Source organism: Euphorbia lathyris, chromosome 5 (assembly GCF_963576675.1).
Source record: "Euphorbia lathyris chromosome 5, ddEupLath1.1, whole genome shotgun sequence".
In the NCBI taxonomy this organism is placed as follows: domain Eukaryota; kingdom Viridiplantae; phylum Streptophyta; class Magnoliopsida; order Malpighiales; family Euphorbiaceae; genus Euphorbia; species Euphorbia lathyris.
In genome coordinates, this window is record NC_088914.1 from 2,938,650 (window position 1) to 3,010,738 (window position 72,089).

Genomic DNA, 72,089 nt, shown 5'->3' on the forward strand with positions numbered 1-72,089 from the left:
CAACCCATGAACATGTCTAGTTACCGCTCTCATTTGGACTTTTTTGCCCTTCTCATAATTTTGATCAAAAACTGAAAATTCTCTCTCAAAAATCACAAACCCGAACAACAATAATTGAAATTATGAAAATAATTGATGTGTGACAACCTGAATCCCGAATATGGATGATTACAAGTCAGAAACATTAAAATTTATGTTTTTTATCAAAGAAATTTTGAAAATAATGCATATTTTTTATGACGATTTTGCATTTATCGTCACAAAAAATTAAAGATTTAGTATTTTTCGTCACTAAATTTTTTATAATTTTGCATCAGTCAAAATTTGGCCTATACGGATGTCGGATCGTTCTGTTTTTATAATTCTCAAACCCGTCTAAAATATAGGTGGGCTTTAACGAACCTGGATCAGACTGGGCCTAAGGACAATTTTTCTTATCCAAACCCGATCCAAGTGACACTGGCCTGAGTGGGCATGGCAGTTACCTGAACCCGTGAATAGGTCTAATCGTGAATTGATTGACTAGTTCTGATTGACCACCACCTAATTGAATAGGTCTAATCGTGAATAGATCCCAACCGAACTGAACCAACTGAGTCAATCCGGTTCAGTCAGAACCGGTTACATTTTTGGGTGGGGGATCATTTGGTTTTTTCATGTTTGAAAATTGGTCAGAACCATTCAAGTCGGCCAAATTAACTGTAGATCGATTGACCAGTCCCGATTGATTAACATCTAAATAACTTCAAAATGAAAATTTTGAAGTCGTTAAGGATCATTTTTAGAGTATAAAAACTAAAAGATCATCGTTTTTAGTGAAGTGAGGAACTTAGTTCCTCTTGATCGCAAAAAAAAAAAACGGTTAATTATAAGTAGATACTCAGTGGTTTTATGGATTTTGATACCTGTAGTATTTTTTTTTTAGAAAAGCAACCTTGTGGTTTGTAAAATGTTCATTTTTTATTGACCTTATTAAATTTGGTCGATAACGACGTCAAAATAAAAAATTACAAGAATTAAAGTTGTTTAGTATCATATTTATTGTGAAACCAAATTTTTTATTTTTCAAAATCATAATTTTTGGAGTTTTCTCTCTCTAAGCATTAACTTTCTCTTTCGTAAAAAAATAACGCCTAAATGACTTCAAATCTAAAAAATTAAAAAATTAAAATTGCTTAAAATATAATTAAACTCTTGAAAAATTTCATTTTGAGGTCATTATCGACCAAATTTAGCAAAGTCAACAAAAAAAATGATAAAATTTGCAAATCATAAAATTATATTTGTAACGAAAAATACCACAAATATCAATCTACAAATCCATAATCAACCCAAAAATACAACTACATGTTTTTACATGTGAATTCATATCGTGACAAAATACTTTGCTTTGCTTCTTTTTCTTTTTCTTTTTAGGTGTAAAATACTATATGTTTAAATAAAATATTCCTATTATAAAATAAAATAAAATAAAAAAAAATATATTCCTAAAATGGAAACACAATGTTGTTGTACTTAGTGATGAAGTTATTAAAAAAGCCCAACTTATGGTGCAAGTAGTTTTTCTTCACGGAAAAGAAAGTCAAACAAAATTGTATAAAGTAAGTTTAGGGATGTAAACAACACGCGGAAGGGAATATTTCTATTTTCATTCCCCGATTAGTCGGGATCTCATCCCTACGAATTAAACGGGAATAGATTTGTCTTTATTTCCATTTTCATGAGATCTCCATTTTCTGTTTACAAACTGATGACCCGCGAAGCTAAACCGGGCCGAATTCATTACACGGGCCTAGCCCATACTTAGACCCAGGGTCTAAGATCGGATGGGATCCGAATGGAGGAAGCGGGTGAAGTGAGTAACCGCCCCGAATTCCTAAATGGAACATCAAAACTCCCACTCAGAACAAACGATACCACGTTTGTTGCCACGAAAGCCACGAAAGGGGCATGGCCTAAAAAGGAGTAACCGCCCTCGGCGGTTACTTAAAAGCACTTATAAAAAGCCATAGGGCCAAGGGGGGAGGGGGACGTTCACATTTTTTCCCCGTAATACTATTATGATCAACCTTCTTACAAAGAAACTGACTTGATCGTCGGAGAGTTTCCCCGGAGATCCCGTCTCCGGTTCTGTTTTGCAGGTAACTACGGCGGAAGTTATCAAATCGGATCCAGCAAGTTATCATTGGTGCGGTGAACGTGGACCTTTTTTACCAGCATTTGGTTAAAGGTACACGAAGAACATGTCAGAACCATCACGAACGACCGGCGTTACAACCAGATCCACTAGTATGAACTCAAGGGGTCCACGGATTGCGAATTCGCAGCCTGCAAGTACGCAGCCTGTGGTGCCTAGCTCGTCAAGCCCTTCGGGACAATTGAGTCCCTTATTGGAAGTTCAAGTGCAAAATGAAATGGAGATGTCCAATAGCGATTTCGTACAACTGGCAGGACAAGTTTTGGCTTCAAATATGAGCCAAGCGGCGGGGGATCGAATGATTAGTTTGTTAACCGCAATTGCTGATCATAGTACCGCCGTGGTGGCTGCTCCTCAACAACCTGTTGTTGTCCCCACACAACCATCGACTACTGCCGCCATATCTGCGCTTCCGCAGCCATCTCGAGAGCTAACCCAAATAGGTCAGGGTAGTCGCATGAACCCACGCAGCCATCCAAGCAACTACTCGTACCACGATCCTAGTATGACGATCCATCCGACCTGGCAAACATCCCAACCGACGTCGAGAGTGCCAGGAATTCTTCCACTACAGCACACAGAGCCCTAGGTTCACGGGCATTCAGAGTTAATGGCGTCTGGGGCGAATACGTTAGGGCATGAGCACACTTGGAACTTTGATCCTATAACCGGACGGCGGCTAGAACCACGGCGAGAACAAATCTCAACATCAATTGGCAGGTGGATGCCACCTAGAGTTCACCAGCAGCGGATGGAAGAAGTTCGGCGAATACCCAATCTTGAATTGGAAGATCAACTACGGAACATGATGGAGCGAATGGGGTACACGCCTAGGGCGAGAGCAGAGGTGCAGAGTGATTCGCCTTTTGCTCCGTCGTTGCGGGAATTTATACCAGATCACAGGATAAAGGCCCCGGCGATACCTAAATACTATTGGGATCCTAATTCTGATCCTGAAGCTCATGTCAGGAACTACAGGGAATTAATGGATGTTGCAGGAGCGAGTGAAAGTATAATTTGAAGATTATTCTCGACCACTTTGGGCGGAGCGGCATCTGATTGGTTTCGGTCTTTACCTGCTGAATCTATTCACAACTGGAATCAATATAGTCGCGATTTCTGTGCAAAGTTCGCGGGCTGTAAAGCAGCAGATGTGACGGATAGGCAGCTGAAGGAGATCAAACAGAGGAACTATAATTCCCTAAGGGAATTTGTTGTCGCATTCAATGATATTCTGGTGCGGTTGCAAAACCCGGATATCGTGAGCGTCCGCAACATCATGGCGGATGGAACCACGGATTGGAGCATACGGGAGGAAATCATCCGCAACAAGCCGCACACAGTGGCCGAACTCATGAAGATAGCAAAGGAATTCATGGAAGTGGACGATGTCAACAGAGAACATAGAGCTCAAACCCGGTGAGAAAGAGATGATGCTAGATCCACTTCGGACAATCGGCGCCAAGCCCAGCCCAAGGGTAATTTTGTTCGCAGAGGCGAACGCTCCTTTCAAGGGGGAGGATATCAAACACCATTGAATACGACTCGCCAGGAGGTATTACTTTGGATCGAAAAGAACCCCCTGAAGAAGGATGTGCGGTTCCCCGAGGCGAAAGGCAGAACTAGTTTGGGGCGATATCCTAACAAATATTGCAGGTTCCACAGATTGAACGGCCATGACACGAACGATTGCTATGAATTGAAGAAGGAGATTGAAAGGCTGATCGAAAGGGGCAAACTGAGTCAATTCGTAAGAAAAGAAACGAGTGACGAGAAAACAACGCTCCCGCACGAGGTGGATGCAAGGCCAGAAAAGAAGCAGAAAAAAGGGGTGATAAATATGATAGCAGGCGGGATCTATGAACCTCCAACAAAAAGGGCTCGCCGTGAACAGCGAAAAAGCAACACACATAGGGGGGGTGCCCTCAATTACTCATTTGCACGAATCACGGAGCCACATGCGGATGCTTTGGTGATTACGATGCCTATAGAAGGATGGGACGTCAAGCGGGTCCTTATTGATACTGGCAGTTCTTGTAATGTTATTACTCGGACTGCATCCAACAAGTTGGGAATTAATGACGAGCGAGTGGAACATACATTCATGGATGTAACTGGTTTTGGAGGTCAATCATCTCAAACAAGTGGACATGTGGTGTTGGAGGCAGAAATGGGTGATAAAAATCTAAAATGGCGAGGTGATCTAGAATTCGCAATTATTGATATCCCATTGGCCTACAACATAATTCTGGGGCGTCCGTTCCTATCGGAAACGGAATCGCTCATCTCAATGAAGCATTTGACATTACATTTGCCAACGCACCAAGGGCGAGTCATAGTTGAAGGTGATCAACTTGTATCTCAACAGGCCTATACATTGTCTCTTGAACCAAAACCAGATGAAGAGGATAAAGTCGATGAGAAGCCGCCAGCGGAAGCATTGGGAGAAACGGAACTATTCGCCATCTCAAATGACAAGAACGTGCGAATAGCGGCTGGACTCCCAGAAGAAACGAAGAAAGCCATTACCGAGGTGTTGATCCAATGCGAGTCGGCATTCGCCGCTCCGAATGAAGTGCTGAAAGGAATAAGCCCAGACATAGCAACCCATCGTTTGAATGTGGACAAAGGTGCAACCCCAGTGCGACAGAAAAAGAGAGGACACGCTCCAGAGCGGTAGAAGGCGATTGAAAAAGCTGTGGCGGATTTGCTAAAGTCAGATGCAATTCGAGAAGTCACCTATCCGGAGTGGCTAGCCAATGTGGTGCTAGTCAAAAAGCCAAATGGAACGTACAGAATGTGTGTCGACTTCAAGGATCTGAATAAAGCTTGTCCGAAGGATATGTATCCGCTGCCTAACATTGATATATTGGTAGATGGAACTGCAGGATTTGAGGCTTTATCGTTCACCGACGTGAAATCCAGTTACCACCAGATACCTATGGAGAAGGCGGATGAAATCAAAACATCATTCATAACTCATCAGGCGACCTATTGCTTCAAGGTGCTGCCCTTTGGATTGAAAAACGCGGGAGCAACATACCAGAGGATGATGAACAAGATATTTTCAGACAAGTCAGGCGAGAACTTCTCGATCTACGTAGATGACATGATCATTAAAAGCAAGAAGATGCAAGACCACCCGCAGGATATCAAAGAAATCCTGGAAGTGCTGATTAAATATGGCCTCAAGTTGAACCCAGAAAAATGCACGTTCGGAGCAAGGGCAGGAAAATTCCTGGGTTTCATTGTTAGCGGCAAAGGAGTTGAGGCGAATCCTGAGAAGGTTAAAGCAGTGATGGAGATGAAAACACCGAGGAACGTAAGAGAAGTACATAGACTGAATGGGCGGTTGGTGGCATTAGGGCGATTCATATCATGCTCAGCTAGAAGATGTCTACCTTTCTACAATGCCATCAAAAAATCTAAGTCCTTTGAATGGACGCCGGATTGTCAAGATGCATTTGAGGGTATAAAACGATTACTATGTTATCCGCCCTTAATGAGCAGGCCGGAGGATGGAGAAGATTTATTTCTTTATGTATCCGTCACCAGTATGGCGATATGCACTGTGATGGTGCGAGAAGAAGAAGGGCAACAATATCCAGTGTACTATGTGAGCAAAGTCTTGAAGGATGCAGAACTCCGGTATTCGAAGTTGGACAAAATGGCCCTCGCGGTGATAACCACAGCGGCTAGATTAAAACCATACTTTCAGGCGCATACTATCATTGTGAGAACTGGCATTCCAATGCGAAAGGTACTGCAGAAACCTGACGCATCCGGCCGATTGATGGAATGGTCAATTCGCCTGGGAGAATTCGATATTCGCTATGAAGGAAGACCAGCGCTAAAGAGTCAAGTACTCGCCGATTTCGTGAATAAATTCACGTGGGATGATGACGAATGTCCAAAAGCACAAAAAGAAGAGTGGAACATGTTCACAGATGGAGCATTATCCACAGATGGAGCTGGACTGGGAGTCGTCATCAAAGGCCCGGAGGTTATTCGCATGTACTATGCGGCAAGGTTAACTTTCAAAACTACCAATAACGCCGCAGAGTATGAAGCAATGATATGCGGATTGAAGTTGCTCAATGAACTCACCCCGGAAAGACTGGTAATCTACAGCGATTCCAAACTCATGATAAATCAGATCACAAAAAATTATCTGGTGAAACAGGAGGACCTAGTAAAATACCATCAGGTGGTCGGCAGATTGACACAAGAGTTAACACACAAGGGAGTCGTTTGGGAGATGGTGCATATTCCGCGAGGCCAAAATGCAAAGGCTGATAAATTGGCAAAAGCAGCGGCAAGTAGAGAACCATGGAGTCAAAAAGCGTGCAATTTGGAAATAAAATCGGCACCAGCATTCGAAGTCGATCAGATTATGGTCATCGAAGAGCTGGAAGACGATGAAGATTGGCGGATGCCCATCCGCCAATATCTGGAACAGGGAGATTTGCCGGTTGATAAAAGCTTAGCCAGAAAGCTAATTGGGCAGTCAGCTAGATACTCAATTCAAGATGGAACTTTGTATCGGAAATCGTATAGATGTCCATGGTTGAAATGCATTAGCCGCAATGAAGGAGACTACGTGCTGCGAGAACTACATGAAGGAATTTGTGGCGCGTATGAAGCTTCGGCGGCATTGGCAAGAAAGGTCACGTTGATGGGATATTACTGGCCCAAGGTGGTGGAGGATTCCCAGAAGATGGTCGCGGAATGTCACAAATGTTAAATCCATGCGAATGAAAAGCATGTTCCCGGAGCCGAACAAATCACTATAATGACGGCATGGCCATTCGCAACATGAGGAATCGATATTGTGGGTCCATTCCCAGTAACGACAAAGAAAAGGAAGTACTTGATAGTCGCAGTTGACCACTTCAGCAAATGGGTAGAGGCGGAGGCAGTAACCGCCCAAACACCTGAACGAATGATCGAGTTCTTACGAGAGAACATTATCATGCGATTCGGAATCCCGCAAAAGCTTATAACCGACAATGGCACCCAGTTCAACTGTACCAAGTTCAAAGCATACTGCGAAAGCATGGGGATCAAGAATCATTTTTTTTCCGTAAACCATCCCCAATCGAATGGTATGACGGAGGTTACCAACAGGGCCATGATTCAAGGCATGAAGAAGCGGCTAGGTGATAAAAAAACAGGTTGGGCGGATGAGATACCCCATATGTTATGGGCATACAGAACCTCTGTAAAAGCAGCAACAGACGAAACACCTTTCTCGCTGGTTTATGGAGCCGAAGCAGTCCTACCTGTTGAAATCAAGTCACCCACAGATCGGATAATTTATTATTGCGACACACAAAATCCTATCAACATTAGAGATGCATTGGATTCTGTTGAAGAACGAAGAGAAAAAGCTTACATGCGAATGGCAGTGTACCGCAATAGAATCAAGAAATATCATGACAGAAGGGTGCGAAAAGTGATAATCAACGAGAACGACTTGGTCTTCAAAAAAGCGGATAAAATACAATCCAGAGAAGGCAAAGGCAAATTAGGCGTCAACTGGATCGGACCATACAGAGTATCCAAGAAGCTAGGACCATCAACTTTTGAAATAGAAGAAATAAGCGGAAAAAAGCTCCCGCGCACCTGGAATCTAGAGAATCTACGCCTATATAAACAGGCCGAGTAGTTCAGGGAAATGACGAGTACTCTTTTTCCTTTTATGAGTTTTTCCCACTGGGTTTTCTGATAAAAGGTTTTAACGAGGCTTTGATCCCGCACAGTTTATGTACCTATGTAATAAGAAGCCTTTTTTCTTTATCAGTAAAGATACTCAATTATTACATTTATTCAGTACACTACGTCCTAATGCGGATCCTTTTCAAGCTACTCATAAAAACACATAAATGTGTTGCCTATTAAAGAAAGGCGGATGCATGATTACGCATCACTCGCAAAACTTTATGGTTAAACTTAAAAACACATAAATGTGTTGCCTATTAAAGAAAGGCGGATGCATGATTACGCATCACTCGCAAAATCTTATGATTAACCTTATGATTATATTATTTTCGAAAGAAAAATTGTAAGATAAGGCATAAAATTAAGCGAATAAACGAGTACTCAAAAAATTGCAAAAATTGCAAAAAGGGTCTGGCCACCCTAAAGGAAGCGAAACTAACTACGAAGAAATACAAATATGGAGTCAGCAAAAGGCAAGGGTCACATATGAAAATAAAGGGCAATAAGGAATAAAGCGACAATTGCACATATAGGTAAAGAGGCAAGTAAAAGAAAATTAATATATATGGGCAGTTTGTTACATACAATAGTCCAAATATAAATCAAACTATGCTACAGCTTCCTCTCCTTCACCCCTATGGCCATCCTCGCCTTCAGCGGCTCCCTCATCTCCTCCAGCCGGCGGATCTGCTTTAAGCGAATCCTCAACCCTCGAATCAATAACCGCTCCAGAGAGAGGCACCTCTTGCTCAGGCTGAGAAACGTCTTGTGGTGCCTCTTCTTCTACGTTCTGATTCGGGATCACGCGGCTAATTGGAGAGTCCTGGAAACTTTGCCAATCCAAGAGGAGTACCTCATCCATATCGGCATCCTCGGCCTCCAGCTTATCCCACTTCTCAGTCAAATCCTTCTCGGGGATGGGAACTTTGGGGCGATTAAGTACTCGATCCGGATGCCCATGCTCATAAGCGGCATGAATTCGCTCCCCATACCAATAGATGCGAGCGCTATCTTCGGCTACGATCTCTTCGGCCCTCCTCTTTTGCATCTCTAGGTCCTCATTGGATGAATTTAGATCATCAAGGGCCTTCTGCAGCTCATCGGACTTAGCCTGGAGAGATTGGAGAGCTTCCTCCTTCTCGCTCATGGCCTTCTGACAAGCACCTTCCAGGGCCTTTACCTTGCCTTGGACGTCATCAAAGAGCGACTTCTGAGTCGCCAATTCAGTACCAAGACTCTCCAACTCTTTAGCACGCTCGGCGTCCCTCCGGAGAGCACCCTCCGCGAAGTTAATAATCTGCATAAAAGATGATTCGCAGATAATAAGAGCGAATAGAAATATGCGGTTACTACGAATACAAGATCCTTGAAAGGGAATATCACAAGCAACAATATACCTCTATGGCCCGCTTTTCAATCCCCTCCATAGCAGTAGGAAGAGGTACTTGCTCCCGCACGCGGGAAGCCGAGGGGAGTCGCCCAAGGACATTGCATATGGAAGAAACAATGTCCTTACAAGAGAAGCTCACAGCCATGCCAAAGGTCCTAGTCCACCACCCGCTGATATCGGGAATAGGCTGTGAATGCATAAGGAGAAAGATCAGGAGAACAGCAGATAACTCATGAGGAAAAATTAACAATATAAAAAAGGGGAATAGATCAAGATACCTCGTGGATTGGAGTACTGTTTTTTCCTTGGGCCGAGGCGGATACAGGTGTACCGCCAGTAGTGAGGGACACAGAGGTGTTTTTCTTCCTGGGACGAGAAGATTCTGTATCCGCAGTATTCTTCCGCTTCCTAGTTAAGGGAAGGTCCTCGGAAGCAGAAGCTGGACCTTGTGAAACAGAGGCCCTTACGGGAGAAGCCGCCTCAATAGAAGTAATCGCCCCTCCAGGAGAATTCGCCCCTGCAACAGAAGTGGTTCCCTCCATCCGCCTCTTCCTTCTCGCTAGGGCTTTCGCCTCCCGATCTGCAGCGAGTTGAGATAAAGGATCACCCCTGCAAAGGGTTAAAAGAAATCATCAACTTGGAAATAAAAAAGTACCTTGTACAAAAACGCGATAAGGGATATAGACAACGCGATCTCCCTCGCGGTAGGCAATCGCTACTCGGCTCCTTAGCATATGGAAAGCCTGATCATATATCCATACAAAGGGAGGAGTACTTTTCAAAAACTTGATAACGGCGGATTCTTCCTCGCTGGGGCAACCAAAGTTCAAACTCTTCACGTTGGGTCGGCCCCAACGGCGAAGGAAATTCGGATTCCCTTCATTAAACTTGATGAAAAAATAAGATCGATCCCACTCGCGGATTTTGTTCAGCTTCTCATCAAAACCATAGTAACCGCTCTGACGGATGAAAGTGAAATACCCCGCCGAACTTTTGAAATGATGAAGCTTGGAGAAAATTTTGAGTGAGAAGGGAACCTCCAGACAATCCGCCAGAAATTTGTCCAGAGTTAAGTCGGCCCATCCATTGGGGTGCAATTGACCGGGTGCGATTCCGTAACCGTCAAGGACAGAGGCAATCTCATCCGCCAGCGGATACGTGAAACCGCAGATAATCTGGGCGACGAAAATGGTGAAATACCCTTTTGGGTAGTCGCCCGGTCCTCTATCCTCCCCGGGAATGAGGGTTTCGAGACCTTGGAGCCAAGGATACTGCTCCCGCAAATCATCAATTGTCTCGCGACAAACTAGACTTCCCGATCTGTCATTCTTCGGTAATAAACGAGGGGTTGGGACAGGTGGCGGAATCAACTTTTTAGGGTCAAAACCTAAACCCTCATCGGCTGTATTCGCCAGGTGGAGGAAGTCGGCAGGATGAAAACCAGGCCAGGAGAGCTGGTTGAAGTTTCATCAACCATCTCCTCGACCTCATGGGAGACCTCGCGGACGTAATTTTCGTCGAACGGTGCGAAGTCGAGGTCAGGGCTCGACATGTTGATGAAGAAAAATGAACTGGAGTAAAGAGTCGAGCGAGGTACAAGTTCTGGAAAGGAAAACTTACATATGAAAGACGACACAGAGGAGAACGGTCGCAAAGAGGTTGATGCCGGAAAATAAACGACGGAAAAGGTTGATGCCGGAAAAGAAACGACGGAAAAGGAAAGTCACAATTTTCGAATTTTTAGATAAATGATTTATTAAATTTATACTTTGTTAAATTTGTAATATTTTTTATTTTATTTATTGATTCTTAACGGGTAAGGGTACCTGTGGGTACCCGCGAATTAAATGGGAAGGGTATGGGATGCAAAAATATACCCGTTAAGGTAATGGGACGGGTACGGATAATTAAAAAATAAACGGGTAAGGGTTTGGGATTGGCCGTGGGTACCCTACCTGTTGCCATCCCTACGTTCTCCACATCTTGGAGAACCAGGATTCCACTTTAGAACATGGTTTGGAGTTAGTTAAGACTGTTGAAAAAATCAATTTCCAAATAGAAACGTTTTACGCTACCATGTGCACATCTATTAAAAAAAAATACATATAGGAGAATTAATGGTTATTCATTTCCTTTCATTTAGTTTCCCTTTCTTGATTCCTTTTCTTTTACCCCTTGTGAACCAAACGCCCCCCTCAGTTTAAATTAATTTGGCAAAAAGCATTCTAAGAGCCTGATTTTTCATTTTTTAGTTTATTAAGTCTTTAATCTTTTTTTTTGTAACATTAAACCCATAATGACCAAAAAATTCAGTTTTCATCGTAAAATTTGAGTAACAAAGTATTATTTATTTCACATGTATTCAAATTTTGTAGTTTCAAAGTTTGAAAAAGGTTTTTGATATACGTAATATAACCATAAATAAATTATAGAAACCTTATTTTGAATCTTTTAAGGAACCACATATTTTATTATTATTATTATTAAAAGGAAACAATACCAATTTTGGTTGAATCCGTCTATCACTACAAGAAAATTAGTAATTAGCAACCGTAAATTTGGTTGCTAAACTGGTTAGTAACATGATTTTGCAACCAGATTTGTATTTTTAGCAACCAAAATGGATCGGTTGGTAATTACAGTTTTTCTTGTAGTGCATAAATGTCATGTGTTTTACTTAAATGTTTGATAACTCATACAATAATAGTTAAACTGATTTTCATTTGTTGAAATTAACTAATAACAATTAATTAAGACCTTATGTCTTTGGTTGCAACTTCTTGGCAGTAGTTAATTTGTCTCTGCAAATTAACTTAGCACTCCAAAATATTTCATCAAACTATGGATTGTAATTGCTAAAACCAATTTCCATTCAAACCTTGCCATAAAAAAGCTCTTGGTCTTAGTTTTTCTGTCAAAATATTTGTGATATGTTGACCTCAAAATGTGAGAAGTATTGATTCATAGTGACAAACTCAATGAGAAACATGAAAGGTCCAATTCCTCTCATCTCCTCACAGTAGATTCTGCAAAAAAAAAAAAAAAAAAAACATTGAATCCAAAGTAGACTTCTTTTATAAAAAGATACTGAATTATAAATTGGAACACAATTCAACTGAAAATTCACATATGTACACCCATTGAATAAAAAACCAATTTCAGAATAAAAGTCAGATAAATGGAAGGAAAACTCAACATGGAAAAAAATCATAAAAGAAAATTAAAGACATGAGAAATGCACATGGAAAAAATAAGAAATGGAAGGAATTAAGAGATAGATTATAATGGTGAGACAAATACCCCCTATATGTTAGGAGTTGAACTCTCATAAATTTACTAAAGTCTTCAAACTGGTTTGCTGCAATAATATGTGCTCTGTCCAACTTGTACCCTTTATTCTCCTTAGCTTCCTGGTATGCAATAGAAATCAAACAAAGAATTTTGCATAATAACTTATTAATGTCGACCTCAAAACATGAACCTAAAATTCATTTTTTATCCAATAAAAAAAAGAGATGATTGGTTTTATGAGCAATAATGATTTCATATACCAAAATCATAAAATCAGAGCCTTAAATCTGCAAGTAGAGGTGTAGAGAAATGCTGTAATCTAATTTTTTCAAGGCTTTCTCTTCATTTGCCACCCATTCCTCTAGTATCCTAATTTTTAATTGACTCAGGTGTAAGGGCACATGTTATGTAAGTAATAAATAAGTAACAACACCTGACCTATAGCCCTTATAGGACTCCAGGAGGTCCTCAAATTCAATGCCATATACCCCTAGACAATAAAGTCCAATGCTTTCGCAAATCCAATGGCAATCTGGCATTCAGAAACAATTGCAAACAAAACCAACACAAATGCTAATTATTAATATCACATATGGACACTGAAAAAAACATAATTAAAACCAACAAAGATATATAGAGAGCTCACTGGATGCTTTATATGTTTATCCAAGGGTTAATACACATATTTGCCCTTGTGTTTTCGCGAAAAAACAGATTTCCCTTAAATCAAATAAACCCACAAAACTACAGGAAAAAAACCAAGATTTACCTTGTGAGTGACAGCTTCAAGTTTATTCATTACTGGTAAAAAAATCTTTCACAAGCATATCATCTTTTGAAGACTCTCTCTCTTTGAGAACTCAATTTCCTCTACATTCCAAAAGGTCCCATTCGTCTGATAAAATAAACAGATAAAAATTATCAAATAACAAAAAAAAAATCACCATTTAAACTATTGGTGTGAAGATAGGAATTAGGTATATTTCCACCATAAAACCGATTACAGAAGGAAGCAATGGAAGGTGAGATTAGAGGCATACATAGGAGTTAGGTTTTCTGAATTTCAAAATGAAGAGAAAACCTAGAAAAGGTAGAAGCGAAAATGATGGAGATTCTTGCTCTGCATCGCCCTCAAAAGGTAGAAGAGAAAACCTAGAAAAGGTGAGAAAGATGAGCAGATACATAATTTCATGAAAAAAAAAAAGAATTTTGCAACCCGTGAACAACAACCGCAATGGTAGTGGAAACGACACCCGAACAATGATGGAGATTCTTGCTCTGCATCGCCCTCAAAATCGCAACGGAATCGTTGCTCCCACCATTCCGGCCAACACATATGAAATAAAGACTAGCATGATCCAACTAATCCAACAACTTGGTCAATTCGGAGGGGAACCCCATGAAAACCCTAACGAACATCTCGATAAATTTCTTAATACAATAGCATATAATTTTCGCTTCTACCTTTTCTAGGTTTTCTCTTCATTTTGAAATTCAGAAAACCTAACTCCTATGTATGCCTCTAATCTCACCTTCCATTGCTTCCTTCTGTAATCGGTTTTATGGTGGAAATATACCTAATTCCTATCTTCACACCAATAGTTTAAATGGTGATTTTTTTTTTGTTATTTGATAATTTTTATCTGTTTATTTTATCAGAAGAATGGGACCTTTTGGAATGTAGAGGAAATTGAGTTCTCAAAGAGAGAGAGTCTTCAAAAGATGATATGCTTGTGAAAGATTTTTTTACCAGTAATGAATAAACTTGAAGCTGTCACTCACAAGGTAAATCTTGGTTTTTTTCCTGTAGTTTTGTGGGTTTATTTGATTTAAGGGAAATCTGTTTTTTCGCGAAAACACAAGGGCAAATATGTGTATTAACCCTTGGATAAACATATAAAGCATCCAGTGAGCTCTCTATATATCTTTGTTGGTTTTAATTATGTTTTTTTCAGTGTCCATATGTGATATTAATAATTAGCATTTGTGTTGGTTTTGTTTGCAATTGTTTCTGAATGCCAGATTGCCATTGGATTTGCGAAAGCATTGGACTTTATTGTCTAGGGGTATATGGCATTGAATTTGAGGACCTCCTGGAGTCCTATAAGGGCTATAGGTCAGGTGTTGTTACTTATTTATTACTTACATAACATGTGCCCTTACACCTGAGTCAATTAAAAATTAGGATACTAGAGGAATGGGTGGCAAATGAAGAGAAAGCCTTGAAAAAATTAGATTACAGCATTTCTCTACACCTCTACTTGCAGATTTAAGGCTCTGATTTTATGATTTTGGTATATGAAATCATTATTGCTCATAAAACCAATCATCTCTTTTTTTTATTGGATAAAAAATGAATTTTAGGTTCATGTTTTGAGGTCGACATTAATAAGTTATTATGCAAAATTCTTTGTTTGATTTCTATTGCATACCAGGAAGCTAAGGAGAATAAAGGGTACAAGTTGGACAGAGCACATATTATTGCAGCAAACCAGTTTGAAGACTTTAGTAAATTTATGAGAGTTCAACTCCTAACATATAGGGGGTATTTGTCTCACCATTATAATCTATCTCTTAATTCCTTCCATTTCTTATTTTTTCCATGTGCATTTCTCATGTCTTTAATTTTCTTTTATGATTTTTTTCCATGTTGAGTTTTCCTTCCATTTATCTGACTTTTATTCTGAAATTGGTTTTTTATTCAATGGGTGTACATATGTGAATTTTCAGTTGAATTGTGTTCCAATTTATAATTCAGTATCTTTTTATAAAAGAAGTCTACTTTGGATTCAATGTTTTTTTTTTTTTTTTTTTGCAGAATCTACTGTGAGGAGATGAGAGGAATTGGACCTTTCATGTTTCTCATTGAGTTTGTCACTATGAATCAATACTTCTCACATTTTGAGGTCAACATATCACAAATATTTTGACAGAAAAACTAAGACCAAGAGCTTTTTTATGGCAAGGTTTGAATGGAAATTGGTTTTAGCAATTACAATCCATAGTTTGATGAAATATTTTGGAGTGCTAAGTTAATTTGCAGAGACAAATTAACTACTGCCAAGAAGTTGCAACCAAAGACATAAGGTCTTAATTAATTGTTATTAGTTAATTTCAACAAATGAAAATCAGTTTAACTATTATTGTATGAGTTATCAAACATTTAAGTAAAACACATGACATTTATGCACTACAAGAAAAACTGTAATTACCAACCGATCCATTTTGGTTGCTAAAAATACAAATCTGGTTGCAAAATCATGTTACTAACCAGTTTAGCAACCAAATTTACGGTTGCTAATTACTAATTTTCTTGTAGTGATAGACGGATTCAACCAAAATTGGTATTGTTTCCTTTTAATAATAATAATAATAAAATATGTGGTTCCTTAAAAGATTCAAAATAAGGTTTCTATAATTTATTTATGGTTATATTACGTATATCAAAAACCTTTTTCAAACTTTGAAACTACAAAATTTGAATACATGTGAAATAAATAATACTTTGTTACTCAAATTTTACGATGAAAACTGAATTTTTTGGTCATTATGGGTTTAATGTTACAAAAAAAAAGATTAAAGACTTAATAAACTAAAAAATGAAAAATCAGGCTCTTAGAATGCTTTTTGCCAAATTAATTTAAACTGAGGGGGGCGTTTGGTTCACAAGGGGTAAAAGAAAAGGAATCAAGAAAGGGAAACTAAATGAAAGGAAATGAATAACCATTAATTCTCCTATATGTATTTTTTTTTAATAGATGTGCACATGGTAGCGTAAAACGTTTCTATTTGGAAATTGATTTTTTCAACAGTCTTAACTAACTCCAAACCATGTTCTAAAGTGGAATCCTGGTTCTCCAAGATGTGGAGAACGTAGGGATGGCAACAGGTAGGGTACCCACGGCCAATCCCAAACCCTTACCCGTTTATTTTTTAATTATCCGTACCCGTCCCATTACCTTAACGGGTATATTTTTGCATCCCATACCCTTCCCATTTAATTCGCGGGTACCCACAGGTACCCTTACCCGTTAAGAATCAATAAATAAAATAAAAAATATTACAAATTTAACAAAGTATAAATTTAATAAATCATTTATCTAATAAGTTTATGGACAAACTCGATTATGATATTTACGAATAACCATGATAGAAGCTAGTGAACAAACTCGATAGAAGCTCGTAAATAAACTCATGAATAATATCAAATATTAGTTATATTTAATAATTATAATTTGATATGAGGATATGAAAAGGATTTAGAGTTTTTTTTTCTTTCAGAGCACTTCATATTTTCATCGCCTTCACTTCTCCTCCTCTCACTCCTCTTTTTATTTCCGTCTCTCTCCTCTCACAGTACTTTTTATTTAATCACTAAAAAGAAGTTTTTAATGTTTATGCATGTTTATTTCATTCGCTAAACATGTTATTATTTTATTTGGTATTATTTCGTTCGAGAAAACGAACTTGTTCCTGAACATGCTTAACGAGTTTCTCGTGAGCAAAGCTCATGAAACGAGCCGCTCGTGAGTAAACTCGTGAACAAAAGAAAGGAATTGCTCGCAAGCAAGCTCGTGAACAAAATAAGCAAGCAACTCAGAAGCTAAGCTCGTGAACAATAAATGAGTTGGCTCGTGAAGAAATGTGCTTCTAAATAAGTCGAGCTCAAACATAAATTTGAACTCGAACCGAACTTCATTAATATTATGATGAGACGAGACGAGTCTAGCAGGCCAAAGCTCGTCTCGATTACAACCCTCTAGTGAGAATATAATTTTTTTTTTTGAACCAATAATATTTTATTTTCTAAGAAAACGTGTAAAATGAAAAATGATTAACTAAGTCAATTTTTTTTTTTGATGAAGACATTATAAATCCAGTGTATCTTTTAATTTAGAGTGAATCTCAAATAAAACCCATGTGATTTCACTAATTTTCAGATAAAGGACTATGGTTTACTTTTTGTCAAAACGATGATTGAGGTTTCACATTTTTAATAAAACAATGATCTTTTGAATTAATGCTATTAAAACCATCTTTAATGACCTGAAAATGAAAATTTTCAAGAATTAAAGTTGTTCAATATCATATTTGCTATGCAACTACATTTTTTATTTTCGAAAATCATCTTTTTTGGAACTTTCTCTCTCTAAACATTAACTTTCTCTCTCTTTACCAAACATCATCTAAATAATCTTAAAATAAAAAAGTTGAAGAATTAAAATTGCTTAGAATATTAGTAGTTCTTAAAATATGTCATTTTTGAAGTCGTAAAGGGTGATTTTAATAGTATCAATCGAAAAAGTCCTTATTTTGCTAAAGTTGAAAACCTCAGTCCTCGTTTTGATAAAAAGTAAAACACAATCCTTTATCTGAAAATTAGTGAAACCACAAAGGTTTTATTTGAAAGTTTTTAATAGGAAGGTTTTATTTGAAATTTACCCTTTAATTTATTAGCTTATATAATTTTATTATATGATTATCTTAGATAACTTAATTTATTATTTTTGAAAGAAAACATGCGCTAGACAGATTCATTTCTGAACAAGAAATAAATTTTTTGGTGGACTGAATAATACACAATTGAACTATCGTCATATGACAACAGGGTAAATTACACCCATGGCCACTGAAATTTACCCATTTTCACATTATGGCCACTGAACTTCATTTCTTCCCAGTATGATCATTGAACTTTACACTTTTTAACACCGGTGGCCACTCAACGCCTTAAAACGACCGTTGATGGCCAAAAATAAAAAAATCCAAACCGTTAATAATATTCTAAGGAACTTTAATTCTTAAAAATTTTCTTTTTGAGGTCATTTAGGTGTTGTTCGGAGAGAGAAACTGAATTTTTAGAGAGGGAAAGCTCCAAAAAATGTGATTTTCGAAAATAAAAAATGTGGTTTTATGGTAAATGTTGTTTTGAACAACTTTAATTCTTGAATATTTTCATTTTGAGATCATTAACGATCGTTAAAGGTCATTTTGAGAAGTTAGTTAAAATTGAGTGGCCACCAGTGTTAAAAAGTGTAAAGTTCAGTGGCCATATCGGAAAAAAATGAAGTTCAATGGCTATAATATGAAAATGGGTAAAGTTAAGTGGCCATGGATGTAATTTACCCTATGACATTAATAGATAATGGGGTCACAATTATTTTCTGTATTTATATTATATTTAACTATATATATAAATAAAATATAACTGTATTTATTTATTTAATTTCGCTCTCCAACGAAGATTGACACCTAAATCTAGCTGACAAGAAATTCTCTTCTTGCTCATCAAAGTTTTGGGGTTCTCTTCCCATTTTTAGCTGGAAGATAGATCCATTATTTACTTTGTTTTGCTTTTTCTTTATATCGCCTGTTTTTCTATATAAGTGTTATCATGTTTTCAATAATCGAAAAACAGAAGAGTTTTATCTATCATCACATAGATCTAACTCATTGAAAGATTATGAAACCATTTCTAGAGAAAAAGACTATGAAATCGATTCTGGATGGAGTGTGTTTCTCCTCATTGTGTCAAAAACAGTTTCAAACTATCTACTATTGTTCTATCACGATTTATAATATACTTCTGGATCGTAATTTTTATATATATAACATGCTTATAATAAGTCAATCCAATTTGTAATCTATAAACTATAGTTTCTTCTCTAAGACTCGGTTAGATATAGATCTATCAATGAGCCGAGCCTAGCAAGCTTTTATCTAAAATACTCAGTTCAAAGACTCAGGTTTAAAAGTCAAATACAAACTCCATTTATTTAAAAGAATATACATAATTTTTAATTATAAAAAATAAATTTATACTTAAAAATAAATATTTAATATATAAATATATTTAATATATAAATTACTAATTAATATTAATAGATGGGTCGGACCAAACCGAACCGTACTATTTTTATCAATTCCAAACCAGTTCAAAAATTAGACAGGCTTTAACGAGCCTGAGCCGACCTAAACCTAAGATCAGGTATTCTTCAAGACCAGTCCAAAGGACACGTGTCTGGACAAGTCGGGTGGATACTCTGACACATGGACAGATCTAATTAGATGTAGCTAGCTAGCTTTATTGATTGTTAAATCAATATTTTAATAAATTATATATCTTGAAGATCAAGTGAAGATTTTTAATTAGTATTTTTATAAGCATAACTTGTACTTGTTAGTTTATCTAATTAGTATTTTTATAAGCAACAAATCTCATAAACAAACATTATTAAATCTTTAATTTTTTGGATTTGTGATTTTGAGCTATTTATCAATTATTGTAACAGATTAAGTATAATAGAAACATTACTTGTAAATTTTGAACTCATTAAAAAATGGGAATGTTAGTTATTTTATTTGCCTATGAAATTATATTTTTTACAGTTCTTTTATAAGGGTTAAGGTGTAAAAGTACCCTTGATGTTTTGGGTCAGGAGCAATTTTATCCCTAACGTCTAAAATGATGCAATTTTACCCCTAACGTTGGAAGCCAAGAGCAATTTTATCCCTAACGTTAATAAATTGGGTCAATTTGAGAAATAATTCATCAAACTGTCTTCTCGGTCATGAATCTTGCCATCTACACTTCACATGTGTGCCATTTTATCAGTAACAAATCACAAACATATGTTGGGATGTGAAAAAATAATAAAATAAAAAATACACTGTCTTTTTGTACGAATTAGACAAAAAAATTTAAAAAATTCACCGAATTTATAAATATTAATCTCCAACTCTATTATTAAATTATAAAAGATATGAAATTCTTTTTTAGAACAAATTGTCATGCAATTGGTGCAAAGTAAGAAACAACAATATCAGTGTTTTATAATAGTATCTGAAATTGACTCAATTTATCAAAGTTAGGGGTAAAATTGCACTATTTTAGACGTTAGGGGTAAAATTGCTCTTGCTCCAAATTGTTAGGGGTATTTTTGCACCTTAATCCTTCTATAATTATATAAGATAGGACTAAGTTGATTGAATTGTTGTTATTTTTATTTTATTTTTTTGTTACAAAAAGTTTGGGTAAGGGTCTAAAAAAATGTTTTTGATGACCCAGTGTTGTTTTTTCTTTTGATAAATTTTGAAATAATTTTATTCTTTCTTTTAAAATTGTTATAACTCGAAAACCCTTTTTTTCATCTTTATATTTTTTTTTTGAAGTTTTTTAAAGATGGGTTTAAAAAGTGAAAGCCGTTTTCGGGGAGAACCAAAAGGAAGTTCCGCTTCCATTCCCCCAAACTGTTAAAACGTCTACCCACTCCCAAGGTCAGAACAAACCACGGACCTCGATAAAGATTTACAGTGGAAAAAAATATTGGCTAACATCTACCGGCTAGCAACAAAAACGAACATTAAACAATAACAACCAAAACAAAGAGGCCCTTCGAAACCGATTAGCAAATGATCACTCTTCTAGCAAACATTTTCCTCATTCAAGATGAATAAGTTTGTTCTAACACTCCAACCAACCACTTTTTTTGAATCGGAAATGCATAATACATAATTACAACTTTGAACACCAAGTGGCCGCTAAAAAATGCCAAAAATACCAATTTAGCATCCATAAATCATGAAAAACTACAACAAACACTTTCTGTCAGTGAATCCTGGATCTGTCACTGTGAATATGCAAGGTAAGTAGGAATTTCAAATCTCTGAAACCCGTTGAATTTGGTAGCAGCGGTAGTAGTGTAAGCACCCATGTTGTAGAACACGAGCAAATCGCCGGTGTTCATCTCCGGCAGCTTGCACTCCTTCACCACAATGTCTAATGAATCACAAGTAGGTCCAAAAATTGTGGATGAAGTAATCACTAAATGTTCTTCATCATTTTCTTCGTTGTTCTTCAATGGCTTAAATATCATCGAAGAAGAATCAAATGCTGAAGTGTTAAATGAACCATAAATCCCATCATCAATCCAGTACTGAATTTGGTCTCCTCTCACCCTTTTCCCTATCACATTCGTCGCCATTGTGAAAGCCGTCTCCACAAAAAATCTTCCTGGCTCAGCAATCACTTTTAGCGATGGTATATCATGGAAGAATTCCCCAATTGACTCGTTTACAGTTTTCACTATCTCGTCGAACAATTGGTTCACCTTGAATCCTCCACCAATGTCGAGAATATGCATTTCGGGCATTTCAAGCTGAACCGCAGCATCAAATGCAAGCCTCGCTACGGAAATTGCTCTACGGTAGATATCTGCTTCTGTCGCTTTTGAACCCACGTGGAACGAAATACCGACAACTTTCATATCAAGCCGACGAGCATGTTTTAGCAACGGAATAATTTCGTCAGTTGATGCACCGTATTTGGTCCCGAGGGAACGCCAAGAAGTGGTGTCATTTGGGACTTTAATCCGTAGCAACAATTCTGATTCTGGATGCCATTTCTTCATCTTATCAATCTCTTCTTTTGCATCGAAGACTGTCAGATTTACCCCAGTTCTAACTGCGTACTTGATATGTGAGACCTATTTATAGAGGTGTCAACTTTTAATACGACAACATAAATTATAGAAACAACTTGTTTGAAAGAATAAATTTGACATAATTATCATTTTTTGCATTTTTATATCATTTTTTCCCTCGGTAAAACTTACACTCATATCTACCCAACTTAAGCCTTGCTTTCTTTTATTGCCCTTTACTTGCAAAACCGGATGTAAACGAAATCGGCGATTATTTATTATTGAAATCGTCAAAGGTTAGGAGGCTTTTATGTTAATAAACATATAATTCGAAGACTTTTATATCCTGTTTTGAAGATAAAAACTATAAACAAATTAAGCTCTATAACTTGTATAACCATATGAAATATATAAATCACATAACATGAGTACGAGGCAACCACTTGTTTTGATACCACTTACCTGTTTGATCGGATTGGCGTAAACAATTTTGTCGGGAGAAACACTGAGAGCGAGAACCGTCGCAATTTCAGCCTCACTGGCGCAGTCAAAGCTTGCTCCGAGTTTTGCTAGAGCAAGTAGCAGGGCGGGCTCGGGGTTGCATTTCACAGCATAAAATGGGGTCACATTGGGTAGGGATTGGTTCCATTTTTCCATGAGTTTTAGAACCACCGCTAAATCAAGAATATAGAAAGGTTCAGGTTGTTCTTGATTATCAGAAATAGATCTGATCATACTATTCAGGCCACTCTGACCGGAGATTCTAATGATTTCTTCATCTTTCAATTTTGCAGTTGTAGATATTGCTTTGAGGCCATTGAAATCAACTGAATTCAAACCCATTTGGGGGAATTAAAAAGATAACTGAAAAGAAACAAAGGAAATAAGATAGTTTGGAAGATTATTTCTTCTATCAACTATATGTATATATATATTATAGTATAGTATAGTAGTTGTAATATTTAATTGCACTTAATATATTTAAGAAGATAAGTATCACATGTTGTATGATTTTGTTTGGGTAAATTACATTCATGGTCACTGAATTTTACTCATTTTCACGGTATGATTATTAAACTTTAAAACGTAAAATAAAGTTACTCAATTTTACACTTTCTAACATATTTGTTGCCTGACTTTTTTGCATGATTTTGTGGAGCGTGATTCTTATCGCTTCGTTTAACATGGTTTTGTTTTGAACTTTTGTATTTGGTTCTTTGTAACTTTTCTTTTCTTCTTTAATAATATTGGTTCGGGTTTGCTGTGATTTTCAGAGGTACCAACATAGTTGAGATGTCTGTTTTTTGCACTCTCTCGCTAACCGGCATTCAATAAAAAAAATATGGGCACTGAACTTCAAAATAATGCCTAAAAATGATCATTGATGAATTCTAAATAGAAAGTTTCAAGTATTTATAATAGGTTGAGCAACTTTAATTTTTCAATGTTTTCGTTTTGACATTATTCAAGTATTATTTAATTAGAAGAAAGAAATTTGATATTCACGTGTATTGTAGAAAATAAAAAAACTTAGTACCACAGTAAATATAGCTCAAACAACTTTAATTTTTTGGACTTTTCATTTTGAAGTCTTCAATTGTCATTTTGATGTGTTAATTGAAATTTAATAATTATAATATTAAAAAATACAAAGTTGAGTGACGTTTAGAAGTTTAACGAGCCTTCAGTCAAAATATATAAAGGGTGTTTGTTTTAGCGTTTCGCATGAACGTTTAGCGGTTTTACACCAAACTGCTAATAGTATAGTGTTTGATTATGATTATAAAACCGCAGCGGTTAGCGGTTTCGGAGCAAACAGCGGTTCACGAAAAGCTCCAACGTGGAGCTTTTCATGAAATGTTGTTTTTAGCTGTTTAGCTTTTGACAAAATTAGCTTAATTTTTATTTGTATTTACTCCGGATATTCTTAAATAATGAGTATTTTCATCTTTTCATATATTAACAGCAACAGTTCTTTATATATTTACCAAACACTAATTACCAATTAGCTAAATAAATAGCTACTAGCTAACTGCAAACAGCTTACTGCAACTGCTGTGAGCTAACAGCTTAACCAAATAGACCCGGGATCGTTAAAGATACATAGATAACTTAATTTATTATTTTTGAAAGAAAGCATGTGCTAGACTGATTCATTTCTGAACAAGAATATAATTTTTTTGGTTTCCTGAAAAAGAAAACAAATATAAATTTTTTGGTGGACTGGACAATACATAATTGAACTATCATATCATATATGACATTAATCAATAATGGAAACTTATATAATATATAATCTATAATATAACACTATTCTTACAAAAAAAAAAACAATAAGGTGCAAACTTATATTACTAGTGACGAGCAATTTTATTTCATCAAAAACAATTTCATCCTAATATTATCAAGTTTGATTAATTTAATTAATTTAAGATATTATTATAAAACATATATTTTTATTTTATATTTTTTTAATAGTTGTCTATTAATTGCTTCTAAAAATCAAATCTTTTTGCGATTTAATAATAAAATTTGAAATTAATATTTTTTAATTCGATAAAAAATTTTTTTGATTTTTTTTTATGTCCAACTCATCCAAAATACATTATAATTTTTTTTACGTCTATTCATATTAATATGTTATTAATAAGTGATAAAATAACGCACATGTGAACTGTAGATGATATGATTAATCACTGAAAAAACATTTTTGATGAATTATGTTTGCAACTGACACAATTTGTCAATGTGGGTAAATTGCACCATTTTAAATGTTAGGATAAAATTTCTCTTAACTATCAACATTAGAGATATTTTTGTACTTTATCCTAAAAAATAATATATAACACGATTATAATAAGTCAATCCGAATTGTAATCTCTAAATGGTAGTTTCTTCTCTTAAGACTCAATTATATATATACCTGCTAATGGGTTACCTAACGGGATTTAAACTAAAACTACTCAGCTCAATCCTTGTATTGTCCGTTGTTAATTTAGGTAGGCCTAGCCAAGCTTGACCCGGGTTTAAAAATCAAATCTCAAACCCAATTTGCATATACTTAAAAAAATATACATAAATTTTAATTATAAAAAATAAATTAATATATAAATTTACTAATTAATATTAGGATTAATTTCAAAAAAATCCACGTACTTTTGCTAATTTTCAAATAAATGTATGTGGGTTTTTTTGTGTTAAAAATAGAGGATTGGAATTTTTTTCGATTAGAAATCAAGAACTTTTAGGTTGATATTGCCAATATCGCCATTGATTATCTTAAAATAAAAAATTTCAGGAATTAATTTTTTTAGGCGTAATACATCACCAGCTCTCTGAACTCATCCAAAATAGTATATTGACACTCTGAACTTTGCAAGTATCTCACCCAGTGGCGGAACCAGAACTCGAAATGATCTGGGGCTCAAAATTTAATAACAACCTTTTTTTTATAACATCAAGAAAAAATAATTGTATCCAAAATTGCGTTAATAGAATAAGCACATTTGTTTTGAACTTTCATTTCGTGTCTCAATCTTCCTTGAAATTATTACATTTTTGGCAAAAAAAAAACATTATTGGATCCCTGATCTTTCATTTTTTAGTTCATTAAGCCATTGATCTTTTATTTAGATACATTAAGCCCGTGATATTTTATTTTTTTTTTCACATTAAGACCTTGATGACCAAAAGAATCAATTTTGAAAATAAAATTGGGTTAACAAAATATTATCCATTACACATGCGTTTGAAATCTATATTTTTTCACTGTTTGAAAACAATTTTAGATGTATAACGTGACTATAGAAAAAATGTAAAAACTTCAATTCAAACTGTAAAAAAATATATTTTTTTTTTATAATTTCAAATATAGATGAAATTAATAATGTCTTTTTAACAGATGGTTACAACTTACTAATTTGGTAAACAATGGTTCAATGAGTCCAAAAATAAATGATTAGGACCTTAATGTGTCCAAATAAATCTTTTTGAGCAATATATTAACGGGATGTTTGGTATTCTATTGAGATATGAATAAGGATAAAGGTTTGAGATATGAATAAGGATAAATGGCAGGGATAAGGATAAAAATATGATAGTCGAGAATTATTATTCAATGTTTGGTATGTGGGATAGGGATATGAATAAAATAATACATTTTACTAACCTTATTTAAACTACATAACATTAAATTGAGGGATAAGATGAACTTTTCCATCCTATTAAAATCGCAGGAGCTTATCCCACCTTCTTATACCACCCCCTATTGGGTATAGGATTTGAGGGATAAAAGGGTTATCCATCGTCCGTCTTACTCTTCTATCTCCCAAACAAATACGAGATAACTTATCTCGTGTTTTTTTTATCCTTATCACACTTCCTAAATCCCTTCTCACAAACACTCTGTAACTGCTGTCATTTTTTCCCATCACAATAAATGAAACGACCTCGTTTTATCCATTAAGTGAAACAATGGCGTTGGATATTAAGGAATATGAAAAAAATAGGCTTAATGTTTCTCACCCCCTTAACTTGTCCAAATTGGTCATTTTACCCTTTCTCAACTCATCGAATATCCTATTTACCCCATTAACTCTATAAAAGTGGTATTTCTCACCACTTATGATTCTATTTACTTTCTTAACTCCATAAAAATGGTATTTCTTATCCCTTTATAGTAGCAAAAAAAGTTGAAAAGAGAAAGAGCGAATAAAAAAATACAAATAACAAGAACATTAATATAAACAAGTTAAATACATTATATGTAGGGATAATGCACCAAAATAGGCCTATGATTTTTAAGGAAGTATCAATTTAGGTTTCACTTACAAAATAGCATAAATATAGGTTTAACGTTTAAAAAAGTTATCAATTTAGGCTTCGATAACGGATTGTAAGGGGTGAAAAATACCACTTTTATGGAGTTAAAGGGGTAAATAGAACATTCTATGAGTTGGGGGGATAAATGGACAAGTTGAGGGGGGTGAGAAATACCACTTTTATGGAGTTAAGGGGGTAAATAGGACATTCGATGAGTTGAGGGGATAAAATGACCGATTTGGACAAGTTAAAGGGGCTGGGGAAGCATTAGGCCAAAAAAAATAGAATGAAATTACAATTTTATCTTTCTTCTTCAACACATCTGCAAACAAACAAAGGAGGGGCTAGGTTTTGAAGCTCTCAAACTTCCATGGAAAAAGTAATATTTTCTCAGATTTCCGGCTAGCCACTGGTCTCACCAGCTCCGTTAACAGGTGATTGATGTGATATATAAATCTATTTTCTAAGATATGTTATTTCCTAAATATGTTTTATATTTACTCCGAACGTACGTAGATACACGAGTGTTTTATCAGTATTAAAAAGCAATATTAAATAGAAAAGCAACAATAACAAATATTAAAGGGTTAAGGTACAAAAATAACTCTAACGTTTTGGGTCAGGAGTAATTTTACCCCTAACGTTTAAAATGGGACAATTTTGTCCCTAACGTTTGTAGCCAAGAGCAATTTTACCCATAACGTTGGTAATTTGGGTCAATTTCAGACACTATTATAAAACACAAATATTTTTGTTCATTATTTTGCACCAATTGCATATCAATTCATTCTAGAAAAGGGGTTTCATGTTTTTTTATAATTTAATAATAGAATTAGAGATTAATATTTATAAATTCGGTGAATTTTTTGAATTTTTTTGTCTAATTCGTATAAAAGACTGTATTTTTTTTTTAATTTTTTTTTCACATTCCAACATATGTTTATGATTTGTTACTGATAAAATGACGCACATGTGAAGTGTAGATGATAAGATTCATGACCGAGAAGACAACTTGATGAATTATTTCTGAAATTGATCCAATTTATCAACGTTAGGGGTAAAATTGCTTTCGACTACAAATGTTAGGGGTAAAATTGCACAATTTTAGACGTTAGGGGTAAAATTGCTCCTGACCCAAAACGTTAGGGGTATTTTTGCACCTTAACCCATATTAAATAACAACTGAAACAAAGAGGACGTTAGATTCGATTAGCAAAATGACCACTCTTCTAGTAAACATTTTCATCATTAAAAAAATTCGAGCTGAACCCAACAAAATAAATAAGTTTGTTCTAAGAGAATCTCCAACAGTCTCTTAGAGCATTTTCAAGAGACTCTTAGTACACCCTCTAAAAATAATATAACTAATTGACTATTAGTGATTTAAGAGTGACTAAGACATATCATCTCCAACAATACTTCTTATATTCACTCTTTATTTATTATTTTATCATTAAAATTATTAATTATTGTTATATTTACCAATAGTGAAAGGAGAGAGACTCCTCAATAATAAATTATTAATAAAAAAATAAATTAAGAGACACTAAGAGGTGGAGAGAGGCTCTCTATTAATAGAGAGAATGGAGAGACTCTTAGTGATTTGAGAAGCCACTAAAAGGCTGTTGGAGCTGATTTTTCATTCTCCCTCTTCAAATTTTAACTTAAGAACCAATTTAAGAGCATCTCCATTCTCTTAAATTGGCTCTTAAGTTAAAATTTGAGGAGGGAGAATGAAAAATCGGCTCCAACAGCCTCTTAGTGGTTTCTCAAATTACTAAGAGTCTCTCAATTCTCTCTATTAATAGCCTCTCTCCACCTCTTAGTACATCTTAACTCATTTTTTATTAATAATTTATTATTGAGGAATCTCTCTCCTCACACTATTGATAAATATAACAACAATTAATAATTTTAATGATAAAATAATAAATAAAGAGCAAATATAAGAGTATTTTTGGAGATAATATGCCTTAGTCACTTTTAAATCACTAAAAGTCAATTATTTATATTATTTTTAGAGAGTGCACTAAGAGTCTCTTGGAGATGCTCTAACACTTCAACCAACCACTTTTTTCGAATCGGAAATGCATAATACATAATTACAACTTTGAGCACCAACTTATCACTGAAAAATACCAAAAATTCTATTAAGATACGCCAAAAAAAAAAAATCAATTTAGCATACATAAATCACGAGACATCACCATAAGTACCCCTAGTCAATCCTGAAACCGTCACTGTGAATATGCAAGGTAAGTAGGAATTTCAAATCTCTGAAACCCGTTGAATTTGGTAGCAGCGGTAGTAGTGTAAGCACCCATGTTGTAGAACACTAGCAAATCTCCGGTGTTCATCTCCGGCAACTTGCACTCCTTCACCACAATGTCTAATGAATCACAAGTAGGTCCAAAAATGGTGGATGAAGTAATCACTAAATGTTCTTCATCATTTTCTTTCGTTGTTTTTCAATGGTTTAAATATCATGGAAGAAGAATCAAATGCTGAAGTGTTAAACGAACCATAAATCCCGTCATCAATCCAGTACTGAATTTGCTCTCCTCTCACCCTTTTCCCTATCACATTCGTCGCCATTGTGAAAGCCGTCTCCACAAAAAATCTTCCCGGCTCAGGAATCACTTTTAGCGACGGTATATCATGGAAGAATTCCTCAATAGATTTGTTTACAGTTTGCACTATGTCATCAAACAATTGGTTCGCCTTGAATCCTCCGCCAATGTCGAGAATATGCATTGCCGGCATTTCCAGCTGAGTTGCAGCATCAAATGTGAGCCTTGCTGCGATCATGGCTCTGCGGTAGATATCTGCTTCCATCGCTTTTGAACCCACATGGAACGAAACACCGAAAACTTTCATCCCAAGCCGACGAGCATGTTTTAGCAATGGAATAATTTCGTCAGTAGAAGCACCATATTTTGTTCCGAGGGAACGCCATGAAGTGGTGTCATTCGGGACTTTAATTCGTAGTAACAACTCCGATTTTGGGTGCCATTTCTTCGTCTTATCAATCTATTCTTTTGAATCGAAGACCGTGAGGTTCACTCCAGTTTTAGCTGCGTACTTGATATGAGAAACCTATTTGTAGAGTTGTCAATTTCTAACACGACAATATTAAATTACAGAGAGAAACAATACGTTTAACACAGTTATCAATTTTTGCATTATTTAAATCATGTTTAATATTGATAAAATTACACTAACATCTCCTCAACTTAGTCCTTACTTTTTTTTTTTATTACTCTTTACTTTCAAAATGAGATATAAAAGTCCATACACTTTGCCATTTAATATCATTAAAGTCTCTTAAAAACATAGGGGTTAATTTTTTAAAAAAAAATCTATGTTTTTGCAGCTGGAGGACGGTAATATTTTTGTTGTCAAAACGAGGAATGTGCTCATCACCATTTCCAAAATTAAGGGCTTTTTGATTCGCATTACCAATTTGGTCAATGACGATCTCAAAATGAAAAAAAAAATTCAAAAATTAAAGTTGTTTAGTATCACATTTAATATGAAACCACATTTTTATTGATAAAAGTATAAAAATAAACCATGTGATTTGGGTTATTTTCAAAAATAAACTATATGGTTTAAAAGTTTGCACACTGATACTTTATGGTTCATTCTGTTAGCAAATGCAGTCCAAACTGACTAAAGGTGTTAAAAAAAGTCAAAAGTTAAATGGTAAAAAACTATTTATTTATTTATTTTTTTTATAAATTAATCTCTTATTATCTAATTATAACAAACAAATCCCAAAACAAAAATAAAATATCAAATTCACCATCTTCTCATTCTCTCATATCTCTCTTTAATTTATTTTCATTTTTTTCTAAACACACTCACTCTCCCTCTCTATTTTCTCTTCTAAAAATACTAAGAATACTTTTAGATGATGATTTTCAACCTAAAATAGGATACATAAAAAAAAGTTTAAAAATTAAAGTTTCTATAAAGATCGTCCCATTAGCTCTACAAAGGGTCATCTACTATTGGAATCATCAAAAATTAAAATACTTTAAATTTCGGTTTTAAAGATTAAAAGCTATAAAGAAAATAAGATCAAAGTTAAGGAAGATAGTCAATCACCTGTTTGATGGGATTGGGATAAACAATCCTGTCCGGAGAAACATCGAGAGCGAGAACCGCCGCAATTTCAGCCTCGCTGGCGCAGTCGAAGCTTGCTCCGAGTTTTTCTAGAGCAAGCAGCAAGGTGGGTTCGGGGTTGCATTTCACAGCATAAAAGGGGGTCACATTGGGTAGGGATTGGTTCCATTTTTCCATGAGTTTTAGAACCGCCGCTAAATCAAGAATGTAGAAAGGTTCAGGCTGTTCTTGATTATCAGAAATAGATCTGATCATACTGTTCAGGCCACTCTGACCGGAGATTATAACAATTTCTTCACCTTTCAATTTTGCAGCTGCAGATATTGCTTTGAGGCCATTAATATCAACTGAATTGAAATCCATTTGGAAGATTATTTCTTCCATCAACCATATATATATATATATATATATTATTCAAGTTGTAATATTTAATTGCACTTAATATATTCAAAAAGATTCTCTAAAAAAAATATTCAAGGAGATAAGTACCACATGCTGTATGATTTTGTTTGGGTGAATTACAGTCATGGTCACTAAACTTTATTTATTTTCACTAAACTTCAAAATATAACATAAAATCATTTAATTTTACATTTTTTAACATATATCACTGAATTTCAATTAATGCATAAAAATGGCCGTTAATATGTTAAAATAATATTAAGTTTTTATGGACAAGTTCATGTGATAATTAATGTATTAAACTTTTTATTTTTGAGTTAAATCATGTTAGACCCTTAAATTTTTACGTATATTATAATTTTAATAGCATAAAAAAAGTAGAAACGTGTTTTTTTACACGAAAATAGTAGTTTTATTGAATATTTTATCGAAGAATATCTTGAAGCAACAAAGGCCGGATAAAAAAAACGAGCTGCTCGCAAGTCAGCTTGTGATAAAAAAAATAAACGAGCACCTAAAAAACTAAACTCGTAAATAAATGAACTTCTAAATGAACCAACTTAAATATAAATTTGAACTCGATTTCGAGTCAAGCTCATTAACATTATGGAGCAAACCCAAAACTTGGCTCGACAGCGAGAGTATAATATTTTATTTTCTAAGAAAACGTGTAAGTCAAAATATTATTTAATAATATATTCCAGATGAAGACATTATATAATTATATAATTTTATTATATGATTATCTTAGATAACTTAATTTATTATTTTTTGAAAGAAAACATGTGCTAGACAGATTCATTTCTGAACAATAAATAATTTTTTTGGACTGAAAAATACATAATTGAACTATCATGATATGACATTAATAGATAATGGGGTCACAATTATTTCCTGTATTTATATTATATTTAAGTATATATATATATATATAAAGGTTAATTTCAAAAAAATACCTTATGGTTTCATGCTTTTATAAATTGATACCTGTGTTTTTTTTGTTACAAACAGAATCCTGTGGGTTACAATTTTTTTTATTTATTTTTTTGTTACAAATCAAATCCCGTGGTTTGCAAATTTGGCCAATAACAACCTTAAAATGAAAATTTTCAAGACTTATGATATTTTAAGCAATTTTAAATTTTTTAGGTTTCAGATCATTTAGGTATTCTTTTGTATGAGAGATAAAGTTAATGTTTAAAGAGAGAAAACTCAAAAAATGATGATTTTGAAAATTATATAAAACTTATGTATAATTTTTTTTCCAAAATATATAAAAAAAAAACATAAACTTTTAGATATTGAGTAATAAAAATAAATTTTGTAGTTCGACCAATTTGTAAAGACTGTCCCCATAATTGAGATTTAATATGTCATTATAATTTTGGGATAAGGTGCAAAAATACCCCTAACATTTACAGTCAGGAGCAATGTTACCCCTAACGTCTAAAATGATGCAATTTTACCTCTAACGTTGGCAGTCAAAAGCAATTTTACCGTTAACGTTGTCAAGTTGGATCAATTTTAGAAATAATTCATCAAACTGTCTTCTTTGTCATCTATACTTCATATATGAGTCATTTTATCACTCATTGGTGACAGATCATAAACTGTTTTATCACTTAAATTGACTCGTCTTGAGGATGTTAGGGATAAAATTGCTCTTCGCTGCCAACTTTAGAGGTAAAATTGCACCATTTTAAACGTTAGGAGTAAAATTGCTTCTGACTGTAAACGTTAGGAGTATTTTTACACCTTATTCCTATAATTTTCATAGTATACAATATACCAAATCAAAACATTAAGAGTTCAATTCAAATGTTTTATTTATTTCATTCTTATCATTAATTAATTATTGCATGATCGAATATTCTGTTTCTGCCAAAATGCCGAAAAAAAAGCAAAAAAAAAATAATAATGAGTTTTAAAATCATACTCAAGACTTGAGGAATAATGGCCAAGTTAGTAAAGTGTCAAGTCTTGAAGTTCCGGGTTTGTTAACCCAAGGTGAGGGAGGAGCTAATCTAAGTGTGCTTGAGTTCACTATGAAGTGGGTTGACAAATGTCGTCGGGATATTCCGTAAAAAATACTCCTAAAGTTTGTAGCTAGGAGTAAATTTACCCTTAACGTTTAAAATGGTGCAATTTTGTCCCTAACGTTGGCAGCCAAGAGCAATTTTTCTCCTAATATTGTCAAGTTAGGTCAATTTTAGAAATAATTCATCAAACTGTCTTATTGGTAATGAATCTTGTCATTTAAACTTCACATGTGAGTCATCTTATCGCTTATTAGTGACAGATCATAAACTGTTTTATCACTCAAATTTACCATCTTGACAACCTTAGGGATAAAATTGATATTGACTACCAACGTTATGGGTAAAATTGCACAATTTTAAACGTTAAAGATAAAATTGTTCCTGACTGTAAATGTTAGGGGGTATTTTTACATCTTATCCCAATAATTTTCATAGCGTACAATATGCCAAATCAAAACATTAAAAGTTGAATTCAAATGTTTTATTTATTTCTTTCTTATCATTAATTAATTATTGCATGATAGAATATTCTGTTTCTGCCAAAATGCCAAAAAAAAAAAAAAAGCAAAAAAATAATAATAATGAGTTTTAAAATCATACTCAATACCTTAGTTTAACCAACTAGCTAAAAACAATTATAAAAGGAATTCCACCTACTTTGGAAATAAAATAGATGGATAAATATATGAGATACCCATTTGACCCCAAAATTTAGAAATGTCTCGTTAGGTCCCTAAATTTACATAAAATGATTTATTAACCTTCTGAAATTACTTAAAGAGACGTATTAACCTATTGACCTTTCTTAAATTGTCATATTAGTCTCATGAACTTGTTTATAGTGATGCGTGTTTTAACTTGTCTAAATCTTCTCTTCCACTGTTATGTAGCAAAATGATTAATCATATCAAATTAAGCAAGTTTAGAATGTTAATGAGATATTTTTAGAATTCATGAGAGTCAAATCGATCATTTAGGCCAAATTCATAAAACCTTGATATATTCACGCTAAAATATATTCATACTATATCAGTGGCGAAACTAATGCATTTTCTTTCTGTACTGCTAAGTGCTAACATTTACCGGCTAGCAACAACAACAAACGTTAAACAATAATAACTGAAACAAAGATGTCCTTAGATTCGATTAGCAAATGATCACTCTTCTAGCAAACATTTTCGTCATTCAAAAAATTCGAGCCAAACCCAACAAGATGAATAAGTTTGTTCTAACACTCCAACCAACAACTTTGTTTGGCATTGAAAATGCATAATACATAAATACAACTTTGAGCACCCATTGGTCACCAAACAATGCTAAAAAATCTATAAAAACTGCGCATGAGGCTTTAAATTTTTATGTTAAAATACTGTAAACAATATCATTTTAGCACTCATAAATCACGAAAGGCCACAAAAAACACTTCCTATCAGGTATCCTGGATCTGTCACTGTGAATATGCAAGGTAAGTAGGAATTTCAAATCTCTGAAACCCACTGAATTTGGTAGCAGCGGTAGTAGTGTAAGCACCCATGTTGTAGAACACGAGCAAATCGTCAGTGTTCATCTCTGGCAACTTGCACTCTTTCACCACAATGTCCAATGAATCACAAGTAGGTCCAAAAATGGTGGATGAAGTAATCACTAAACGTTCTTCATCATTTTCTTCAGTGTTCTTCAATGGTTGAAATACCATACAAGAAGAATCAAATGCTGAAGTGTTAAATGAACCATAAATCCCATCATCAATCCAATACTGAATTTGGTCTCCTCTCACCCTTTTCCCTATCACATTCGTCGCCATTGTGAAAGCCGTCTCGACAAAAAATCTTCCCGGCTCAGCAATCACTTTTAGCGACGGTATATCATGGAAGAATTCTGCAATTGAATCATTTACAGTTTTTGCTATCTCGTCGAACAATTGGTTCGCTTTGAATCCTCCGCCAATGTTGAGAATATGCATTGCCGGCATTTCCAGCTGAGTTGCAGCATCAAATGCGAGCCTTGCTGCGATAATGGCTCTATGGTAGATATCTGCTTCTGTTGCTTTTGAACCCACGTGGAACGAAACACCAACGACTCTCATACCAAGTTGACGAGCATGTTTTAGCAACGGAATAATTTCGTCTGTAGCAGCACCGTATTTGGCTCCAAAGGAACGCCACGAAGTGGTGTCGTTTGGGACTTTAATCCGCAGTAACAACTCCAATTCCGAGTGCCATTTCTTCATCTTATCCATCTCTTCTTTTGAATCAAAGACTGTCAGGTTCACTCCAGTTCTAGCTGCGTACTTGATATGGGAGACCTGTTTGTAGAGCTGTCAATTTCTAACACGACAATATAAATTATAAAGACAAAACAGTTGAAACAACCATTATCATATTTAATCTTGATAAAATTAGAGTCATATCTCCTCAACTTATTCATTATTTTCTTTATTACCCTTAACGATGACGTTTTCAAGCAAGATCAATTTTAGCCCCATACATTGTTGAAAATTAGAAAAAAATGGTTTGACTAGTATTTAACTGTTACTTCAGACCTTTCAAATACAATTATGTTTAAGATATCTAGTGTATTACTAATAAAATTACAAAAATTATGTTAAAATGCTAAAAATTAAATCTGGTACATATAAGTTAATCACAATATTTGTTATCAAACTATCTAAAATATTTATTCTGTTAGGAATGTAGTTGTAAAAAAACCAATAAAAATGTACAAAAATGCTCCAATTTATCGACAAACTTGTTTGAAAGGTACGACGTGATAGTTAAATAACAGTCAAACCAGTCTTTTCAAATTTTCAATAGCGCATGACTAAATTTTATCTTGCTTGGAAACGTTAGAATTAAATTTACACCATTTCATACGTTAATGCTAAATCTAAACTTCGTTTGGAACGTCAAGGTTAAATTTGGCCCTTATCCCTTTACTATTGGAATCGTCAAAGGTTAAGAGACTTTTATAGTAATAAAACAAATTCAAAGACTTCTATATCTGGTTCGGAAGCTCAAGAGCTATAAAGAAAGTAAGTTCTAAATTGAGCAACATAGACAACCACCTGTTTGATCGGATTGGCGTAAACAATCCTATCAGGGGAAACACCGAGGGAGATAATCGTCGCAATTTCAGCCTCGCTGGCACAGTGGAAGCTTGCTCCAAGTCTTGCTAGAGCAAGTAGCAGGACGGGCTTGGGGTTGCATTTCACAGCATAAAACGGCGTCACACTGGGTAGGGATTGGCTCCATTTTCCCATGAGTTTCAAAACTGCTACTAAATCAAGAATGTAGAAAGGTTCAGGTTGTTCTTGATTATCAGAAATGGATCTGATCATACTGTTCAGGCCACTCTTATCGGAGATTCTGACAATTTGTTTATCTTTCAATTTAGTTGCTGCAGATATTGCTTTGAGGCCATTGATGTCAACTAGATTGAACCCCATTTGGAAGAATTGAGAAGATAATTGAAAAGAAACAAAGAAAAGAAGATTATTTGGAAGATTATTTCTTCTATAACTATATATATATATATATATAATTGCACTTATTCAAAGAGATAAGTACCACATGTCGTATGATTTTCTCTGGATAAATTAGACTTATGGTATGATCATTCAACTTCAAATAACATCTAAAAATAATTCTTGATGTTCTTAAAAAATAAAAAAATTCAGGAATTTATGATATTTTAAGCAATTTTAAATTTTATTTTGATGTTATTTAAATGTTATTTAGTCCGGAGAAAGAAAGTGAGTATTTAGAGAGAAAAAAATATTTTAGAAAATAAAAAAACATGTTCTACCGTTAATATGGTTAAAATAATTAGTTTTGGATATTGTTAGATGAAATTTAATAGTCATAATATATATATAAAAAAAAAAGTGTAACATAGAGTGATATTTATGTTTCATTTTGAAATTAAATGGATGGATTAATTTACCTTTTTTTCTTTTTCTTTTTGGAGTAAATCACGTCAATGACCCTTAAATTTTTGTTCTTTAGCAATACTTATATTATAATTTTAAAAGCATAAAATAAAAAAAAGTAGAAACGTGTCAAAATAGTAAATACAATCATTTTTTTTCTTTTAAAGGTACCTTATATATATAAACAGAATAATTTATAATGAGTTAAGGTCACGTTTTGGATCAGGAGCAATTTTATCTGTCTAAAATTGTGCAATTTTTAGCTCTAACGTTGGAAGCTAAGAGCAATTTTACCTTCAACGTTGGGTCAATTTCAGACACTATTATGAAACACATATATTTTTTATTCTTTATTCTGCACCAATTGCATAACAATTAATTTTAAAAAAAAGGATTTCATGTTTTTTTATAAGTTAATAATAGAACTCGAGATTAATATTTATAAATTCGGTGATTTTTTTTAATTTTTTTTGTCTAATTCGTATAAAAAAAACAATATATTTTTTTTCACATCCTAACATATGTTTGTGATTTGTTACTGATAAAATGACGCATGTGTGAAGTGTAGATGACAAGATCCATGATCAAGAAGACAGTTTGATGAATTATTTCTCAAATTGACCCAATTTATTAATATTAGTTGTAAAATTGCTATTGGCTTCCAACGTTAGGGGTAAAATTGCACCATTTTAGACGTTAGGAGTAAAATTGCTCCTGATCCAAAATATTAGGGGTATTTTTACACCTTAACCCTTTAAAAAATTAAATATTTAGTTTACATATTTTATACTGGCAGCAATGTTGACATGGAACTTAAAAACCAAATCAATTTGATCATTTATAGTTAGATCTAGACTTATTAAATTTAAATCTTAGGATGCTTTGAATCTCCATTTTAGGATTCTAATAAGTCTAGATCTAACCAAGGTTTGTAAAAAACGCTAGGCGCTAGTCGGCCGGACATGATCCTTAAGGATTAATCGGGGATTAGTCGGAGATTAATCGAATATGTATTTTTTTATATTTTTTATTTATTAATCAATAAATTGTTATATAAATTCAATTAAAATATGTATTATACTATATAAAAATAATAGGGTAAATTCCAAAAAAAAACCATATGGTTTGGCCGATTTCCAAAAAAACCCCTGTGGTTTGTTAATACAAAAAAAGGACCGTGTTATACGCCGTTACCCGAAAAACGGAAAATGGCTTAACACCATTAAAAAGCTGACGTGTCCTTCTTCTTCTTCTTCTTCTTGTTCTTCTTCTTCTTCTTCTTCTTCTTCCTCTTCCTTCTTCTTCTTCCTCCTTCTTCTTCTTTTTTTTTCTTCTATTTTTTTTTTAAATTTCCGATACTCCGGAAATCTGGAAATTTCCAGATTTCTGGAATCGAAACATAAAAAGAAAAAAAGAAAAAGAAGAGAGGAGAGGAGGAAGAAGAAGAAGAAGAAAAAAAGGAAGAAGAAGAAGAAGAGAAGAGAGGAGGAAGAAGAAGAAGAGAAGAGGAAGAAGAAGAAAAAAAAACTAAGTAGAGAAGAGAAGAAGAAAAGAAAAACCATGAAAGAAGGAGAGAGAGAAAGAAAAATAATTTATTCTCCTTATTAATGGAAGAAGAAGAAGAGAAGAAGAAAAAGGAGGAGGAGAGAGAGAGAAAAAAAAATAAAAAATATAAGGGTAATTAATTTATTAGTCCCTATATTTTAACAAAACATACTGTTTAGTCCCTGTATTTTCAAAAACACATGGTAAGATCCCTAACATTTTTCTCAGTGAACTATTTAGTCCCTAACGTTTTTCTCGATTAACTGTTTAGTCCCTGCCATTAGAGTTTCATGAAGATTTTGTTAGTCAATTTGGATTTGCGTTCTTCTTTTCCTTTTCTTTAAATTCTAATGCATCTGAAATCAACTTTGAGTGTTCTTCTTCTTGATTTTCTTCTTAATCGTTCAAATTCGTAAACATTGGGTATGTTCTTTTTCTTGTTCTCCATACAAATAGCTTCTTCTTCTAAATTGGATTTCCTCTTCTAAAGTTTGAAGGTAAATAATAAAGGGTAATTTAGTCATTTCCGAAGTCATAAACGGTAAAAAATCTAACAAACAGACGGAAGGACTAAACAGTTCACTGAGAAAAAGGTTAGGGACCTTATCATGTGTTTTTGAAAATACAAGGACTAAACAATGTGTTTTGTCAAAATATAAGGACTAATAAATTAATTACCCAAAATATAATAAAAATTCATTTTTCCAATTTTATCCATGTGCCACATCAGCTTTTTAACGGTGTTAAACTATTTTCCGTTTTTCGGGTAATGGCGTATAACATAGTCCTTTTTTTGTATTAACAAACCACAGGGGTTTTTTTTGGAAATCGGCCAAACCACAGGGTTTTTTTTAGAATTTACCCAAAATAATAATATAAAAATATTTAATATAGAAAAACATGTATATTTATAATATATATTTTAAAAAATTTAGTAAACATCAACATTTCAACAACGATATCAGTGAAACAATTTAAAACTGAATTATAATAAAAAAAGGTAAATTCCAAAAAAAAAACATGTGGTTTCATGTTCTTCCAAAAAAACCCTTGTGGTTTGTTAATACAAAAAAAAAGGACTGTGGTTTGCGCCGTTACTCGAAAAACGGAAAATGGCTTAACACCGTTAAAGTGCTGACGTGGCACAGGGGTAAGGTTGGAAATTCGATTTTTTTATTTTTTTCCCTCTTCTTCTTCTTCTTCTTCTTCTTCTTCTTCTTCTTCTTCTTCTTCTTCTTCTTCTTCTTCTCCTTCCTCCTTCTTCTTCTCTCCTTCTCCTTCTTCTTCTTCTTCTTTTTTTCTTCTATTCTTTTTTTTTTTTAATTTCCGATTTCCAGATTTCTGGATTCTAGAAATCTGGAATATTTCCAGATTTTAAATTCTTAGCTGAGGGGTGGAAATATCACAAAACAAGTAGGAATATCCCTCGATGAAGGTATGTTCACATAATTTTAAAAGAAGGAAATTGGCATACATATGAACGTAGGCACACTCAAAGCAGATTCAACCCAACCTGTACTAGGAAGGTTGCTAAGCAAGTCTGCAGTTATGCTAGACTAGATTGTCGATGGAATCCGTGAGAAGTGGTACCATATGATTCTCAAACGAAGAGGTAGATTCAAGACAGACAGAAATGAGTTCATCGATCTAGACTTTAAAAGAAAAGGTGCGGAAATCTAGAAATTTTCCAGATTTTCGGAATCCAGAAATCTGGAAAATTTCCGAAACTTAAAAAAAAGGAAGAAGAAGAAGGAAGAAGGAAGAAGAAGGAGGAGGAGAGAAGAAGAAGAAGAAGGAAGAAGAAGAAGAAGAAGAAGGAGAAGAGAAGAAGAAGAAGAAGGAAGAAGAGGAGAGAAGAAGGAAGAAGGAGAAGAAGAAGGAAGAAGAAGGAGGAAGGAGAAGAAGAGAAAAGAATGAGAAGAAGAAGGAAGAAGGAAGAAGATGAAGAAGGAAGAAGAAGGAAGAAGGAAGAAGATGAAGAAGGAAGAAGAAGGAAGAAGAAGGAGGAAGGAGAAGAAGAAGAAGAAGGAAGAAGAAGAAGAGGAGAGAGAGAGGGAAAAAAATAAAAAAAAATTCGATTTTCCGATTTTACCTCTGTGCCACGTCAGCACTTTAACGGTGTTAAGCCATTTTTCGTCTTTCGGGTAACGGCGCAAACCACAGTCCTTTTTTTGTATTAACAAACCACAAGGGTTTTTTTGGAAGAACATGAAACCACAGGGTTTTTTTTTTGGAATTTACCCTAAAAAAGTTCATAATAAGAAATGCTTTTGTTCATCGTTAGGCGGCGCCTAGGAGGTCTAGAGGCGGCCTAGGCGGAGCCCAAACGGACCATAAAAACGCCTAGATGGACTAATCGGAGAAAATCACGGCGGATTCTTGATTTTGAGCGTCTAGACAGGGCCAGGAGACATTGGTTTTGAACAATGGATCTAACAGTAAATGACCAAATACTACATGGTCATTAAAGTCCATGTGATTAAAACCAACTGGACTTGATTCATATCAGTTAGTTTAAAAAGCAAGGATTTTGCATTCCTTAGGATTCCTGGACAGGTTCTTTTAAATTCGACAGAATATTTCTTGGACGATCGGGAGGGGCCAGGGCCTCTCTAGCGCCTCCCTACGGAACTATCTTAAATATTTTAAAAGCCATATTTTAAATGAAAAAATTGGACCCTATTACCATTGTTGTCATCTTTCTCTCTTAAAAAATCGTAATTTTTTCATGTCTCTCTCTAAAAAAATTCGCAACGGTAAGAGTAAAGCAAAGTAGCAAACTATGAGTCATAGACTCTAGAGACTTCGTTATATGATAACGTTAACTTGAACTTTTATATAATAAATATAATAAAAATATTTTAATTACGTGTTTTAGTTGTTGCATTTTGTTTTCTGCATGCGAGTGTGCCAGATATTTTGTGGAAAAATCTCAAAAGTTGTTAAATCTGATTTCTTAGACTAATTCGACTGTGTTAAAAAAACCGAAAGGATGAAAAAGTTTAAACATTCGTAATTCATTCTACGGAAAAGATTAATCGAAATAACAATTGATCAAAAGAAATTAAATTGATTATAAGAATTTAACATATGAACAAATAAAAAATCATGTCATAAAAGATAACATGTCCCTCCAAATCTAAGACATTATTGTTAATTCAAAAATGACAGCCAGCCCACTATAATTGTCTTTGTTTGTTTTTCTGTAATCAAATCAATGGCTTACTACCTTTCTAGCCCTTTAAGTTATTCCAATACTGCAACTGATCCTCCGAATTTAGACTTGCAATAACTAACCTTCTCAACTTGTTTATTTCGAACAAATAACCCCACAAATAGGTTATTTTGGGAGTTTTATTTGTCCTTTACTTAATGTATCACTAGATTAGTTAGATGTAGCAACCGATAATTTGAAATCTTTTATTTATGATGTGATATATTATGTTGAATGTTTTTTGGGTTTAGGGGTTACTTATTCTAAATAAGCAACTTGAGGAGTTATTTGTTCCAATTGAGCAATTTAAGGAATTATTTGTTCCAAATAAACAAGTTTGGAGGTTAGTTGTCAGAAGTCTATGTTCGGAAGTCAGTTGCAATATTAGGACAACTTGAAGGGGTTGGAAAGGTGTTAAACCTCAAATCAATAATAAAATAATTTTAATTATTTTTTAGAATCTTTTTCTTTTTGTTTTGATGTTGAATGAGTCAATATTTTATTTGTTTTTATAATGACTTATTATTTAATTTCAAATAAAAGTTATATGGTTTTATGTTTTTGCAAATCGATATCTATATTTTTTTTTGTTACAAAACAAACCTTGTGATTGACATTATTAGTCATTTTGGGTTGACTTTGCTAAATTTAGCCGATAACGACCTCAAAATGAAAATTTTGAAGAATTAAATGGTATTTTAAACAACTTTAATTCTTTAAATTTTTAGGATTGAGGTAATTTAGGTGTTGTTTTGAGAAGAGAGAAAGTTACTATTTAGAGAGAAAAAACTCTAAAAATGATGATTTTGAAAAATAAAAAACATGGTTCTAACTAGATAAGCGAGTTAGACTATGATGGACGGAATACAACGAGAATGAAAGATATCCATTGAGTTCACATCTTGTGGCATTCTGTTTTTCACCGTCCGGACACTTATGCTTTTGAGCGTATTTGTAAAATCAGATGAATTGTAGAGATCTAGGTAATTATAGTGGATGTGATAAGGAATCTGGGATAATGCATACGTCAAAGACGATCCATGTTTAAGTCTAAAAGTTACATATCTCCAACGAGTATATAGTCCCAAGGTTGAAACATGCACATCGAGCAGCTGTATATCTCCAACGAGTATATAACAATTGAGCTCTCAATAGTATGGTGGTCGCACGGACTATTAACGAAAGATGAGATAAGAATTTTGAGATGAGTATTATTGGAATTGGTTCTGTTGGTCCCTTAGAATGTGAGAATTAGTTCCTGGGAGGGGGGGGGGGGGGGAGGTTAAGGAACTATTTAAAAATTTTCTCTTTAAGGCTGACTTGTATTAATCTTGACTTAAGATTTTTCTCTTAGATTCTTCAGCACGGTGATATTGAGTGAGGTCAGAGGTAGCTTTAGTTAATCAAAGAATAATGCTGCTTCTAACGTTGAGTCAGGAGATAGCACTAAACAGTCTATTCCTAAGCTCAACACCAAATCACACAACTCAATATATATCAGTTAAGCGTTTTACTAGGCACAATACAAAGTAAGCAGATAAGGAGTTAAGGTTTAGAGAATGTTACTTAGCAGTTTTATCCTGGTTCGGCCTCCTGCCTACATCCAGTCCCCGGAATCCTTCCAAGCTTTAATCCACTACTGAGCTCTTTAAGGTAGTGCACAAACCTCTTACAATAGTCAGCGAGTATACAGAGTACCTTCCTCTATATCGTATACTCAACACTATTCTACCACTGGGTGCTAAAACCGAGCAACTCAATATCTCCTAACAATCTTTAGAATTGATAAAGGTTTTGTTCTAAATACACAGAACACTTTGAATGATCTAAAATCTAATCTTTTACACAGAATGAGAATGAGTGTAAGATTTCTTTTCTTTTCTTTGCTTTGCTTTGGCACAGAACTTCAAGTAGGAATTTGGTCAGCGTTTCAACTTGGTGAAGATCTGCGTCGAATGAAGAAAATGAAGGGCCTATTTATAGTGACACTTGAGCCTTCAGTGATTTCAAATTTCGAAATAACCATTGGAGGGAAACGACTCTGTTGTCCTTTTCACTCCTCAACGCTCAGTGTCTTCGGCCAATAAGAACGTTACCTTTTCTGTGTTGATCAGTGCTCAGATGCTTTTGGTCAGTAAACGTCAGGTTATCTCTCCATTTATGGAAAAGTCTTCTCGACAACTTTCTGTTGCGTCTGAACTTTTCCTCAATTGGATTAGCTTTGTCTCCAAGTTGTTTGAGTCAACTTTCGCGTTGTCTGTTGAACTCAGCAGCTTCGTTGTGAAGGAAATATCCAGTCTTCTGGATCCTTCTTCTTGCTGGGCCGAGTTGTTCCAACAGGCCTTGATCCGGTTTGACTTTATCTTGGGCCTTGACTTTGTTTAATGGACTTTGGGCTTTGGTCTTAATGTCTTTCAATACTTATGAATTAAATATTTAAACAACACTTGAACACACACATTAGTAACAAATAAATCAAAGCATTTAAATTTAATGTGTTGGAATATTTTATCATAGGGATTTAATTCTAATTTGAATAATTTTGTCAAATCAAAATCATTGTGGAAATGTGTTTCAACAGGTTCTACTACGTACGAGTGGGAGATGTTTGGATTAATTAGGATTAATCCGACCCGTTCGAAATAGAACGGGCCAAGCCCATCTTATAAGGTGGAGTAATTAGGGTTTTGGGCTCCATATAAAAGGAGCACCACTAAACTCTAATCGGCAACCTGATCATAATCAGATACATCGAGCCTCCTTCTCCTCTCTGCCTCATGCGCCTCTCTCTCTCTCTCTCTTCATCGATCTCTCAATCAGTTCATCTTCTAGTCTGTGGTTTACACATTCTTCCCCGGCTAAACACCAAGTGGTTGATTTTCTCTGATGGTATAAAGATCGTGGTGATTAGATCCGCTTCCGCTTTTAACGAGATTAATCGGCTAAATAAGGTACGTCCGATCCTTTAATCTCAATTGGATTAGTTGCCACTAATCCCTTAACTTTTGTTTTCTCCATGTGAGTGTGTCAGATATTTTACGGAAAAATCCTAAAAGTTGTTAAATCGATATGACTTCTTAATCTAAATCATTTGTGTTAAAACCAAAAGGATGAAAAAGCTTAAAGGTTGACCATTCATTCGGCCGATTAATAGACATGTCCATGGGCCGGACTCGGGCCGGACCTATCGGGTTTTTAGGTAAAAATACTCAGTCCAAGCCCAGCCCAGTCCACTATTAATTTAGGCGGGCTCGAGTCGGACCGGATTTGGGCTTAAAAATCAAATCCCAAGCTCAACCTAAATATAAATATAAAATTGTTAATTATAAAAAATAAATATTATACTTAAAAATAAATATTTAATATATAAATGTATATGTTTATTAATTAATATTAATAGGCGGGCCGGACTGGACCGGCCCGTGTTATTTTTATTAATCTCAAATCCACCCAAAAAATAGATGGGCTTTAACGAACCTGGGTCGAGCTGGGTCTATGAACAATTTTTATTATCCAAGTCTGGTCCAAGAGACACGGGTTTAGGCGGAGCGGGACAGATATCCAAACCCGTAGACAGGTCTAATTAGAAATAAGTTGAAAATGAATAAGAAATTCTACTGAATTAGATTTTACAATAATTTAACATATGAACAAATGAGAAAATCATGCCATAAAAATACATGTCCCTCCAAATCTAAGACATTATTGTTAATTCTATTTTTGGAATGACAGCCAGCCTACTCAATAATTGTCTTTGTTTGTTTTTTGTGACCAAATTAATAGTAAAATAACTTTAGTTATTTTTTAGGATTTTTTTCTTTTTGTTTTGATGTTGAATTAGTTAATATTTTATGTGTTTTTATGAAAAATTATAATTACGCAGTTTTTAAAAAAAGTATCAATTTAGGCTCTACATACAAAAATTTAATGTTGAATTAGTTAATATTTTATGTTGTTAGAAAAGATCTCGATAACGGAACGTAACACGTCATTTATATTACTTCATTAAGTTCTATCAATTGTATATAGAGAGAAATCAAAACTTAACGGAATAATATGAATGATGGATCACGTTCTGTTATCAATGCATAAATTGGTAACTTTTTTTAAACATCTGAGCAAAAATTTTTTGGCTGGCCTCCGAAATGGTAAAACTGTTTCATTTAACTAGCCATGGAAATTCTTTCCATTCCCAAAGGCGAGGATCCATGGACCTTTGGTTAAGGGAGGAGGAGCCTTTACCACTCTACCATAATCCCGTGGTTACTAAATACATATGAACAAATGAGAAAATCATGTCATAAAAGATACATGTCCCTCCAAATATAAGACATTATTGTTAATTCTATAATTGAATTTATTTGTTTTTTTTGTGACCAAATCAACAGTAAAATAACTTTAATTATTTTTTAGAATATTATTTTTTTTGGGTTTGATGTTGAATTAGTTAATATTTTATTTGTTTTTATAATGAATTACTATTCGAGTTAATTTTAAATAAAATCCATAAGATTTCACGTTTTTATAGATCGGTATCTATATTTTTTTTTTACAAAACAAATCATGTGGTGGGCATCGTTGGCCATTTTAAATTGACTTTGCTAAATTTGGATGACAACGATATCAAAGTAAAATTTTCAAGAATTAAATTATATTTTAAGCAATTTTAATTTTTTAAATTTTTAAGTTTGATATTATTATTGTTTTTTTAGGAGAGAGAAAGCTAATATTTAAAGAGAAAAAATTCCAAAAATTATGATTTTGAAAAAAATAAAATGTGGTTCCATAGTAAATATGATACTGAACAATTTTAATTCTTAAAAATTTTCATTTTAAGATCGTTATGAGCTAAATTTAGTAAAATCAACCCAAAATAACTAACGATACCATATGATTTGTTGACAAAAAAAACCAACACTGCAAAAATCGTGAAACCATCGAATTTTATATAAAATTAACCCTTATTATTATTAGAGTAAATAATTTATTAGTCCTATAGTTTTTACCTAACACACTGTTTAATCCCTCTATTTTAAAAAACACATTTTAAGGTCCCTAACTTTTACCAATATTAACCATGTGGTCCTTTTATCTATTTTTTTTATATTTTTAACCGAACATATCTTAGCTTTTAGGTCAACCACAGTACAATACAAGTTGACCATGTTACTCTGTTATTTTATATATGTCTATTTATACTAAAATATAACGGTTACAAGTCTAAAAAATAGATAAGAGGATCAAATGGTTAATATTGATAAAAGATATAGACTTTAAAATGTGTTTTTCAAAATAAGAAAACTAAACAGTGTGTTAGGTAAAAATCAGCAGACTAATAAATTATTTACCCCTATTATTATTTACCCACCCAGTATTAATAATTTAAGTATAATAAGTCCAAGTACTGTTATGCACATGGGCATGATTAATAAGTCCAAGTTCTGTTTTGGTAGTCTTATTATTATTATTTTATTCAAAACAAATAAATACACAACCAATATTTTTCATTGAGTCATAGTCACGGTTAGATTTATACTTATTAAAATTATTTTAAAATTTAGATTTAATAAGTCTTGATCTAATGATAACTGGACGAATTTATTTGATCAGTTACTAATCAAGTAAAAACCACCAATATATAATATATGGTTAGGTTTACGCAATATTTTTTTTTGGACAAAACGAGAAGTTATATTAATAAGGCGGAACATCAATACACAATAAAATCTCAAGAAAATACGGAATTGAAACTGAAACAAAGGAGTTAGTGATGTGGGTATCTTCAATGGAAACCCAAGGCGAGAGGAAGAAGTGTCTCACACGGAGCCACACGATGTATGAGCGAAGTGCTGATTGGAAAATTGGGAGGAAAACACCCACACAACATGGGGGCACACGGCGTGTGGGATGAACTCCTTGAACTCGAAGTGGTAATTCACACATCCTGTGGCTATTACTCACACGTCGTGTGACCTGTTGGAAGAGGAGGAGCCTTGAGGGATGCTTCGCCGAACTTGGACAGTCGGATAAACTAGCCACACAGAGGACCAGAGTTTTTTCCGATTTACATGACTTTTATGTTGACATTCCCAATTTGGGCATTGATGATCTCAAAATAAAAAATTCCAAGAATTAATTTTTTTAGTACCATATTTACTATAAAACCATTTTTTTTATTTTTCATTCCCTCTCTAAACATTCATTTCCTCTCTCATAACTAAACAATACGTAAATAATCTCAAAACTAAAAGGTTGAAGAATTAAAGTTGTTTAGAATATCATCAATTTTTGAAATTTTCTATTTTGAGGTTTATTAAAGGCCAAATTCGCAATGTCAATCTAAAAGTCATTGATTTGTAAATGGAAAAAAACCTCCTCATCTGTTTTTAACAAAAATAAAAATAAAAAACTACAGACACCAATCTGCAAATTAGCGTAACCACGTGATTTTTTTTTAAATTAACCCTTAACATTAATAGGCGGGCCGGGTTGGTCTGGACCGTGCTATTTTTATCAATCTCAAGTCCGCCGGTGCCAGCCTGGCTGGGATGTCCGCGGATCAAATACACCCGTCCCAACCTTTCCATAAAAAAAAACTCAAGCCCGCCTAAAAAATAGACGGACTTTAACAGGTCTACACAGGCTTGGACCTAAAGTCAATTTTCCTTATCCAGTCCCGGCTCAAAGGACACAGGCAGGGGGCGAATCCAGGATTTCTCCCCCATGGGAGCAAACAATACAACTAAAATAATTTTTATCCAAAAAATAATAATTAATAAGAACCAGAGATCAAAGCTCAAGTTTAAGTAAAATAGTAGCAGAAATATAAAATCAAAATTTAAGTAGGAGCAAAAAAAACTAAAGCAGAGAGGCAAAGATCGGAGATGGAGTGCCGGACCAACGATCAACGATCCGACTACGGAGGGATTGGCTGCCAATTTTGATTTAATCTTAGTTAGGATTAAGGATTTCAAATTAAGCTTAAGAAGAAAGAGGAATTGAGGAAAAAGTAAAGAGATTAAAGAGAGTAAGAGAGACTCATGATTTGTTTTAGGACTATTTAGTTTTACATTTAAATATTTACTTTTTATTTTTTATTTTTATTGTAAACAAAACGACGCAGTTCTAATTAAATAAAACGATGTCGTTTTGTTTTAAAACAGAATTTAAAAAAAATAAAAAGAAAATATACTCCAAGGGCTGGTCGCTTGCTCTTTATCGCACTAGGTCATTCCTCGAAATTTAAAACCATTCTTCATCCTCAATTATAGAACCAGTAAATCCTAAACCTCCATTAATAAATATGGGCAAAGCTCTAAAACTTCAAAATTAATACCTGAGTTTTTCTAAAAATACAAATGTCAGTAGAGGTAACTGCCCCTAGTGCCCCCATACTGGATTCGCCCCTGAACACTGGTCTGAGCGGATACCAGACACGTGGACAAGTCTAATAAGATATAGCTAGCTAGCTTTGTTGCATGTTAAATCAATATTTTAATAATTATTATTTTGCAAATCAAGTGAAGATTTTTAATTAGTATTTTTATAAGCATAAATAACGTGTACTTGTTAGTTTATCTAATTAGTATTTTTTATAAGCAACAAATCTTATAAACAAACATGATTAAATCTTAATTTTTTGGATTTGTGATTTTGAGCTATTTATCAATTATTATAACATATTAAGTATTCTAGAAACATTACTTTGTAAATATCAAACTAACTCAAAGATGTTACGAATTTTATTTGGGATAAAGTACAAAAATACCTCTAACGTTTACAATCAGGATCAATTTAACTTTTAAAGTTTAAAATTGTACAATTTTATCCTAACGTTGACACTCAAGAGCAATTCTACACCTAACGTTGGCAATTAGTCAATTTCAGACATTATATTTTATGTAATTTAATAATAGAATTGGAGATTAATATTTATAAATTTAGCGAAATATTCGAAATTTTTTTGTCCAATTTGTACAAAAGACAGTATATTTTTTAATTTTTAAAAAAAATCACGTCTAATCATATGTTACTACGAGTGTAGAATGACACACATGTGAATCGTAGATGGTAAGATTCATTACCGAGAAGGCAGTTTGACGATTATTTCTCATCAACTTGTCAATGTTAGGGGTAAATTGCTCTTACTTGTCAATGTTAGGGGTAAAATTGCACCATTTTAGATGTTATGGGTAAAATTGCTCTTTATTGTAACATTAGAGGTATTTTTGCATCTAACCCTTTTATTATTGCATCTTAACATAAATCTTGTCGTCCATCCAGTACTGAATTTGGTCTCCTCTCACCCATTTCCCTATCACATTCGTCGCCATTGTGAACGTCGTCTCGACGAAAAATCTTCCTGGCTCAGCAATCACTTTTAGCAACAGTATATCATGGAAGAATTCCTCAATAGATTCGTTTACAGTTTTCACTATCCCGTCAAACAATTGGTTCGCCTTGAATCCTCCACCAATGTTGAGAATATGCATTGCCGGCATTTCCAGCTGAGTTGCAGCATCAAATGCGAGTCTTGCTGTGATAATGGCTCTACGGTAAATATCTACTTTCGTCGCTTGAACCCGCGTGGAAGGAAACACCGACGACTTTCATACCAAGCCGATGAGCATGTTTTAGCAATAGAATCATTTCATCGGTAGAAGCATCGTATTTGGTTCCAAGGGAACGCGGGGAAGTGGTGTCCTTCGGGATTAATCCGGAGTAACAGTTCTGATTTCAGGTGCCATTTCTTTGTCTTATCAATCTCTTCTTTTGAATCGAAGACCGTTAGGTTCACTCGAGTTCTAGTTGCGTACTTGATATGGGAGATCTGTTGTAGAGTTGTCAATTTCTAATACGACAATATAAATTACAGAGAAACTGTTTGCCACAATTATCATTATTTATATCATATTTAAATTGGATAAAATTACACTTATATCTCCTCAACTTATTCTTTACTTTCTTTAGTACCCTTTACTTAAAAGTCCATACACTTTGCTATTTACTATCATAAAGTCTCTATACAAATAAGCGTTAATTCCAAAAAAATATATAAAAAAAAAATTATCGTGGTTACACTGATTTATAGATGAAGGACTGTGCTATTTTTAATGTCAAAATGGGGAATATGCTTATCGCAATTTGCAAAATCAAGAGTTTTTTGGTTGACAATGCTAATTTGGCCATTAACGATCTCAAAATAAATAAAAAAAATCAAAAATTAAAGTTGTTTAGTATCACATTTACTATCAAACTACATTTTTTTTATTTTTCAAAATCATTATTTTTTGAGTTTTCTCTCTCTAAACATTAACTTTCTGAAACAACACATAAATGACCTCAAAACTAAAAAGTTGAAGAACTAAAATTGCTTAGAATATCATCAAATTCTTGAAATTTTTTATTTTAAGGTCATTAATGGTAAAATTGATATTGCCAACTCATAAGTCCTACATTTTTCAAATGACGACAAGCACAATCTCTGTTTTGACAACAAAAAACGTAATCTTTCATTTGAAAATTAGTATGACTACATTAATTTTTGGATAAATTTTAAATAAAACTCATGTGGTTTCACTGATTTTCAGATAAAGGACTGTGGTTTACTCTTTGTCAAAACGAGAATTGAGGTTTTCAACTTTAGCAAAATAAGGACTTTTTCGATTGATACTATTAAAATCACCATTGACGACTTCAAAAATGACATATTTTAAGAACTACTAACATTCTAAGCAACTTTAATTCTTCAACTTTTTTATTTTAAGATTATTTAGATGATGTTTGGTAAAGAGAGAGAAAATTAATGTTTAGAGAGAGAAAGTTCCAAAAAATATGATTTTCGAAAATCAAAAATGTAGTTCTATAAAAAAAATACGACATTGAACAACTTTAATTCTTTAAAAAATTTATTTTCAGGACGTTAAAAATGGTTTTAATAGCATTAATCCAAATGCGAAACCTCAATCCTTGTTTTGAGGAAAAGTAAATCACAGTCTTTTATCTGAAAATTAGTGAAATCACATGGGTTTTATTTAAAATTTACCCTTAATTTTTTTTTTTAGAATTAACCTTAAAAGTAACCTCAAATTGAAAAAATCTAAGAATTAAATTTATTTGGAACCATATTTCTCATGTATCCACTATTTTTTATTATTCAAATCACCGTAGCTTTTGTCCTTTTTAACAACAATTTTCTCTTTCCAACCAAACACCACATAAACGAGATCAAAACTAAAAACATTGAAAAATTAAAGTTTCTTTAAAAATCGTTCCATTAACTTTACAATGAAGAGTTATCTACTATTGGAGTCATCAAAACTCAAGAGACTTTTATGTCCGGTTTTAAAGATTAAAAGCTATAAAGAAAATAAGATCAAAGTTGAGAAAGAGAGTCAACCATCTGTTTGATGGGATTGGCATAAACAATCATGTCGAGGGCAACACCGAGAGCGAGAACGGTTGCAATTTCAGCCTCGCTAGCGCAGTTGAAGCTTGCTCCGAGTTTCGCCAGAGCAAGTAGCACGGGGTTGCATCTCACAGCATAAAATAGGGTCACATTGGGTAGGGATTGGTTCCATTTTTCTATGAGTTTGAGAACCGCTGCTAAATCAAGAATGTAGAAAGGTTCAGGCTGTTCTTGATCATCAGAAATATATCTAACATATAGTCATTGAACTTCAATTAATGTTTAAAAATGACGGTTGATAACAAAAAGTATAACCAAGGTTATCAAACCCGGACCGGCCCGATCGGTTCAATCGGGTTGAACTGGACCCGGTAGGTATTCCGGTCCGAAAGTGGCCATTTTATTACATCTTAGAAAACCGCTAAAAACCGGTGACCTGGCCGGTTGAACCAGCGACCCGAAAACCCGGTCACGGTTTTTATGGTCCAAACGGTTCAATGTTTGTACTGTAACTTTTAAAAAAATAAATAAAAAATTTAACTTTCAATTAAAATTAACTAATCCAATTAAGAAAAAATTAACTTGAATTTCATTTAAAAAAATAATTTTCGAATCAGTATTAACGTAGTACTGGAATATTTGTTAATGGTTTGATATTCATGCTTTCATTTGATTATCAATAAGTCTCTGTTGATGATTGATTTTTGTATGTTCACAAAGAATAAACAATTAAATTAAATCATGCTTGATGGATATGTAGTAAAAAAATATTAATAATATATGTACTAAAATGAAGTTATATTACTGTTTAATTTCATATTATATATCATAATATAAAATTTATAATCAATCAAGTTAAGTTTTTGTTTCATTCAGAATATGCAAGTTATAATTGGTCATGATAATTAAGTTATATATTCGGATATAAAATTCAAATTAACATTTTTATTATGTTTGAAGGTGTAAATAAAATTAAAATTATTATTTTTTAGTATTATTTGAACCTCGGTTCAACCCTAGTTAAACCTTAAACCCTTCACCCTTTAGCTCTTACGGTTCTTTGATCGTTCCGGTTTTGATAACCATGAGTATAACCATAAAGTTATTTTTGAAAGTTAACTTTAAGTATTAATATTCGTATATAGTTGGACCATGCGGTGCTATTTTTATCAATTACACATCCGTCTAAAAAAATATAGACGGATTTTAACGCGCCTCAGCGGACCTGGACCTAGATCAAGTTTTTTCCTTTTTTCCCAAGTCCAGCTCAAGCGACACATGCCTAGCGGATACTGGGCACCACATGTCTAATTAGATGTAGATGTAGCTAGCTAGCTTTATTGCTTGTTAAATCAATATTTTAATAATTATCAAGGTTATCAAATCCGGACCGGTCCGGCCGGTCCAACCCGGTTCGACCAGAACCGGTCACAATTTTGGACCGGAGGTGGCCCGGTTGTTAAATCCTTGAAAACCGTTCAGACCTGCTCAAACCGATCGGTTTAACCATGAACCGGTTGACCCAGTGCCGATTAAGCGGTTTGGTCCGGTTTGCTTTTAGACATGTTTACTTAAAAAAATATATAAATTTGTAGGATTCAAACCTTGGACCTTTGGTCTATAGACTCTAATACTCACCACTACACTACCATTTCACTTATGTCTATTATTAACTATTTAAGAATAAATAATAATGTTATAACTTAAATCATTAAAATATAATTTAGTATTATTTTTTTCTATTTAGATAAATATAATTAGAAAATTATATTTTCTCAGTATTAATACAGTTTAATTAGCATTTAGATTTTAAATATATACGAATAAAATTTAAAAATTTAATAAATTTAAATTTAAGTTGAATTATAAAAGACATATCCTATTAGCATATTTACATGTTAGTTATTAATAAAAAATAATCACTATTAATTTTAAAAGTATATATTTTCTTTAATTTTTATATTTATTTGTCATGTTAAATTTATTAATGTTTTGCTACTAAATAAATATTATTATATTAGTGTAATTTTTATGAATATAGTTGATATTATACTATGTTATAAGATTAAATATGAATAAAAATATAATTTGCACATGATTTTTGAATACCGGTTGAATCCCGGTTAAACATCAAACTCTTAACCCTTTATCTTTTTCGGTTGTTTGACCGGTCTGGTTTTGACAACCATGATAATTATATATCTTGCAGATCAGCTGAAGATCTTTAATTAGTATTTTTATAAGCATGACGTGTACTTGTTAAAAAAACATGATGAAATCTTTAATTTTTTGGATTTGTGATTTTGAGCTGTTTATTTATTACAACTTGTCCAAAAAAATTGATTGACCTCTGAACTTTTAAAGTGTCATGATTGCTCTTCTGAACTTATATAAAATGTTCAGTTAGCCTTCTAAATTTGCGTAAAATGTAATAAATTGATCACTCGGTTACAAAAAGTAAGTTAAATACGGAAGACGTATTGCACACGTCTTAAAAAAAGTAAAACGATAAAGGTCGAGCTATACGGTTCTAATATTAGAGAAAACAAGTTTTATAGTTGAGCAAGCAAGAATTTCCTTTTTAATCTATTATATGAATTATGTAATAACATTTTAAGACTCATGCAATATATCTTCCGTATTTAACTTACTTTTTTTTGCAACCGAGCGATCAATTGATTATATTTTATGCAAGTTCAAGGGGCTAACTGAATATTTTATGCAAGTTCAGGAGCTATCGGAATACTTTAAAAGTTCAGGGGTCAATCAATATTTTTGGATAAGTTCAGGGGGCAAATGCTATATTAAGCCTATTAATTATTTTAACATATTAAGGCCCTATTTAATAAAGAGTTTTTTTAGGTAAATTTAGAGGTTTGAGTCACTTTAGATGTTTTGACCGGTCAAACCTCTAATAGTGGTGCTCCGTGAAGAGATTTTTGAAAGAGCTTATTGGGTCTAAAAAGCTAATTTTAAAAAAGCCGGTTTTAAGAGTTTTTCAAGGTGTTTGTTAGAGGGGATATAGGAAGTAGGATAGGGATAAAAAAAAAAGATAACTTGAGATAGGAAAGTGAGACAAATGAGGGACAAACTCCTTATCCCATTAAAGTTATACCTAAAGGGGGTAGTATAAGACACGTGAATAACTTATTTAAATGGAAAAGTCTAATTAATCCCTCAAATTTTATTATTTATTCTATTTGTTGTATTTTAAAAATTCAGTAGATTGTTTCAAATATTTTTCAAATTAATAGTACTTTTGAACTTTTGAAAACTTAAGTTTAAGTTTGCACATATATTACCAGGTGCCTTCTATATTTACCATAGTATCAATATGAAATGAAATTAATTAAATTTAATTGTCATCTTGAATATATTAGTTTTTTAAAAAAAAATTTAATACAGTATTTCAAATATTTCTTATGTTAAGATGATAGATTAAATTTAATTAATTTCATTCCATATTGATACTATAGACGAGTCTATTTAAATTTAATAGGGATAATATAGTAAAGTGATAGTGTAAAATTTATCAAACAGTGAAAACACACAAAATAAAATTTACTATGTTAAAAACAAAGCAAGTATAATCTTACTGGATTAAGTTACATTTAAATAAGCATATATACATAGAATAGAGAGCAATTGTAACTAGGAATTGTAGGAAAAGTGAACAATTGACACATGAGTTATGAAAGGGTTATTAAAACTCAATTAATAGTATATTTTAAGTTTTCCTTGAAACGCATGATTTTAATATTTCTTTTAAGATAAAAGCATCTTCAATGGAGTATAATGAACAACTCATTATACTCATTTAATAAACTCTCTCCTATTAGAATGAGTTTAATATATTGAGTTTTTATCAATCACTCAATGTTTATTGAGCTTTTGATTATATATATATATATATATATATATATATATATAAAATAATATGATTGATTTAATTAATTGGCGGATTCATTATGATTGGTTTAATTAATTTGTGGATCCTTTGTGATTGGTGGATCCATTATGATTGAGTGGTTATAAAGTTTAACCATTAGAGTTAGATAGTTTAATAAAATGATGTTTATTAAACTGATGATGTGACATTATATTGAGTGGTTGTGAGTATAAACCATTAGAGATGCTCTAATGCAATGCTATAAAAATTTGACTAAACTAGATTAGGGGTCAATTGGTTCAACCGATTGAATCGAATTAATTGAATCAAATGACCTTATAAACAAAAAACGAACCCTGGATTTCCAGACCTAGTTACAAGTCCAGAGGAAATTACAGTTTCAGAGCCCAAAAGAAGGCGACAAGATGATCCAAAAGATTTGGAAAGTGATATGCAGGAAGACTCCTATGTACAGTTGAGGCCAGCAGGCGGTAATAGAGTATTTATACAGGTTAATAGTAATCAAGAGGCGGGTCCTGGTGTCCAGGCCCGTCCGGGGCTATGAGTACTTTAAGTTGGAACTATCGAGGGCGGACAATCCTCGAACAGTTCGAATGTTGAAGGACCTAGTGTCCAAAACAAAGCCCGAGATTGTGTTTCTCAGTGAAGTTAAGTGTAGTCGTGCGAAAGTGGAGGATATAAAAAAGAAGTTAGGTTTTGATGGTGTCTTTTTTGTGGATCCTGTTAATTATGGAAGGGGTCTTGCTCTCCTCTGGAATCAAAAAAATTCGGTTCAATTGCTCCGTTTCTCAAAGAATTTTATTGATGTTGTCATTGCTCTACATGGTCAGGCACCGTGGCGTCTTACTGGATATTATGGTTATCCGGAACGGTCTCGTAGAAAATATTCTTGGGAGTTATTGCAACATTTATCAACTCTCTCCAATCTCCCGTGGGTTGTTATTGGAGACTTTAATGACATTGGGTCACAAGATGAGAAATCAGGAGGAGTCAGACAAAATTCTGCCCTAATGTGAGGTTTCAACGCAGCTATTGAGGTATATGGTCTTTCTGACATTAAATAGTTAGGTTATCCATTTACATGGGAAAGAGGCAGGGAGTCTGGTAATCTGATTGAAGAGAGAATTGATAGAGCCATGGCTAATTCAGCATGGCATGATCGCTTCCATGAGGCTAAGTTATTTAATGAAGAAGTCATATGCTCTGATCACTCTACTCTTTTTCTTTCTCTAAAGCAGAATAGTAGGTACACAAGACAGTGTTTTAGGTTTGAAAACGCCTGGTTGTATGAGGTTGATTGTAAGGATAGGGTCACTGGTGGTTGGCAGGGAGATAGAGACTTTCCTCTCTCGGAACAATTAAGGTTGTGCGGCTCCTCCCTGTTACGGTGGGGCGATGAACTTAGGAACCAGTTCAAACAGAAAATTGAAGAGTGTAAAGTGCAGATCCGTAGAACTAAGAGAAGAAATGATATCGATTCGGTTCAGGCTTATAGAGCACCAAAGAATGAATTAGAAACGTTGTTGATTCAAAAGGACAGTTACTGGGGTCAGCGAGCAAAACAACTGTGGATTAAGGGTGGTGACCAAAATTCGAAATTCTTTCATAAAGCTGCAACTACGCGTAGAAAGAAGAATGTTCTTACTAGATTAAAGGGGTCAGATGGGGATTGGCGGGACTGGGAGGGAGGTCTGGATCATATTCTACTAAACTATTATAATGATATCTTTACAGCCAGCCCATGTTTGACTGATCCTATTTTAGCTAATATCTCCTATAAGTTAACTGTCGCAGATAATGACGAGTTATTAAGGCCGTTTGTCCCGGAGGAGGTTAAAGCTGCGATTTTTTCTATACACCCGGACAAGAGTCCTGGACTGGATGGTTTTAATCCTGGCTTCTACCAAAAATTCAGGGGTGTTGTTGGTCCAAAAGTAACTGATTCATGTCTTTATTGGCTTACTGATATATTCCCTGCTGAAATTAATGAAACCAATTGGTACTTATTCCAAAAAAATCAAGCCCTGAATATGCGTCTGATCTGCTTCCCATTGCTTTATGTAATGTGATTTACAAAATTCTTTCGAAAGTTTTGGCAAATAGACTTAAAATGGTACTTCCTAGAATCATCTCAGAACAGCAAAGTGCCTTTATCCCAGAAAGGATGATATCTGACAATGTGATGCTCGCTTTTGAGGTAAATCATTACCTTAATAGAAAAACACAAGGAAAAACAGGTTATGCTTCGTTAAAATTAGATATGACTAAGGCTTATGATAGAGTGGAATGGAAATTTCTTGAGGAAATTATGTTAAAATTGGGTTTCGCCCCACAATGGATACAGTTGTTGATGCAGTGTGTCTCTAAAGCAAAGTACAATATCATCAATGGATCTCATGAAGTTGGTCCTATTATTCCACAGAGGGGCCTAAGACAAGGAGATCCAATTTCACCTTATATGTTCTTAATCTGTGCTGAAGGGCTGTCTGCTTCATTATCTGCTCTAGAAGCAAGGGGTAGCATTCATGGATGTGCGGTTGCAGCACAAGCTCCGGCAATTACTCACTTATTTTTTTTGCTGACGATAGTTACTTGTTTTTCAGGGCAAACATGGAGGAATGTAATGCAATCAAACAGTGTCTTCAACATTATTAGCAAGCTTCAGGGTAGAAAATAAATTTCTCTAAATCTTCCCTCCATTTCAGCAGAAATGTATTAACAGAGACTGGCTCACTCATTGGTGCCTGCCTAGGTGTGGGTGTTGTTTCTAATCCGAGCAAATACCTTGGTCTGCCGTCGTTAATTAGACGAAACAAAAGGGAAGTGTTCGAATATCTGGAGCTAATTATCAGAAAACGTATCAACAGCTGGAAAGTTAGGTTTTTATCAAAAGCTGGGAAGGAAGTTCTTATCAAGTTAGTGTTACAATCACTTCCTTCCTATGTTATGAGTATGTTTCTTGTTCCAAACAAACTATGTGTAGATCTGGAAAAATTGCTTAATTCGTTCTCGTGGGGGTCAGAAGAAGGCAATGGGAAAAAGATTCATTAGAAGTCTTGGGAGAAGCTATGTGAACCTAAAAATTAAGATGGCCTGGGATTTAAAAATTTCCACAGATTCAACATTGCACTTCTAGCCAAGCAGGCCTGGTGTTTGTTGGTAAGACCTTCCTCCCTAGTAGCTAAAATTTTTAAGGCTCGTTATTTCCCACATTCTTCAATTCTTGAAGCTGAAGTAAGAGCTAATTATCCAAGTTATATTTGGCGTAGTATCCTTGTTGGTCTTCCACTGTTAAAATCACAAATTCGTATTCTTATCGGTTCATGGGAGGAGGTGAATGTGTAGACTGATCCTTGGCTACCTGATGAAATTAATCCATATGTTGATAGTATTGTGCCACCTGGGGGTGAATCGATTACAGTGGCTATGTTGCGATCTGATAGGAATGGCGAGTGGGATCATTCGATCTTACAGAGTCTATTCTCGGTAAGGGATAGGATACTTATTTCTAAGATCACTCTGAGTCAGAGAGAGACACGGGATCGTTGGTGGTGGAGGTTAGAACGAAATGGGGCCTATTCGGTTAAAAGTGGCTATAGCTTCCTACAAAATAATAATAATGGTGATGGTCATGAGGTCGAGATGGGTAGAGTTCTGAGCAGCATTTGGAGGATTAAAGTCCCTCCTAAAGTTCGACATCTGATGTGGAGAGCAAGCACTTTGTGTTTGCCTACAAGATCCGAGCTAGTAAAGAAAAAAATCAATATCCCAACAATTTGTCCTCGATGCAATAGTCATGATGAAACTATCCTACATGCGTTAGTCACCTGTCCGGAAGCAAGGCAGGTTTGGATGTTATCTAAGGTTGGAGATCTGAGCTCTCGGGTTAGTAGTTTCTGTGATTTCTAGGCTTTTATTATAAATCACCATGATAATATATCTGTTGAGATTGCTGCTACGTTATGCTGGGCAATTTGGAATGATAGCAATAGGCTGGTGTGGGAAGAGAATCGACAACCTCCTGCTGTTTCTTATAACAATGCAACAGTGTTTCTGAACAGTTGGCAACAGGCCCAGATAGTGAGTGCAGCGCCTAGTGGAGAAACAGTTAGGTTGAAGTGGCTGTGCCCGGCACAAGATAGTTTGAAGCTCAATGTTGATGCTGCTCTATTCCAAGATACAGGTCATGCTGGTTTTGGCTTTGTGTTAAGGAATCATGAGGGGTGCTCCATTGCTGCTGGTAATGGTGTGATTAATAACTGTCAGGACCCGCTATTGGCTGAAGGAATGAGTTGTCGTGAAGCTCTTAGTTGGTTGAAAAAGGAAGGGTTTCCGAATGTTCATCTGGAAATGGATTCTCAGCTCTTGGTTCTTGCAATTTCTGAAACTACGGAACTAGTTTCCCCTTTTGGCATTATTGTTGATGATTGTAAAGCTCTGATTAACGAGCTAAATATTTTATCTGTTTCTTTCATTAGGAGGTCAGCGAATAAGATTGCTCATATACTTGCAAGAGCGTCAAATTCTGTGTCTGATCATGGGATATGGAAACATAATCCCCCCTCAGTTCATTTGTAATGACTTAAATGCTGATATTGAATAAGAAATGGTCATTTGATTTCATATATATATATATATATATATATATATATATATATATTAATTTCATTTAAATTATAAAATTTATTAAGAATTTAAAATTTTATTTTATATATATTTAAAATTTAAATACTAAGTAAAATTTGTTTCTATTACAAAGATCAATTAAGTTTTTAATAATATTTAGGGAAAATTACAAAACTGGGTCAAATGGAAGATATCATATTTAGACCAATTACCCAAGTCACTACATATCTAGACTATATTTTGGTGACTTTCCCAAAATACCCTTCATATATATAACACTTAGAAATTTTTTAGTCTTTCTTCTTTCTCCCATCTGTCTGGCTTCTCATATTGCAAAATATGCGAAGTCTGTGAAGACAATATTGATTAAGAACATGAAATTAACTTCATAAATTTCGCAACATGCGAAGTTTGCGAAGGTAAGAATACTTAAGGACATGAAATTAATTTGCATATTTCGCAATATGCTAATTCGCAGAATGACTTTTACTTCGCATATTTCGAAATATACGAATTAATAGTCGTGTTTTCCAGTAGTATTATTTTCGTATACTTCGCATATTGCAAAATATGCGAAGTGGGATATAACATTCAAATCATAACAACAAGACTGCAACAATCATTCTAACAATAAAATCATTATCAAAATTTACAACAAAATTGCAACAATAAACATTAAAATCGTAGCATTATCAGAATTTACAACAAGATTGCAACAATATTTCAAACCATAAACCCTAAATCTCAGAAGTTGAAGGAACTAGGAGAATGAAAAATCGGTGGAATAAGCATCCTTTTGAAATGAGAAATGGAACCCAAAGTTTGTGGTGATTTTTCTTTTCTTTTTAAGAAAGAATCCAAGAAAAATCTGCAGGTTTCCACCTCCCCTACATCCCAGTACACCGCCAACTGTGATTGATGCCATTGTATTCAAGCTAAATGGATACTTGAATTTGATTTTCTGTATTCAACCACCTCCACAAAAATTAAGTCGTGTTAGCATGAAAAAGGACGATTTGGCTTCGCAAAAGAAGATTACGTGAAGTCTGCGAAGAGAAAAGTACCAATAAAAGGACGATTTTACTTCGTGAAAAAATATTTTACGCGAAGTTTGCGAAGAGAAAAGTATCAGTAAAAGGACGATTTTACTTCGCGAAAAAAGATTATGCAAAGTCTGTGAAGATAAAAATCATGAAACGTTTCTCTTCACAGACTTCGTGTAATCTTTTTTCACAAAGTAAAATCATCTTTTTCAGCCTCTTTTTCCTTACAGACCTTCACGAAGTGATTTTCTGAAAAAAAAACAGATGAAGATTAAACAAATACTTACATTTTTCAGCCTTTTACTATTAAAATCGTCAATAACCATAGGATAAACGCAGAAAAACAATCAAAATAACATCGAATAACGATGTCTCCGATCCGCACAAGAAGAAAAAAACCAATAAACAGGAAGAAACAAAAAGTTGAAGAACCATGGCTTAATTTTCTAAAAATAGGAAGATGAAGAATCAAGAGAAAAAAAGAGGAAGAAGAGAAAAACATGGTAATGAAGAAATTGGTACAGATTTTGCAATATAAAGGAAGAGATGAAGATCAAAGGTCTGGAAAGGGGAAGGGAAACCGTGCACTTGGAAGAGGAAGGGGAATGAGAAGATGAAAGGTTTGAGTATTTTGGAAAAGTCATAATAATATAGTCTAGATATGTAGTAGGCTGGGTAAATGATCTAAATTTGTAAATAGATCTCCCATTTAACCCAATTTTGTAATTTTCTCTAATATTTATAAAAAAATAAAAAATAAATACTAAATAAAATTTTAAATTTTAAGTATTAGTATAACATATAAGTAAATACTAAGTAAAATTTTAAATTTTAAGTATCAATATAATATATAAGTATATAGTGTTGTTTTTAATCACAAGTTGAAATCTAGTTTAATGGTAAGATGTAAATAGTGGTCCTTAAGGGTTTAGGTTCGAATCTCACCTTTAATATATTTAATTTTTTAAATTAAACATGCTTGAATAGCTAACTAATCAAACCACTCAACCAGACTTGTTTATGGTTGACCCGGCCGGTTCAAGCGGTTCAGATCGATTTGTTGAACATACTAAAAACCAACATCAATCGGATCGGAGACCTGAGCGGTTCGTGGTTGAACCGATTGAACCAGCCAGTCCGGTCCAATTTTCATAACATTGAGATAATGCTTAAAGCATTTAAGGGCATTTGTAGTACATGTTTTTTTTCAGTATTTGTTTTATTAATTCAATCATTTATTTTTAGTTTTGGATTTACCCTTAACTCCTCTAATCTCATTTTCCAACCCCTTTAAGGTTTTCTATTCTCTTTCCCCTCTCTTACTAGTAGACCTGTTTATGGGCTTGGGCCGGGCTGGGCTTGGGTCGGGCCTAACCGGACTTGTCACATAATTATGTTGTCCAAGCCCAACCAAGCCCGCACTATATTTATATCGGGCTCGGGTCGGGCTGGGCCAAGCTAAAAGAACTAAATCCCAATCCCAACCCAGCCCGACCCAACTAATATCTTTGTATTTTTTAAAAATTAAAATTAAACTATAAATATAAGTAATAAAATAAAATAAACTAAAGTTTAGAGGATTATTTCAATAAAAATCAATTAACGCAATCCGAAATAAAAAAAATAATTTTTTGATAGTAATAAATAAAATAGTAACAAAAATATGTACATGTTCACTAATTCTAAAAAAATATATGGTTTGGAAATTTTTATGTTGAAGAAATTTAAATTTTTTATTTTTGGAATATAAAGTTTATTAAACTATAAAAGTTATTAAATTAAAATTATTATTAAAATTTCGGGTTGTGCTGGGTTGGGCCTGGGTTTTGAGACAAATCCCAAGCCCAACCTACTATATATGCGGGCCTAAGTGGGCTTGGGCCGGGCCGGGCTTATTATGAAACATATACCTCCAAGCCCAGTCTTTGAAGAGCGGGCTTGGACGGGTTGGGCGGACCAGTGGGCTTTTGAACAGGTCTACTTACTACTCTCCTTATAAAATTCTACTTTACTCTTTATTTAGTTTTTAATTTTTATTTTAGTCCATATTTTTTTTATTTTTAATTTATTTTTATCTTTGAATAATTTCACTTTTAATCATTATATTTATATATTTTTAAATGTTTTTCCTCAAAAACTAAATTTTACTTTTTTATTTTTATTTTGATCTTTGTACTTATTTATTTACATTTTTTTTATCCCTAAATTAATTTTACTTTTGATCCTTACACATATTTATTTTTTACCTTTTTTATCCTGAAATATAATGTTAACCAAATTTTTTTTATCTTGTATCATATTATTCAGTTTTAGTATTTATTTTTAATTATTTTAAAATAATTATTTTCTTTTAAAAATATAATGTTTATGCATTTTATTTGATTAATTTTATTTCAGTTTCATCTATTTCATTATCTTTTGATTTTAATTCTTATGTTTTATTAATAGAGACACATGCTTGTATAGACATTGTTGTTAAGAACACAACTCTGATTTATTACCTCATTTGAACCAAACAGTCATAAAAAGAATCAGAGGTATTTCATCCCTTTTGTCACTGAAACAAACAGATAAGAGAATTCAGAGTCATTCCATTCATTTCTCATTATTTCCATTTCATGATTCCATTCCTTTACCCTTGCGCGAACAAAACGCACATTATATCATTGATCGTTAGGAGTAATTTTATTCATAATGTCTAAAATGGTGCATTTTTATTTCTAATGTTGGCAGCCGATCGCAAATTTATCCCTAACAATGAAGTTGGATCAGTTTCAAACATTATTATTTGGATTTCTAACGTATTGTTTGTTTTTAATTAACTAATGGTCATTGGGGAAGCCCTAGCAGCCGTCTGCCATAGCTGCCGTCTTTCGACCATCTTGGCCGCCACCGCTGTCTCACCGCCATGGCTTTCATCCTCGACCCCGCCTCTTCTCCTCCGAAGGACTATATCGGTATCAGAACTCTCTTCAATCCAAAACTGCGACTTGCAGCAGCTGCTCCAGAGCCCAAATCTTATGCAGGGGTTCTAAAGAAGAATGTGGTGGAAACCCCTCCCTCCTCTGTGACCATATCAGACATCGGGGGCATCAAATCGATCAAAATATCCTAATCAGCTTATGATAGAAGGATCGCGATGTGTGCACATTCGTGGATCGGAAGGCTGATTTTGAACAAGGGAGATAATCCTTGGAAAGTTGCGGATTTGAAGAATAACCTAGCACATATTTGGGGTTTGCAGGGTCAATGGCGTCTTATATCGATTGGGAGAGGCTATTTTCACGTCATCCTTAATACGGCAGAGGATAAGAGCCGAGTTTTCTCCAAGGGCATCATCAATATGAAACCAGGTACTTTCTGACTTCAACCTTGGGTGCCAGATTTTGATCCTTTGGCTGAGAAATCCACGAATGCCCAGGTTTGGGTACGTTTATATTCCCTTCCTTGGGAGTATTGGGATACTCAAATACTATCCGACATATCAAAAGGTATTGGGGGTTTGCTCCGCTTTGGCAATGCTACTTTAGAGGGGGATTTTGGCCATTATGCTAGGATGTTGGTAGATATAGACTTGGCTACAGAATTACCAGCGAAGTTGGGAATTGAAAGGAATGGAAAGCAGTTGTGGATTGAAGTTTTTTATGAGAAACTTCCCAGCTTTTGTAAAGTATGCTCTTCAATAGGGCACATGGCTTATGACTGTAGACGCAACCGCAAAACCCCCTCAGGGGGATGGAAGGAAAGAGGCAGAGGTTAATAATGAGAAAAAACAGAAGGTTAGCCGTCCAATGGTTCCGGTTAGCAGCATAATTCAGCGCATCCTTGAGGACACACAGAAGGAGGTAACAGACACCTTCGAAAATCCTAACAGCCCGCAGGGGCAGGGTAGTGACTGTAATGACACTACAGAGTGGCTCCCCTCTCCGGGCAATGATAACCTATCACCTCACATAGAGGATACCGATACTACACCACCCGGTATGGAAATGATGGTTTACGAAGGAGCCGGTACTGATACTGATGTTACCCCTCTTCAGCTAGGATCCAAGCCTTGGGCTGATATTGCTGAGGAGGAGGAGAATATAGGGGATAAGGAGAATGCAGGTGAATGGGAGAAGGTTCAAACAAAGGGAGCCAAGCTAAAGGATAAACGGAAAGCAACAGAGGGATCTGCGATCCGACCTCATCGGATAGGTAAACTGCCAGCCAGGTTTAAATGAATGTTCTTTACTGGAACTATAGGGGTATCCAAAATAAGGACACCCAGAGACACCTTGTTAATTTATGTTTTTTACATAAACCGGATTTTGTCTGTCTAGCAGAACCTATGGTGGATTTTGATTCTATTAATTCAACCTTGTGGTCTCGCCTTGGACTTCAACTTATTGCTATGAATAATAGAGACAAGCCCTCTCTCTGGATTTTTGTTGCCTCTAAATTTGTTTCTTCAGTCAATGTTTGTCAGAAGAGCGACCAGTATGTGCTGATTAATTTGCAGGGCTTTGGCGGCTCCAATTATCTCTGTTTTGTCTATAGAAGTGTCTGGGCTAATAGACGGACAACTATGTTTGACAACATATTGGAGCAGTTACACTTATTGCAGGGCAGATGGGTTATTATGGGAGACTTCAATTCCGTGCTCGGTTCTCATGAAAAAACTGGGCGTGTGCCTGCGCCGCGGCCTTGTAGGGAGTTCCGTAATTTTCTGGACAATGGGGAACTCATGGAATCTGCAGTTTCTGGTTTATTCTATACTTGGAGCAATGGCAGACGCGGCAATGCACGGGTGGAGAGCAGGCTTCATAGAGCGGTCTTCTCAATTGATTTTGCTGAGTTTTGGGATGATTTCAGCAGCACTACCTTGGCTAGGCATCATTCCGACCACAGTCCGATTCTCCTTCAGTGCAACAGTTCACATAAAACGCCATCTAGGTTCCGGTTTCAATCTATGTGGCTCAGTCATCTGGGGCTCAGAGATGTTATTCTAAACTTCTGGAACGGTCCTCATCAACGTCTTCCACCGATGCAACGACTAGGTGAGAAATTAAAATAGCTCAGACAGATTTTGCACAAATGGAACTGGGAAACGTTTGGTAATTTGGATGTAGAGATTTCTGATTCGAACAACAATCTGGCTAAAATTCAGGCGGACATCGCTAGGTTAGGGCACTCTAATCAAATGCGCAAAGAAGAGATGGAAGCGCACTCTCGTCTAGACTCCGGGATAAAAGCAGAATTACCTGGTTGCGGGATGGAGACAGAAATTCTGCCTTTTTTCACCGAATGGCTACTATCAAAAAAGCGAACAACGGCATTCAAGCACTTCAGATTGATGGGGAGATGATAACCGATAAAGGTAGAATTGATACACATGTTCGTGATTATTATGCCTCGCTGTTCCGAATTGAGATGGAGGTGCCGAGCTCCTTTGAGGAAGTTTTCGAAGTTGTTCCGCACCTGGTCATTGATAATGATAACTTAAGTCTAATCACGTGCCCTAACGTGGAGGAAATCCGCAAGGTGGTCTTTTCAATGGATAGAAACAGCGCTCCCGGGCCAGATGGCTTCATTGGGGATTTCTTTCAATCTTTCTGGGAAATTGTCGGGGAAGATGTTGTTGCAATGGTTCATGGCTTCTTCAATACGGGATGTATCACGCCTGGACTCAATTCGAGTATCATGGCCCTCCTTCCCAAAATTGATGGCGCTATATCTCTCGAGCACTTTAGGCCTATAGCTATGAGCAACTTTGGTTATAAGGTTATTGCTAAAATCCTGGCAGAGCGTCTTGCACAGATAGCCTCAAGGATCGTTTCCCCCAGTCAGTATGGGTTTATACCTGGCAGGAACATTCATCATTGTATAGCTATTACATCGGAGGGTACAAATATGCTCAACAAGCGGTGTTTTGGAGGAAACATGGCACTGAAAATTGATATTCGAAAAGCATTTGACACGATCAATTGGAATTTCCTGCTGGCAGTTCTTGAAGCTTTTGGTTTCTCCTTACAGTTCAGGGACTGGATTCTCAATATTCTATCATCAGCAAGGATTTCAGTCTTAGCCGGCTTAGGAAGTACAGGATACTTTCGGTGTTCAAGAGGAGTCCGATAAGGTGACCCCTTATCTCCCCTTTTTGTTTGGACTGGCGGAAGACTTTCTTAGTCGATGGATCACCAGGCTCACCCTTACTGGTAAGCTCCAACCTATGGGATATTCTAAGCTTCATCATTTTCCCATGCACCTATTCTATGCAGATGATGTTCTTATCTTCTGTAAGGCTTCTATTGGGAACATTAAGGTTATCAGAGAGGCTTTCTTGTTGTATGGTAATCTTTCTAGGCAGCAGGTTAACTGGAACAAGTCCAAACTATTTCTGGGGTCCACCATATCCGCTAGGCGTGGTTTGAGGATGGCTGATTTAGTTAGCATTCGGAGAGGGGTAATGTCGTTTAGGTATCTCGGAGTTCCTTTGTTTGTCGGAGCCCCACGAGCCAAATATCTTAACTGTCTTAAAGATAAGCTTCTCGCTAAATTCTCAAAATGGAAAGGACGGCATCTGTCGATGGCTGGCCGTATTGTATTAGTCAATTCGGTGATTAATGGAAGTTTTATTCACTCCTTCATCGTGTATAGGTGGCCGTCTGCAGTTATAAAGCAGCTGTGTAAAAGTATCAGGAACTTTGTATGGACTGGCTCGACTGTTGATAGGAAGCTGCCTGTGGTTCCTTGGAAAATCTATTGCAGGCCGATCAGTGAGGGTGGGCTCGGTCTTAAAAGTCTCATACGACTGAACATGGCTATGCTGGGGAAAATGACCTGGGGATTCAGACAGGGGAAGGAATAATGTTTCAGATTGCTGCGCTCTCGAATTTTACAGGCGGATTACCCGCGGGATGTTGTGAAGAACTCAACGATTTGGTGCTCAATTAAACAGGCATATCACAAATTGCACGAGCATTGTTTTTGGTGGATTGGTCGTCGCTCTCGGCTCAATTTCTGGAACAGTTCATGGATTACCCCGCCTGTTGCAACGCAACTTGAGTTGACGTAGAAGGATCGAAGGCGCCGGCTGACAGGAGTTGAGGAACTCCTCAATGAATCCGATTGGATCAACCTGCCGCCCCTTCTGGATAGTTTGATGGATGACATTAACAATATCAAACGCAGTAATGAGGAGCATGACTTCTATGTTTGGAAACCGGCTGTTAAAGGCCTTTTCACCACCAAATTATTCTATGCCTGGTTGAGCCCAACTGCTGCAACTGTCAAATGGCACCGCTTTGTCTGGGCAAGGTACATCCCTCCCTCAAGGTCCATGATTTGCTGGAGAGAGATTCACAGCAGCCTTCCAACTCATGACAGATTAAGGGCTCGGGGTTTGGTTATCGTTTCACGATGCAGCCTATGTGCAGCGGACTCAGAAACCAGTACGCACCTTTTCCTAACATGCCCGTTTACCGTCGAAATTTGGAGAGCTTTAGGCGCTCTATTTGGTAGGAAGGTTCGAATCATGCCTTCCTTGGAAGAAACGGTTATGGTCGCTACGGAGCAAAGGTTTAGCAGCCAAATAGCGGAATTGTGGTCAGCAGCTGTGGTTAATGCAATCTGGGTGATATGGAATGCCAGGAACAGAATGCTATTCGAAGGTGAACCCCCTAACATTTCTATTTCCTTGTACAGGTTATGGCATGCGCTCAGAGAGGCTTCCGTTTTTGGAAGTGGATCCGTCTGGAATGTTGGTCCCTTATAACGTAACAAGTTAGTTCCAAGGGGGGGATAGGAACTATTTAAATTTTAGTACGTTAAGGCTGACTTCTTTTTCTTTGAAAAAGGATTACACAGTGCGCTGAGTAAATTAAGACACTAGCTTAGTCAACTGGTGACTAAGTCAACTTCTTTCTTTAAGTCAGGAGATAGCACTTGAGTCTATTCCTGAACTCAGATACTCAATACACACAACTCAGCGTGACCTCTTTACTTGGTCAGTTTTGTTTAAGCAAGCAATATATATACTAAGGAGTTTAAGGTTAGAAAGATGTTACTCAGCAGATTTATCCAGGTTCGGCCTCTAAGCCTATGTCCTGTCCCCGGAACACGTTCCGAGCTTTCGAATTCTCTACTGAGCTCTTTAACGGTAGAGCATCAAACCTTTTACAACTTAGAAGCTGAGTATAACAAGAGTACCTTCCTCTATACCTCTACTCACTCCTAATCTCTCGCTGAGTACTATAACCGAGTACACAGCCTCTCCTTTCTAATCTCTAGAAATGATAAAGATTTGTCCTAAACAGCAATTGCTAAGACACCTTAGATGATTGAATAATCACTCTAGACTTTTACATGAAAGATATAGAATTTGGTGTAAGTATTTGCTTTGCTTTTTCTCACAGAACTTTGAGTAGAATTTTGGTTAGCGTAATGGCTTGATAAAGTTCTGCATGGAATGAAGCAACTGAAAGGCCCTATTTATAGAGACGTCTGAGGCATCAGTCATTTCGAATTTCGAAATAACCGTTGGAGGGAAACGGCTTCCTGTCGTTGTCACTCAGTCCTGCTCAGTGCTCTTGGCCAATCAGATTCAAGTATCTTCTGTCTTCGATCAGAGCTGAGCAGCTTTTAGTCAGTCCGGCAGAATGTCTCTCCGTTTATGGTAAGGTCAACTAGACAGATTTATGTGTCTTCTGAACTTTACCCAAAGTAGAAATACTTTGTCTGGAAGTTGTTCTTGCTCAGCTGCTGTCTTGTACTCTTTGTCGATACAACTCAGCAGCTTCGTTCCGAAGTTGTTCAACGAAGGTCTTCTCGATCCTTCTTTCACTGAGCTGCGTTTTGTACACAACGGCAGCGTTTTGCATACGCGGGCCGAGTGGTCTTGATCTGTTTGACTTGGGCTTTGACTTCCGTATTCGGCTTTAAGCCTTTTAGTCTTTATGTCTTATAAACAATTTAACTCAATATTGAACAAACACATTAGTGTAATAAATCAAAGCATTTAAACTTAGTGTGTTTAGAATATACTTAATTTTACTTAAATAATTTTGTCAAATCAAAATCATGTGGAAAGGTGTTTCAACAAACTCCCCATTTTGATGTTGGCAAAACTATTCAGCGAAGAACTCAGTGTTGAGCTCCCCCATGATAGTTGTCCTAATATTAGTTAGCAGACTCCCCCGTCAGGGTTGAGCTACTGACTTAGTTTTACTCTAAACATTTTAAGGTTTAATCGAGTAAGTCTAAGTTCAGTTTTCAGATATAGGTCAGCTCATGGAACATATTCTATTTTACTCAGTGTTAAGCGGAAGATTTAACATTCAGAGAGCGCTGAGTATTTTATTGTTCAATGGGTCTTATGAGACAGTGTTTAATAAACATACAAGATAATGTCAAACATTTTATCAGCATAGCATACAATCAACAAGTATTATAAACAGTAAACACAGTTGATGTATTTGAAGATACATAATAACATTATACTCAGCATCATATAAAATAACTCAAGTTTGGATAAAAGATGCAAGTATTGTATTGAAATAAAGTAGTCAGCATATACAGCAAAAAGATAAGCACAAAAAGAAACATAGAAACTACAAAGTAAAGAACAAGACTGAGTTAGCCTATTTCTATTTCTTCTTCTTATGCTTAGACTGACTACTTCTAGCAGCCTCCTGCTGAGTTCTAGCTTGTTCTTTCTCCCTCATTTTGTCAGCATCGGGAGGAGGAGGAATTCTAAAGGAGTCGGTTAAGACCGCGTTGGTCAGTGAGGCGGACAACTCCTTAAGCTTGTCGGCACTTTCATTGATGTCGTCGAAGACAGCAACGCCATCATCCAAGACCTCTTGAGGTATACTGAGTTCAGCTGCGCTGAGCATGCTCAGTATGTAGGCTTGAGACTTACCCACCCAAGTAATTGTATCTGACAGTGCAGCAAAAACTTGATGAAATGTCTTCAGCAAGGCCGAGTCATAATATTAACGCTGGATATTATAGTGACGCACATG

General features: G+C 34.7%; 2 protein-coding genes and 2 pseudogenes across 2 annotated transcripts; all 4 read right to left on the reverse strand.

The window, feature by feature from the left end:
• Nucleotides 1-21,226: 21,226 nt before the first annotated feature.
• On the reverse strand, nt 21,227-22,890 carry LOC136229645 (ornithine decarboxylase-like). The gene is made up of 2 exons (XM_066018563.1): nt 22,484-22,890; nt 21,227-22,084 (listed from the first exon to the last, which is right to left on the reverse strand). Exons 1-2 carry the CDS (start codon nt 22,862-22,864, stop codon nt 21,227-21,229), a joined length of 1,239 nt encoding a protein of 412 aa, XP_065874635.1. The 5' UTR covers nt 22,865-22,890.
• Nucleotides 22,891-28,863: 5,973 nt separating this feature from the next.
• On the reverse strand, nt 28,864-31,333 carry LOC136229646 (ornithine decarboxylase-like; annotated as a pseudogene).
• A 3,525-nt stretch (nt 31,334-34,858) lies between these two features.
• On the reverse strand, nt 34,859-36,856 carry LOC136229647 (ornithine decarboxylase-like). The gene is made up of 2 exons (XM_066018564.1): nt 36,476-36,856; nt 34,859-35,716 (listed from the first exon to the last, which is right to left on the reverse strand). Exons 1-2 carry the CDS (start codon nt 36,854-36,856, stop codon nt 34,859-34,861), a joined length of 1,239 nt encoding a protein of 412 aa, XP_065874636.1.
• Nucleotides 36,857-50,344: 13,488 nt separating this feature from the next.
• On the reverse strand, nt 50,345-53,592 carry LOC136229648 (ornithine decarboxylase-like; annotated as a pseudogene).
• Nucleotides 53,593-72,089: the final 18,497 nt, after the last annotated feature.

Coding starts and splice junctions, on each gene's coding strand:
- LOC136229645 (XM_066018563.1), bottom strand. CDS start 22,864: ATGGGTTTGAATTCAGTTGATTTCAATGGCCTCAAAGCAATATCTACA. Junction 22,085..22,483: donor ACGCCAATCCGATCAAACAG/GTAAGTGGTATC, acceptor CTCTATAAATAG/GTCTCACATATCAAGTACGC.
- LOC136229647 (XM_066018564.1), bottom strand. CDS start 36,856: ATGGGGTTCAATCTAGTTGACATCAATGGCCTCAAAGCAATATCTGCA. Junction 35,717..36,475: donor ACGCCAATCCGATCAAACAG/GTGGTTGTCTAT, acceptor CTCTACAAACAG/GTCTCCCATATCAAGTACGC.